General features: G+C 43.5%; 1 protein-coding gene across 5 annotated transcripts; it reads right to left on the bottom strand.

Moving 5' to 3' along the window:
- Positions 1-19,494: 19,494 nt before the first annotated feature.
- On the bottom strand, positions 19,495-52,096 carry LOC146865683 (uncharacterized). 5 transcript variants are annotated; one of them, XM_085632546.1, is made up of 12 exons: positions 51,897-52,096; positions 41,708-41,884; positions 40,077-40,503; positions 34,458-34,664; positions 31,616-31,775; positions 29,613-29,833; positions 28,044-28,145; positions 27,643-27,956; positions 23,999-24,180; positions 22,844-23,016; positions 20,917-21,131; positions 19,495-20,042 (listed from the first exon to the last, which is right to left on the bottom strand). In XM_085632546.1, exons 3-12 carry the CDS (start codon positions 40,487-40,489, stop codon positions 19,786-19,788), a joined length of 2,244 nt encoding a protein of 747 aa, XP_085488672.1. In that variant the 5' UTR covers positions 40,490-40,503; positions 41,708-41,884; positions 51,897-52,096; the 3' UTR covers positions 19,495-19,785. The 5 variants fall into 5 exon arrangements, with proteins under 5 accessions (XP_085488672.1, XP_085488673.1, XP_085488674.1 ...); XM_085632547.1 differs by lacking the exon at positions 51,897-52,096 and adding an exon at positions 51,008-51,191; XM_085632548.1 differs by lacking the exon at positions 41,708-41,884.
- Positions 52,097-60,948: the final 8,852 nt, after the last annotated feature.

Below are 60,948 nucleotides of genomic sequence, written 5' to 3'. Positions count from 1 at the left end.
ATTCTGAGAGTGGGCCCATCCATGTACCTTGCAGGGGGCCCCCCTCAAATCTTGTTACGCCTCTGCCTCCGGGTGTCTAACATAGCTGAATCTAGATAATTATTTGCAAACCCTCTGAGAGAGCATCACCTCACATACCTATCCTGTTAGATATAATTTTGAAATTAGGATTTTGAGGTTTTTTTTAAGGCATTAAAAGAATGTAATAATTCCCATAGAGGGGTGATTAAGTTTCATACTCTAGCACCACTTTCTGAGAAAGCCTGGGTGAGACTTCTGGTTTCTTGAAGGCTAGAGTTTATTGTAGGAGAGAGTCTGCACTCTGTAGTATACTTGATCGCCAGAGATTACCAAATTGTCAGCTAGATAGCTGGGGGGAGGTGTTGAGTATAGATTTATGGATAATGAGGGCTATTTTGTAAATACTTCTGTTCTCTACGTAAATCTTTTTTAGTGATGTGGTATGATCAGACATCAACCAATCTTCAGTGTTGATGGCTGCTTTTAATAGCGAAAGGTGAATTATCAAAATTCAGAAAGCAAGGAAAGATTATAAGAAACTCTCGAGAGGACAAAGGTTTGCGTCACAGATCTGATGGTATTTTGTTGAATGATGGATTTAATGCCTCCTACGAGTCTGTTTTGGTGGTTAGCGTTTTGAGCTTGGGCATCGATGTGATCCTGTAAGTGCCTTTATTTCAAGGGTCAAGCAATCATTATAATTGTTTGCAGTCCTGCATGTTTAGTTTCATCTAACCATATTTTCACTGGATTGGTGCATGTCAATGTAGAGAAGAAGAAGAGCTAAATCTTTGTAGGGGTTTACCTTTTGCTGTTGGTGACAAAATACCTTAAGTAATTTTAGGGTCTCACCCACTTCAAATAATATCTTCTAGTGAGGAGACTCTCAGACAGAGCTGCAGTTGTTCACATACAAGCAACAGGAGATGTTTGAATGATTCAGAAGTGAGAAGATGTGTTCTGTGTATGCACTAAAGAGTGTCAAGAAAAAAATTGACTATTAGAGTACTCCTTGGTAGTGAGGCCTAGGGGTCGATTATGAGTTTGGCGGTCCAACCGCCGTTAGACGGTGTCTGTGAATGCCAGTACACTGCTGTGCTGGAGCTCTCCCGGCTGCCGTATTACGAGTTACCAGGGTGGCCAGTGGAGTGGCTGCAGTGGAGGGTAGGATATCCCCATACATATCAATGAGTATGTGTAGATTTCGACTGCATATGTGTTAAATGCTTACATATGCACAATATATACATGGTAAGATACCATCTATATATTAAGATACTATATCCCCATACATATCGATGCATATGTGTTCATTTCGACTGCATATGTGTTCAATGCATACATATGCAAGATATATATATGGTAAGATACCATTACCCATTACCGGGCTCCGAGCCATATGTGTGCAGTCCCGGCAATGGGTATATGTTATGATATGCACTTACGTGTATTTTGGTATACTTTTCCTCAGGGTGAAGATCCACCTCGAAATCTCTAAGAAAAAACAGGACAGGTGTAAGTATGCACCCCAAACTCTTCCTCTCTGACTTCCAAACTGCGAAGGTTAACTGGCAGAAGAGCAAACTTATAATACGGTCAGCGGTCTTGCACCGCTTGACTCCCCAATGGGTGCTGCCTTTCCGTGACCATCATGCCGGAAGTTTACCTTGTGCTGGCAGTGCCGACGGTTCAACTAAGGTCCCAGCACAGGCAACACTGTCAACTCGTAATACGGCGGATGGACTGCCGCCCTCAGACTGCCACCACCAGCCCAGCAGTCTATGGACCGCCAAACTCGTAATCAGGCCCTATGTTTTTTGACAGGAAGTTTGCTAGTTTTATTTTCAGGGATCAGTTTTTCTTAGGGTTGGGGCACAGATTCCCAACCACTGTTCAAATGTTTTCAAAAGGATGGCATGATTTACTATATTAAGTAACTCTGACTGTGATAAACTGGGAAGAATGAGTAAACATCATTAGAGTAGGATTTTGACAGCATCATCTACTATTTGTACCATACCAGTTGTTGAGTTACAGCCTGCAAGGAATGTTGATTGAAGATCATAGAGGAGCTTGTTTGTGTTTCATTGCTAAAAAGCATTGATTATTTCATTATGTGGCTTTCCAAAACTTATATAGGAAAGGTAATTTGAAAAATGGTCAGAAATTACCTTGATTTTCGTAATCGGATCACTGTTTTCTGAGCACAAGAATGACTTAGCGGATTTTCAAATTGTCCTGGCACCATGCGCTGCCTTCGGGAGTAATTGGCAAAGATCGTTATGTCTTGAATGGATTATATGCTTTATTCGCCTCGCTGGCATGTAGTGGCAGAAGTGACAGGAGGGTCTTAGATTAGCAACAGTCTTTGTTAATACTGCCTGGTTTATCTTATAAAACAAAGATCAAATCTGTGCGGACTCACAGACTAGTAGGAATGGGAGTTTCTCAGGAGTATCAACTATGAGAGTTCTACTTCTCTTATTTTGTACTGGAAGAATGTAGATACTTTTTCACACTGTCTCTTGTATTGTAGTGGAGGCGGAACTAGAGATATACACATTGCTATGATAGCATAAGCGTCTTAGACATTAAAACGCCATCTTGCCACTTTTGCTGCTCTTGCACACGACACTGTAGATAGATGTTATTATATGAAAACTGCTTGCTTGCTTTTTCTTCACATGAGAAAGGTCTGTTGTTCACATTGCTAGACGTGCACCGCGACCTTGGTCTGAACATTGTGTGCAGAAACAGTCGGGGCTAACAAACAATGTATGCTTTTGAATTCAGGTTGATCGGCCCATGCTCTAGCCATAACACACACACAGCTGCAAATATCTGAAACTCGAGTGCCTTTAATATTGCAGTTTGCATGCATGAGACTCACATTCTGGAGAAGACTTTTTCCAGACACAGAGCAAAGCTGATCCTGTGATGTGATTCACCTAAGCTGTTATTTACGGTATGGGGTTCCCCATTCAAACCTAGAGACCTTCTATTAGTCTAATAATACTAGCTTACTAATGAAGGGAGGGTGGTTGTATTCCACTATCATTTGTAATATGATTTCTCCCTTTATTTTCTATGGTATTGTAACAATGCTGATGGTTTTTATTTTTAATAATTTGTCTGCTTATGTTAGCCAAAGTACTGCATCTTGGGACACGTAGTTTATAAAATAAACATTTTACACTTTACTGTGTCTCAGAATACTCTTGTTGTGGACTGATATGAGAATAATAACGAACAGGTATTTCTAATTCCCACCATTCCTAAGAGTATTCTAAGTCGCATGTTCTGGGTTGTCTAATCATTGGTAGCTTCGAAATGATACGAAGAGCGAATGAGACACTGACCGGATAGGGTTCTGGGTACTCAGGTGAGTTTTTGGTACACCGCAATTCACTGAGGTCCTGGTTTCCTGCGCATAGTTCTGTGCATGAGCAGAATCCCTGCAACAGGATTTTTTGATGGCATGTAACAACAGTTGGGGTTTTCTATTGTTTTTAACAATTTCAAAAAGCTTCTTGCTTTAATTTTTTACAATATAGATCCCTTATTAATAAAGAAGGTGTTGGTCTCCAATATGTGATTATACTATACCTTCCATTTTTATCTTACCTTTTCCCGTTTAAAGTGGAAGTGTATCGCCTTCATATTCTGTCTGTTGTGCTAAGAATTTTCCTTTATTCATATAATTATTAGCAAATTAGTACAAAGAAGAGGGATTATTTTGCCTTTTTTTAAAGTGAAACAATTTCATCTGCCATGTCAATCATGGTTTCATTATAATGTGCTGTTAAACAAGTAATGTTGGGTTCATTTATGTTGTTGGCTAATTTTGTAATGTTCTTCTATTCAAGATAGAGCAGTTTGTGTCCCTGCAATTTTTCGTTCAGATCGTCTGTTTGTTTAATTGACCCATGACATACGTTTTGGTACATAAAAAGGTGAAAGATAGTGGGAGGTGGAGAAAGCGGTCAACCAACTTTTGGTTTTTGCTCTTGATGCAGACGTTTTTGACTATTGGGAAGCTGATTGTCAAATTTTCAAATGAGTTGGTGCTGAGCAAAAAGGAATGAGTTGTATGTTATGTTGCCAAGTATTTCTAATGTGCACGTACACCAAAAAGGTTTCATGGCGTTGGGGCAAAAGAGGCAAGGAACTCGGAACTTATCCATAAGCTTGTCTAAAGAGCCATATTTTTAGCGAGGTCGTAAAGCTTCCATGGGAAGTTGTGACTCTAATGAGTCAGGGAAGAGAATTCCACATGTGTGGAGCAGTCACAGCAAACCTTAGGCACTCAGTCTATTTTTCCTGTACTTGGGAACCACAAGCAGATTTTGATGAGCTGATCTAAGGTTACGTTTGGGGGTATAGTCCTGGATTCTGGAGTTCACAAAAGTAGGATATTCACCATTATGCGATTTAAAAATAATGCACCCAGTTTTAATTAAGGACCTTTGGCCAGTGTAATTTTGACATCAGAGGTTTAGTGTGGAGCCATACGAGCCTGGTTTGGAACCAGCGGCAGCTTCTGTCTCTGTCCCTTAGGAAGTCCCAGATAGAGTGAGTTTGCATAGTTGATGGGGACATAACCAAGGCGATTATAATCTGAGTAATAGCCTTGAGTGATAAGATAAAGTTACTGCACTTACCTGAGGCTTCATAGATAGATTCCCATCTATCATGACCCCAAGGCTCTTGCCTGTTTTTTTCTTCACTGGTCAAATGGAAGGATTTCAGCTATGCATTTTGTTTTCAGGCGTCACAATTTCAGTCTTATCTGAATTCAACTTTAACTCATTACAACTCATTCAGTCACAACTGTATAACATGGTGCTTCAGAAACATTATGCAGATTCTGTTGTGTCATCGATGTTGAAAAGCAACTGCATATCATTAGTGTACTTGTATATGTTCACCATCTGTTCCTGTAGGGTGCGGACTAGGGGGCGGATACCGAGGTTGAAAAGATGGGGGGGACAAAGAGGACCCCTGTAATACTCCTCAGTTAAGTTCTACCTTGGATTAGGAAAAAGGAGTGAGATGTGCTGATTTTGAACATCCAGAATGGAAGGACTTTATCCAGTTTAATGCCGACTCCTTCACATGTGCGACCCTGACATATTTGATTAAGATGTCGTGCGCTCTACTGTGTCAAAGGCTGCAGATATGTCTAACAGTACCAGTGCCTGGGTCACACCTGTGTCTGTTTCTTCTTGCATATCACTAATTACGGAGAGAATAGAGTCTCAGGCATGGGCAGGGCATGTGCATGGGCAGGCCAAAACCCGGACTGGTGGTGATTGAGAAAAGAGAAGTCCTCTAAGAATGTGCTTAAAGGTTTGGTAATGTGTGCCTTTAGTAACTTGGCTAAGTAAGGGAGGAGTGAAATGGGCTGTAGTTTTTCAATATGGAGGGATCGTCCTCAGCTTTTTTTTGAAGTGGGATGACTACCGCCTCCTTCAAGGTATGGGTGACAATGCCTTGACTTAGGGATAAGTTAAGCAGAAAGACCAAAGGATCTGGAAAATGTGAGAAGATTTCTTTTAGGATCCGTAGGGGACAGGTGTCTTTTGGAGAGCCAGATTTGACCTTAGTCATCAATTTCCACTTATCAGCTTTAGAGATGGCCGGTAAAACTTGTGTTATATGGAGTGTTATAAAATTCACATCTTCCGAGCCAGTAGTGCTACTTAGGAGGCTGGGAGGAATATTGTCTATAATCAACCGTATTTGGTCAATGAAAAAGAAGACTAAGTAGTCATACTTGAGCGATCAGGGTTAGAAAGTTTGCTGACAGTATCAAGTATTTCTTCAGTTTTGTTGCCAGAATGTAGGATTTTATTTAATAAATAGGCATATTTAGCCCCCCAAATTGATTTCTTGTAGGCTTTTAGTCGCACCATGAAAATGTCCTTATTCTCCGGAGTAGATGTTTTCTGAAATTTTCGCTATAACTGGCATTGCTCAAGTTCAGCTTTTGTTAGTTCCTCTGTGTACCATTTTGAGGGTTCATGGTGGTGAATTGGTTTTGTTTTCTGTTTCAGGGGGGATACGTTCCTGGCTTCCTTGAGCCAGGAGGATATGGGTGAATCTAGTTTAATGGTAATGTTCTCTACCGTTACAATTGGTAGGGGAGTAAGTTTGGTAAAATAAAGTGAGTCATTTAAAATGTTTTATTTGTATCTCTCTACTTGTGACTGAAGCTACCTATAAAGATGTATTTTGTTGTTGAATGGATTCATTCCCCTCTTTTCCGTAAACTTCTTTTTCAACTCTGAGCCTTCCCTGTCTTCAAAATAATTTCTTCCTATTGGAGAAGTTAATTAAATTAAAGGAGAAGGTTTGATTTGATTTCACCTTTACTCATGTAATGTTAATAATCAGCAATCAGTGTTTCCAGTAATTCTTTATGGGCACTAAAACACATAATCATTGATTTTGGTATGGGGATAGTGGCCACAAGAGGAGATCCAACCCTTAGATATGCACCTAAATCCGTTCAATTCATAATGAAGGTCATAGTGTTGTTTTTTTGATTTACACTAATGTATGAAATATTTATTCACCATTTTAAAGTTTGTTTATTTTTTTATTTATCAGGCATATTGACAGTAATCACAAGCTGATACGGTGGAGGTTTGTCTTCCATGGCTGCATCGATGGCTTCAGTAGAGCAATTATATATGTGAAATGTTGCACCAACAATCGAGCAGGCACAGTTCTTAACCTTTTCAGAGATGGAATATCCAGATTTGGACTGCCATTGAGGGTTAGAGGCGACATGGGTGTTGAAAATGTTGATGTTGCACGTTACATGATATGTAGAAGAGGATTAAACAGAGGCAGTTTTATTTGTGGTCGAAGTGTTCACAATCAACGTATTGAGCGATTGTGGGGAGAGTTAAACAGAGTTGTTGTTCGTTACTTCAAGGATTTGTTCTTTTGGATGGAACAAAATGGAATATTAGATATTCAAAATGAAATCCATCTTTTTGCACTGCACTTTATTTACCTAAAAAGACTAAATAAAGCAGTTGCTGAGTTTGTGAACCAATGGAATAATCACCATTTGCGTACAGAAGGGCACTTAACTCCTTTACAGTTATGGACTCGTGGTATGCTCTGTGCCACCTCCATGTTAGACACCTTTTGTGTAGGAGATGATTATGGTGTTGATAACTATGGGTACACTTTTACTGCTGAAGTAAACAATTCTGTACAGGTCCCGGAAAATGTTATAATTTTAGGAGAAGAAGACAGGGTGGCACTAGAGAATTCAATGGACCCAGACACCAATCATTCTAATCATGCAGTAGACATTTTTATAAGCACATGTAATTTTATTGCAAATCTAATTAACAATGTCGACAATGCTTAAATTCTAAGTAGTTCGTTTTGCTCTCCGATATGCTCCAATGTTTTGTTTTCTCCTTGTTTTTATGCATCATTGAGCAAGGTATATAGCAATTTCTTTACTAATGTAAAAATGACATTTTTTGTACAACACTAAGTATTTGTGATGTCAGTGGTTGCATTCCACACTGTGGACTTACAATTAGTGGAGCAAAAAATATATTGTTATTAAACATGGCCTTTGTTGGTCTCATTATTTAAAATAATAAACTGTGGTAACCCTGAGCTGGACAGCAAGTGGAAACTGTTTTAAGCTTGAAAGTGTTGGTGCTAGTTGTAATTGTGTGTTTCAATGACCACTAAACATGCAGTAATTTTAAATATGTTCTGAATGCAAAATCATTTCAGAATATTGTCAGCAGAGGATGTAACTTAAACATATGACTTTTATGATAAAATGAGCGATGACACATTCTACCCCTGCAGAGGTAAAGTTAAATAGATTAAAATTAGTGTCACATAAATCATCAAAACTACTAGGATAATGTTCAGGCACTGTAAATTAAAATAAAATACACAAACATACAAATATCATAGTGAACATTAATAGCTTAATGTATTGGATTAAAAGGACATCACTTGAAATTATTATACCATGGAACATATGGAAAAAAAGCAAATTCTTGGTGAAAAATTAGAGGCACATACAGGATATATGAGCCCATAGACAGTTGGAATTATTTCGCTTTCCCTCATGGTTGATTTTAGAAACTGGTGTTTGGAGGCTCAGTTGCAGAGATTATGTTGTTCGGATACAGATTCATACTTCCAAATTGTCAGCACTGTAGCATAGATTCAGAGCTTTACTTTCGTAATGTTATGTTCGTATTACACTATACTTGAAATGATTTTTTGCTGATTGTTTCCTTGTTAATTGTTGTCAGAAATGCCCCTCTTAAGTGTAGGTGATACCTTGTTTTGGCCTCTCCAAAATGAGAAGACTCTTTGCGCACAATACCCATCAGCCAAGAAGACACTATTTACCGTTACCTATGAAAAAACACATTCCCTTTGCCCATTGTTACACATTTGTAATTTACATGACTGCCTATCTTCATTGGTATCATTTAGGTGATTGCTTATATTTGCTGCCTGATACAGTGAAAGAATGCATTGTTAATACTTTCTACTGGTACTGAACTAGAAAAACCATTAGAAGCTGTAGTCGAGTGATCAACAAATAAGGTGACACTTTCAGAAATGTCCTCATAAAGTGTTTACAATTGCATTAGTGTACCTACAGTGTTCAAATTCTCATTTTGCTGCAAGAAAAAGTCTGATTTAAACTGATGAGTTGGACATGAGGAATTGCTCCTCTTTACATGCTCGACTTCTTTTTTGGCTGAATATATTGCTTTTTTAGACTCTGCACAACATGGTTCTGCTATCAACGCCCAGTGTATGTGTTCTCAACCCTAAAACTTTTAGACATTGACCAATCTTTTATTGGCATACTAAGGCCATAGTGTATGATGTAGAAAATGCACCCAAGGCACGGACTGCCGCACCTATTGTACACTCCACTCAGTAGGACAAAGGAATAAAACATGACGTTGGCGCTACCATTGTTGCCTGACTGCTGCAGTGTAATACTTGCAGAGCAAACTGTTATAATAACCTTTTTTAATAGGTAAAACCCCCCCTTTGAAATATTAGGAAGTCACCACTTTGTGAGTGTTGTAGCCAACACGCGTGGTTGGGTGGTATTGAAAAGTGCCTAAAGGCTATTATCAGTTTACTGCTCTATGTATAAAACCAGAGTGATTTCAAATTTTTAATAAATAGAAATAATAAATAGAAAGTTAGCATTTATCTGCCTGAGCTTTCAGAAAGCTAAATAGCATTAGCCTTTGTCAACTCCCAGCCTCTACTCAAGCCTGGCTATAGGTTTAAAAAAAATGTGAACTGCATCCCAGGAGCAAACAATAGGCTGACCTGAATGGGTAGATGAACCCTCAGAATTCCACAGAATATTTACAGAGGAGGCTGTGGGCATCCTGTTAACACCGTAATGTCAATCCGGCTTAACAGGTCTGTGAGCCACATCTAACACTTGCAAGGGAGAGGACAGGATGCCAAGGCAATTTTGTGAACTTAATGCCTTTCACTGAAAGACCCTGCTTGTGACCTACCAGGCATCTGTCTCTGTGTTTCTTGTGGGTACAGTGAGTGCATCAAACTGAATTTTATTATTAGATGTGGAACGTCACTAGGATTACCAGGGTACACTCCCCATTTACACCCCCAGCCACAGAGCCAGAGTTTATTGTGGCCAGAGACCTTTGCCGTACTGAACTTGCTCTAATACACTTTGCATTTTTGGCCAGTTTACAGTAAGGTAAACATGAACTACTGCAAACGTAAGTTTTTTTACTGCTTGGGAAACTTTACTCCATTGGTCATAGAGGAACTGGGAGTGTCATAGTGTGTACCCATTCCCCTACAAGCTGGTGAACCAAAGAAGTCTGGACCCTCATCCAGCCTTTCTCTGAAAAATGGCAGACTTGCTAAAAGTCTGAAGCTGCTGCACTTGGCTTCTGTGACCTGTTAGAAGGACCTGAAGAGTTTGGACCCCCTCCTTCTTGAAATCCAAGGACTGAAAGGTCTCCAAAGATCAAGAGGCTGATCTCCTGTGCGGGTCCAGGAACCAAAAAAACCAAAAAAACCTGAAAAGAATGTTCCTGTGAAGAATGGCAGTTGACCAGTGGCAACTGGACCTGGACTGAACTTTGCTGTTTCCCTCTGACAGACACCCTGAGGGGCAGATTTATCATTATTTTCTGCAGTGCGGTGCAGCAAGCCACCTTGCTGCACTATGCTACGTGAAAGAGAAAGGTCACGATTGTACCGTATTTAACACGAAACCACGCATTCCTGACCTTTACTTGCACTGGCGCACCATGTGCTGCCTTGCAGACAGGAGTGTTTTTTACAGGACACCTTCCTGCATTAAAAAAATCCCCTGAAGCATTTTTCTCTTTCTATTTGTGCTATGTGTGCTGCAGCACACATAGAAAGTGGAACAAAAGAGGAGAAATAGAGACATTTCTCCTCCTTATGCTTCACCTGGGAGGCTTAGCATTTTTACCCATTCCCAGATCTGACAGTAATGTTATATCTGGAAATGTGCCAAAATGCATGGTAGAATGCGTGGTAACACCTAGGCTACACCCATGAAATACCTCCTTTGGACAGAGTAATGCAACACAGCAATTTGCACTGTGTTTCGTTACTCTAGATTTATCAAGCCACGCTGGGCTACGCAAGGTGGCCTTGCGTTGCTTCATAAATCTGACTTAGTAGTTGTGTCGCAAAGGCAATGCAACTCGTTGGTAAATCTGCCTCTTAGAGTCTAAAACTACTACACCTTATAAGTGTCCTCCTGTGGTGGTTCAGGCACCACAAGACGTTCGGGAACTTTGCTCCAAAGTTTAAAGGGACCAATGGCAAAAAGTATTTGATTGGCAGTTCCCAGAGTCAGATTGAAAATCCTCAGCAATTCAAAAACGTTTGAACTTGGAAATTATTTCAAACTTCTCGTCCCTAGCGGGGCTAATCTACTTGGTATATCCAACGTGCTGGAGCGGCACTGATGTAAAAATGTACAACGTGGCTAAATCCCGCCTCCACTCCTATCTTAGACCTCCTAGTACCTCCTACTCATGACATAATTAGGCTAAACTGAGCTCGGAAGCTGGGTAGTGGCCTAGCTTGTATTCATAGGAACACACTCTCGATTTCTCACATGGAGTCCTCTTCGCCTTCCTCCTGTGAATACCTCTGTCTCAGCTCTCAAGTACTAACCTGCCGGATTGCAAACTTCACCATTTTTATCACCCCCCGGGAGACAATCTCCCCTTCATCGAGCAACTAATGGAAAACATCTCTGGCAATGTCGACTCAGCCGTGTCCCAAATCTTCCTTGGTGATTTCAACCTTCTCCGGTCTAACCCCAATGCACATGCGGTAATGTGCCTTAAATCATTCTTAACTGATCAAGAACTGATTCAGCACTGTGATCAACCTACTCATAACAAAGGAGACACTCTAGACCTCATTATCTTGAAAGGAGAGACCATCACTTTGGAGACCATTACCCCTTGCGACTGGTCCAACTACCACTGCATCCTCTTTTATATTAACAGATAGGCGTCGGAGAGGAAGTGTCAACCAATGAAATCAAAGATTTGGAAAAGGGACCTCAGATCAATAAACTCAGATGAACTAGCAGCCTACTGTAAAGCTGCCCTCTCCTCTCAAGCTGACTTGGTTGAGGTTCAGTGACTCACCGACTCCTACAACTCGACCATCTCCAACCTCATGGCTGACATTGCACCACCCAAACAAAAAAATGCCTCAACAAAAATATCCATCCGGTGTAAAATGATAATCTAAACACGGTACGCCGCAACCTCAGGACTGTTGAACGGTCCTGTAAATCCAAATCCTCCCTACCAACTAAAACTCCTTAGAGATGTTAGGAGCTTCTACAACAAACAAATCAATAGCGCTAAAGCTGACTACTTCAGACACCAACTTGATCAAGCTGCTACCGCCCCAAGAAACTTTTAGTATTGGTCAAACAGCAATCAGTGGAAGGTCCAAACCATTGACTCTGGAAGCAGTACACCATCATGCGACAAACCTGCTGCTTTCTTCACTGAGAAAACAAGACCCATCACCACTGAACTCACCTCCAAGAAGGCTCTCCTGTCATCCTCTGGGTCCACACCATGCCTTGACCTCTTAGAAAACGCCAAACCTGCAAACCTATCAGCCTGAACACTAAGAACAATTCGTAATGGGGCACCGTTACCCCATTCAGTGAAAAAGACATCAACAAGATTCTTCAGAATATCAACCCATCTAACCACTTCAGTGACCCGTTACCCCGGGCCATCTTCAAAGAAATCAAGAATGCACTCATCCTCAGCTGGACAGGGATTGTAAACGCTTTTTTATAACAAGGCACCATCCCAGACTGCATAAAAGCAGCTCAGGTATCACCTACACTAAAAAAAACAAACGCAGATAAAGCTGACCTCAAAAACCTCCGCCCTATCTCCAACATCCCAACCCTAGCCAACATCCTAATAAAATGCGTACAATCCCAACTTTGTGCTCACATAGATAACTTCCAACTCCTAGACCATTATCAATCCGGTTTTCGAAAGAGGCAGGATACGGAATCGGCTCTCACTCATGTTATGGATGACATTTTAAAAATGCTTGACTAAAATGATTCTTGACTCCTAATCCTCCGTTACCTTTCCTCCGCATTCGAAACAGTTAATCATGACAACCTCCTATCCATTCTGAAGAACAGGATGGGTTTCACGGGTCGGGTGCTACAATGGTTCTCGTCCTTCCTCCACCACAGATCACAAAGAATCAAGGCAAACCACTCACTCTCCCAGCCTTCTCTAGTACTCATGGGTGACCTCCAAGGATCAGCCCTTTCTCCTATCCTCTTCAACCTTTTCTTGGAACCACAAGCTAATTCACTAAATTCCACAAACATTCTCTTCCATATGTCTGCGGACGATACGCAACTTTATCTGAAACTCTCATCCCCGGACAACATCATCTCACTCAACACTACCCTAACGTCTAACTGAGAATCATCGCCTGCTCAACACCTCCAAAATTGAATACCTTCTCATCTCTCCTCCGAACCACATCTCCAAGCCAGACCTTTGGCTGATTCACCTCACTGCTTTTAACTGCATCCCTCTCATCATAGACTCAGCCAAATCTCTTGGAATCACCCTGGACAAGCACTTGTATATGACAAATCACATCAGCAATGTGTGTAAGGGAGCTAATCACTTGATGAGGACACTTAAAAATATCAAACCATTCCTTCCACAGTCTGATTTCAAGCAGGTAGTCCAAGCGCTTGTCTTGCCGGGGCTAGACTACAGCAGCGCTACGCTCTGGGATCTTCCCAAATACACCCTGGCTCCACTAAGGGCATCACTGAATGCTGCGGCTAGACTGGTTACAGGTAGCAAACAAAATGAGCACATATCCCCAGTCCTAAAATCCCTTAAATGGTTGCCCTACACAGCTTGAATTCAGTTAAAGATTGCCGTTCAGACGCACAAAGCCTTGCATTTCAAAACTCCCAGGTACCTAGCGCAAAAACTTTAATTATCCTGTGGTGGTAGAGCCTCAAGAAGCGCTAACACTTTCCTCTTGAAACCACTCATCCATAGCAAAAAAAAAACTTGTCACCAAGCCTTCTCCAGAGCTGCCCCAAAGATACGGAACTCTCTTCCCCTGGAAGTATGCAGAATATCCTTAATGACAGCTTTCAAAGTGGAAGTTCAAAGATTCCTAATGAATTAACTCTTACCTAAATTGGGCAATGTTCACCTGCTCTAAGTCATTGATCCTACAACCGTTGTACCATCATTTGATGCTGCTCTTCTTTACCGCAGTGTGCCCCCCTTTGTAGCCCACTACTCATTGTCTTGTAATTATGTGAATATTCCTGTTTTTTTTATTCTTACTTGATGTCGTTATTGCATTTATGTCCTTCCTTCCATCTTTTTGTAAAGCGCTCTGATATCCTTCAGGATCTTGTCTGCGCTATATAAAGCTTTATAAAATAAAAATAAAACTCATTAATCTGATGACATCCCACTCACTTTTCAGGCAATGCCCTCCTGTGAAGGCCTCTGTTTTTCAATAGTTGGTAAATCTTTCCTGCTCTATGTTGGGTTAATGTTTGGTGCATCAGGTCGGATAGGGACAGAAAATACTACTTTATTATTCATACTTCTGAATATTTTACTTTTGTATTTAGACATCAGCACAGTCACAATTAATCATAAGTACTTTCAAACCGAACATATTTCTCGCAAAGCCTATATTACATATGCAGTGAGCCTGTAGCTAGCATGGTTGGGTTCATCAGTCTTCAGATGGTAGTCCCCATCACCACATAGGCTGACTCTGACAGCGATTTCAAAACTGTTGTCCTGAATATGGGGCACTGAAAATCTTGTATGGTCATAAGAGCATGGTTTTTACTGATGCTGGCATCTTAAACAGGGCTAGACTTTTCTTCCACAGGTGATTAGGCCAAAAGAGGACAAAGGAAGATGTCTTTGTCTCGTGCTTCAATGACAATAGAAACAGAACCGAGACCAAATTCTTCCCACATTTTCACATATACAAAAAGAAAAATGCCTCTTTGATGTGTTTTTCTGTAGGATCCTGCACATAACAGTACTGGCTGTAATCCAGGTACTCTTTTAGCATGAAGCAAGGGTGCCTGCATTGTTGCTAAGCAGCAACAAGTGTGCTAGCACCAGAAGAGAGTGCCATATATTTTAAATATGGCTGTTGTGAGCTCTATCCCATTCACGTAATGCACCACAGAAACTTGCCTTGCTGCACTGCGTTCATGTACTTACTAAATTTCTCCCTAGATTTTGGGGTGTGATGCTGTTTCCAAGGTGCACCCTACTACCTACGTCCGTGTTGGGTCCCATGACATTTCTGTTTGCAATCTACTTGCAAGGGCACACAGCCTGCAGCTTAGCCTACGGCAATTTATTTAATAGGGTTTGCAGACAGTTTCGAGGGGTGCCTATGGGAGTATCCTGTTCCTTTAGCCTCCAGCATTCAATTTAAAATGTAGTATCTGTATGATTGGTCTCCATCATCCATTCAGTCCTTTTCCCTACAGAGCCTTGACCCCTTCTATTTGTCTATTTCCCCACCTTCCTGCACACTTCCATGTACCATTTCTCCTTAGATCCCATTCCAACCTGGATCCATTTCCTGAATTTAGGCCTTTAGCTTCCAGAGTGTACTCCATCCTGGTGTTCCCACCTCATCCCACCTCAACAGGGTATGAACTATAGTAGACTTCTCTTCCTAGCCTTCTCTTAATATTTTGTAACTTCTTTCTTCCACTCCCCTGTACATACTCGGAGTATCCCATGCAGTCTTTTTTTCCTTTCCTTTCTTTATTCTTTGCGCCATTTTCTGCCCTATTTCCCTTCATGCTTTGTTCTTACTTTGCTGTGTTTTTGTGACTAGAGTCCTAGACACATTCATGCTTCCTACCTTCCTTGTGCACAATAATGCGATTTTCATCACTTGGTCCCAGTCAGATCTTACCTCCCTATCTATCTCTCCCCTGCCACACCCTTTTACTTGTGCCATTGCCTACCTGGTCCCTCTAACCATTTCAGTCTGTTTCTCACAAGAAGTTTCTTACATTCGGTAATGCTTTATCTAGTAGAGACTCTATCTAGCTGCAGATTCCTAACCATAGAATATTCCCCAGGAGTCAGACTAGATCCAGAAGTTTTCAAGCAGTTCGCTTGAGATGGCCTCGTCCGGCTCTGTGTTGTGGTGTCTACGCTGGCAATGCAATGCAATGCGTGGTGCCTAAATAAATGCCACCCTGAAGCGCTGATGTTAGTTCCTTTTGTGACTTTCCATGTCAAGCACGCAGCCATGATGAGGACTGACAACTGAACTGAAATTCTAAGGCCCTTAGAATGGTGAGCCTTACACTGTGATCAGTTCTGCGAGCATGGACGATGGAATGACCAGAAAGGTCATCTGATAAGAGACTTCTAGCTGCATATTCCTTATCTTAGAATACAAAACCCAAGCAAAGCTTCCCAGGAGGTGGGTATGCGAAGCTGGTTTAAACCAGGAAGTCCTACAAGACTGAGTGGACCAAGTGCCCATCATAACGGACCGAACTGTTCAGGCAATAGTGTTTGGTAGACATCTGCAGAGATGCCCATGTTGCTGCCTAACAGATAACCAGGACAGGGACTCCTTACGCTAGCTAACGCAATGGTCGTAGCCCTGGCTGTGGTGGATGAGCAAGCAAGCCCTCAGGAGGTTGCTTCTTGCCCAATACGTATCAGGTATTTATGATGAGCAGTATCCGTCTTGAGATGGTCCATTTCTGCACAGCATTCCCTTTCTTGGCCCCTTTGTACACCACAAAGACTTGATCGTACACCTGGAACTCTTTTGTGTGGTCAAGTTAGAAACAACAACTCTTTTTGGGTCCAGACAATGGAGTCTCTCCTCCTCATTTGAAGTGTGAGGTAGAGAAAAAGAGTTAGGCAATGTGATGCACTGGCCTACAAGGAAAGTAGTCACAACCTTCCGGAGTAAGGAGGCATGTGTCCTGAGTACGAGATTGTCCGGATAGAAGATGGTGTAGGGAGGGTTTACATAGAGTGGCTGCAATTTGCTGACCATTCTGGCTGGTGTAACGTGCACTAAAAAAGCAGTCTTGATGGTTAATCAGTGGCCGGATCAATTATGCAAAGGCTCAAAGTGTGCACACAATAAAGCATGCTGAATGGCCTGGGAGGAATTGTATGTTGCAAACCGTTGAGGATCCTAGCCACAAAAGGTGCCTTGAACAAAGAAAAATGTCCAAACAGGAGAAACTGAGAATGGGGAGCAGTTAGAGCACTAATGTTCCTAGATAAACACCATGCAACAAATTTATCCTCGCGTGCTGGCGTATACCCACTTGGTGGAGGTACTCCTGGCTGTCAGAATAACATCACATACTTTGTGAGGAAGTTTGAAAACTGTCAGCTGTTAAAGGTTGGTCTTCAAACATAAAGGTGAAGGGTGTGCAGGTTCGAGTGTAGGACCCTCCCGTTGCTGCAAAAGAAGGTTCTCTCAATGAGACAGCCTGATCGGGGGATCGATCATTCAAGTCCAGAAGCGGGTTCATAGAAAGCCGAAGGCCTGTGTCTTCACTGGAGTCCGTACTCCTCCAAGTACAGCGGCGGAGGCCTCGGCTGCTACCTGCTGTGTCCTCTGCCAAAATGTTGGAACCCCTGTCAGCATGTCAGCTCTCGGAAGAGGGAGCAACATGTCATGGGCACTGACGTGTGCGGCAGGGCTTTCTTTTAAGATGACGAATGCATGTTACTCGGTAGAGTGTGTACCTGCTAGGCTTAGGGTCTAGAAAACGAATGCTTTGAATGATGATAATACTTAACAGAGTGTGCAAGATGGTTATAGTATTTTTAAAGCAGTTAGGTTTTACTTACACCAACAAAAATAACAGCAACACAGCATATGAAACTTCCATTCAGCTGTTCAAAGAGCAATGTGTTAGAAGCAGCATTACAAGGTCATTCAAACCATGAAAGAGCAACTTTAGAGGCATTTTTCCACACATTTGCTTACTGTTCATACATGCTTCTAACGGAGGCATGGTTTGTTCTATGATACATATACGTCAGACTTAACAACTTCCACAAACATTTCCAAAGAGAATTATTGATGAGAAAGTTGTAAACAGATCGACAAATTTGGGAGAGGAAGACAAGAGGACTGATTGCTTGTGGGAAATGCTAGTGTCCAACTGCAAGCTTCAAATGTATTCAGTGGCATGATATGAATTGGCGAAAAATAATTAGGGACAACACTACTCGCACACCAATATAATAACTGTAAAGCTGCTAATATTTTCAATATAGGCTGTAGGTATGGTTTAAGCTAATTCATTACCAATATTATGGAAGTGCAATAAAAAATATGTTTTTGGTTTTTCTAATGTTCTTTTTATTTGATAGTATGAGTGCTAGAATTATTATTATATATTTGCCATATTCTGATACACAAGGTTTTTATGTGCAGATTGTCCATATTGCCTATTCTATTATTTAAAAACACCAATAGTTGTGATGTTGACTGCTTTCAGGTTGAGGCTTCACACATCTACAAAGACTCCTTTCAGATAAGACCTTCTCTGGAAGGACTCTCTGACTCATAAAAGTCAGGATCAAGATGAGCATGATTCATTGCAGGGAAGTGTGAGAAAAGCCTGTCTTTTTTCCTATTCTCTGAAGGTAGTGTAGGAACCAAGTTTCCCTTAGAGTTATGTGAATCTTTGTGGATGTGCCCTGCAATTTGGGAGTTCACAACACAGTGCAGTAGGTCCCTGCTGACCACTCGTGGTGCAAAAGACACACAATTGATGGACGGAATGCAGAACAAATCAAAACATTCATCCCCAGTCAGGAGATCTGGGTTAAATCCATCATTCTTTTGCTCACCATGCCACCCCAGTTTAGACCTGGCCATATGCAAATCAGTCATGACCTTGTGCCTCATGGGAACAGTCCAGCCCGAACTGCCAAGCCAGGTCCTCCCTGGACCGGAAATAAGCATCCGAGGACAGGTTTCGGGGTTACATGGGTCCCGAGCTCTCCATGCCACTGGAGTGAAGCTATCCTGGATGATGAGGGTTGAAAGCCTGAAACCGGTCCTAGGATGCTTGTTTCCAGTCCGTGGAGGACCTGACCTGGCAGTTCGAGCTGGATTGTTCCCATTGGGCGCAGGGTCAAGACTGATTTGCATATGGCTGGGTCCAAACTGGAATGGCATGGTGAGCAAAAAAATGATGGGAGTTAGGCCCAGAGCTCTGTACTGGGGTGAATGTATTACATTGTTCAGCATTCTGTCCATCAACTGTTCTTTTTGCATCTGACCACTCGTTGTGGGATGAACCAATTTCACTCTGGTGGGAACTGTCACACGGGTCTGCTTGAGACCATTCAAAATGATAATCAGCCCCTGACCCTTGTTACTGGCACTAGAGAGCTTGAACCCAAAAGGATGGGAACCCCTTGGAGCGGAGGACTAGGACACAAGGCACAGTAGCTCAGTAAAGTAATTGTAGCTATAGCCTGTTCTGTGAATCATTCAGTTAAGCATTTTTCATAAGCAAAGTAAAGGTATGGGTTAGACAATCAGTTGCTGCTTTGCAGGCCAATAGATGACTTCTGAGTTTACATACCCTCACACTACCTCACTGAGAAGCCTGCAACTGCTTGCCATTGCTACAATTGAGAGTGAAGTGTTATAGGGATTGTACATAGCCCAGTTTGCACAGCCAAAGGTTCACTGTACCCCTTTACATCAGAGGTACATTACCACAGGCCTCAGGCCCAATTGCCACTGCTTGCCCAGTGGCCACCAAAACAGGGTCTGACACAAGACACACTAAAAACATGAAACCAAGAACTCCGTCAATCTGAAGAACTTCTATTTATTGACAACCAATGTATATTTATTGGTATAGATCGTTTAGAAAAAAACTTTATTCATCATTGTAACAGCAAACATTGACAAAAGAAATGTGCTATTCTCAAGGCACAGAGACCTGCCCTGTGGCTATCAAGTGATTTTACAGAAGCCTAAAGCCCTTGCATTTCGTAAGCTGCCACAAGACTCACACCTTCCGCGACAACAGCATGATCAATCCTTGTATCCATAACTACTTTGTCATATATATACATTATACCCCTCATTTCAATATGATCATTAGGCTCGTCCAAATCCTGGAGAATTCAGTATCCCAAAGTCCATGTTTGTTTTAAATTCCTCATAGGATATTGAAAGGGGGAGGCGCAACACATTTCCACAGGTGTTTGCCTCTGGAAACATAGACATTTCAACTTGGCCATCGCATGCATGTAGAAACTCTATTGATGGTTGAGGATTAAAGCCCAGTGGTGGAACTGTGTTAGCGCCAGTCACAAAACACAGAATGTCCTTTAATTTGGCTTCACATGCAAGCTCTAAAAGAAAAAATATATATATGAGTCAAACTAGTTAAATTGTGATTACAGCAAAGATTGTGATTGTTTTTTATTTCATCTGCTAAATGAATACTTCAGTAATGGTTGACATGCGAATAATAAAACCAATGATGATTTGTTGTGCTTCATTTCACCAAAAACTCATCAATTCGAGATTATCTGTTGTTAACAACACATAACATTTCAAGATCTGGTGTCAGACTATTTTAGCATTTCCACAATCCTGCTCGCCTTACTCTCCCTTTAATAGAAGTCTTCCCATTGTTCAACATGGAGTAAGCATAGGTATTCCATGTTGGTAGACCTGCATCTGACACTCTCTCTGAGTCTTCACACACACACACCACTGTTTATACAAACAATGCCGATAAGCCAATAACCTTATCTTAAAGGCTTGGGGCTGGAGGTAGCTGCAATCTCCACTGTGCAAAGGCTTTACTCTTTTAGAGACCCACACAGCAGACCCAATCATGCTCTATATCGATTTGTATTACTTTTCCTTGATGCAGTACATGAAGCATCATTCTAATGGGGTAGCTACCATTTTACTCCCAGGACACTACAATTAAGCTTTAACAACATTAATAATATACATATCGTGCAAAATAAAGATTGAAATAAAGCAGGCATAGACTTCACAATTTTGGATGCATTGTCCTTTTGTTCTTATTATAGATTTTACTCTGTGCAAATAAAACGGGTTAGTATGTCCCTCATTAACTCTCTTTCTCTACAGTATAATTCGGAAGTCTTTGACACCATGTTTGTCATAATAGGCTGGTTTAAATTATGTTTTCAACAGATGTGTCTCATCAATAGTTGAGCTATAACATAATGAAACAATTTCACTTGCCTTCACAATCTTGGAGGTAATCTCTCCAGTAAGCAATGATGTGTTCTTCCTGTAACCGATGGTTACTGCCTAATGAACTGAATTTAATGGTAAACATGCCATTAATGATATCAGTGGTGATTTCGTGCTCCATCCAAATGAATGCCTCTTCAAAAAGTTGTTTATGAATTTCCATGGCCTGAAGTACACCCAGAGTTTTTAACCCCTCCTTTAATCTGCAATAAAGAAAAAAGAATACCTAACCATAAATAATCAGACTATTGGTCAAACTATAATGTAAAAGTTATTATAAAATTAATATATGTCTATGATGCATCTAAAGGTCCATCAGTGCCCTATGTTCAAGCTGTTCATAAAAAGTTCTGTCCAAAAACAAAAATCTGAAGCTAGCTGTCGGAAAACACTGACAAAGGCAAATTCTCTTTCTCCTGTGGTCTTGTGATGAATTCCTAGCAGCAAGGTAGCACACGACTTGCAGCTTTTCTTAAAAAGAAGGTAACCAAACCCAGCAAGTACATTATTAGAGGGCAAACAGTTCATTTTCGGAGCTTTTTGGATGCCAATTTTTGACTTTAAACTGTTGACCCGGTGGAGAGTGTGAATGGGACCTTAGAGACTGTGCTTGGACTTTTAGCAAGGCCTAGACAACCCTGCATAATAACTTGTTATTTTATGCATTGGATTAAAAGAGCACCTGGTCAAGGTGATTTGTAGCTGTTGATGTCTGCAGGCTTCACGCTCACATCAACCGTGGGAGTTCACTGGAAGGTAGGGGGCTAGAGGTGGCAGTAGATGTCAAAGAATAGATTTTGACTCTTAATTCTGGGTGAATCAGTACTCCATAAACCATCTACTTTATGAGGAGTACAAAGGGTTGCCTTTCCAAATATTTTTTTCAACAAACTGTAAAAATATTATATAGAATGATGAAAACTAAAATATAGTCACGGTAACCCTATACAGCCAATTGCAAATTTACTATTCTTAGGTATGCATCGAATTACCTAGACAACATCCAATTATTGATTTTTTGGCAGTTGGATAAAAAAAATTCGTTAGATTGATAGAACACCTTACAGAGTTTGCTAAGCAAATGTTTGAGGCAAACAAGCACTGCGATACCGATAGCAAATTCTGTTTTAAACATTAGAGAATGGCCTCAATAAACACTTATTAGGCCAAATGCACAAATCATTGGCAGCAAAACAATAGTCACAATTTGTGACCATTACATTTATGATTTCAGACCTATATGTTGATTTTTAAAATGTCCTGGTGGATACATTCAAAAACGTTGAGGAAAGGTGTGGCCTGCTGATCAAGTTTTTATTCACCGTGCTGCCATTACTTTTCTATCCCACGCACATGCAAGCCCTGAATCTGTTACATTTTTAGAACTCCTTTTGGGCTGCCAAGACGTGAATATGAGAAGTCCAAATCCTCTGACGTTCTGCTGTTTATGCTGATGCCCATTGTGACTATGAAGGGAAGGTAGTTGTTGCTTAATTTTAGTGCAGTTTCTATTTGGGGAAGTTGGGGAGGTGGGAAGGCCTTCACCGTTTTATTTCTTCCTGTTTGTTTTCTCTATTTTGATTTGTGTTGCATGGGCTGAACCTATGGGAATGTTGGGATTCCTGTAATTTTTGTTAGCCTTCTATTTATGCCCCCTGGAGGAAGGACAGCACAAGTTGTATTGTAAAATGCCAATAAAAAACTGAAACAAACTAAATTTAAAATATATTTGAGCACCATGATGTGCTTGATTTCACATTATGTCATTGGGACATTTCACACAGTGTGAATATATATGATGCCATTAGGGTGAACAGTGATTTACAGTAATTACTTTTTAAAAATGGACATACATGTATTGCAAAGTAAAAAAGATATTGTTTTATAATGCATATGCACATAAATAGCACTGTACCTAACTAGTGAAGGAACAGTCCTCCCCACAATGTACCAATTGATGATATCTTCCAATAGTTCTTTTTTGTCATTCAGAGATTTTAATGGACGCAAGCAACCTGCTACGCTTAGAATTGTGCTGTGTTTTTTAATCAATCCTTGAAGAGTTTCAAGAGACGAAGCATCCTCTATCTATGGAAAAATTAAGATTATGATATTCTGATTAAATAGAAACAAAAAACATTTTAACTTAACAAAAAAAACTGTAATTAAACCATGATGATGCAGAATATTTTGCCTTGGCCATCTGCTAAATAAACATATTTGTTCAGTAAGTTTAATGTTTATAAAAGTTTAACAGTCAATGGACTAAAACAGTATCAACTGCTGCTGTAGTTAACGCCACTGTAGTTTTACACTAGCTACACTCTCTCCCTGAATGGAACACCAACTGTAAAAGAGTGGGAGAGAATTAGACAAAGATGACTAGCAAAATGGCCTAATGTACCTGAAAGTGTTTGGCACTGAGTATATTAATCCAGAATACAGATATTTAGGTCCTCTCCTATATCACATTGTTTGCAGAAACATGGTCAGGAAGGCCCCATCTATTATGTTATTAGTCAGTGTTGAAAAACTGTAGCAATTCCAGGGGAGTCTCATGGGGCAACTACAAGTGGTAGTTGGTATGACTGTAGTTATGTGCCTGAAACTTTGTATTCTTGTAATATGAAGACTCTGACATATCAAGAACATATCACATACTTTTGATTTGGTAGTATCACTAAGAAATATAGATCAAAATTTGGTTAACAGTATGACGTTCTTGATTGATCACTGATGCAAGAATGTGGATTTGTGCATGTCAGTTGAGAGAGTAGCAAATACGTAGAGGTTGCTTTGGAAACTTTAAAAAGGTGTGGAGGCACGGGAATAGACATTCAGGATTGACCCAATTCCATATCAAATAGATGAGTGTAATTTCTTTTCATATTCATTTATAGTACATGTGGCAATTATACATAAATCCAAGATACATAAGTAACTATTAACCACAAAATTAGACCCAAATCATTTGCATGTTTTTGCCTAATAGACCCTCAACTACGTGAAAACCAAATAAGAAAAATTGATAAAGATTCCTCAGCACAGATGTTTAGTATCTATTGCTTACCTCTTGCAACATGTCTCGTGTATCTGGATCTACCACATCTACCAAACTGCAATTCACATTTTTTTCATCAGAAACTAAACATCGATACAAAACAGGAGACACAAAATTTGGAGCAGGCCCCCCGTGAACTAGGGAAACAGCCAGGGCTTGGCCAGCAAGGTAATAGTCATCATTTCGCATACCTTAAACAAGAAAAAAGAAATTAAACGTAAAGTGTTCTGCTTATCTATAAAACATTTATTATACATCTCAAACTAAATTTATTGCATAAAATCTAGAAAACATATTATCCAAGAATCCACGGCCCGATTCACAAAGGTACTTACGTGCAGTAAAGTCAAGTATGCAGAGTCTCGGCATACGTGGAGAAGCCTTCGCACTCGGGGCTTAATCACTGTACTTGGGACACAGTCTCCATACTCAGTGCAGAATCTACACAGTTCACAGTGCGGAAATTCGGCCCGAGTACAAGACTCCGCACTCTTAACAGTACCTTTATAAATCAGGACCACAATATATTTAAGACAGACTAACATATTTAGACAGATGGCCTGATTACGAGTTTACCCATTACTTTACGCACCTGATAAATAATTTTACCACAGGGTACATTAAATATTGGTTGTGAAAAATAACACTTATTGCTAGTTTGTGGCAAATAGCATGCAGATCTTGGTGTTTAAAGCACCAAAATCTGCATGATACAGTAAATTCCCTGTTTTTCTCTACCATTATCTTTTGACAGGTTTCGCATGCCAAAATTTATCGAAGGTTGAGTTTTTTTTAACATCCTATAATGATCAAATGTAAGATCCTGAAGAAAGACCGCTCCACCCGCCCCACTCGCCAGCATCCACAAAAGCTCCCTCCGCATGACAACCACTGACTTGGACGACGCCTCGCCCCCATGTAACACATCCACTTCCAGACCAACCCCAGAATAACGCTCCATGGAACCCTCGCCTACAGACTGCCTGGCTCCATTCACCAATGTCATTGCTGACCTAATCACATTCCATGCACTCGCCTCCACAGACTACATACTACTTAGAGAACTAAACTTCCACCTGAATAACCACCACGACCCTAACACCACCGCCCACCTTGAGAACCTCAGCAACATAGGACTGAAGCAACTTGTCTCTGCTCCCACTCACACAGCAGTACACAAACTTGACCCTGTCTTCGCAGGACGAAATAGCATCTTCCTCTGTCACATCACGGAACTGCTCTGGTCTGACCACCATTGCATCCACTTCTCCTTTAGAAAACCCACAACACACAAGCACACGCATCGCCTCCCATGCAGAATCTGGAGCAAAGTCTCAGAAGAACACATCACCTCCGCTTTCACCTGCACTCCATCCCTAACTATGACAGATGCCAACACTGTGGCAAGCAACCTCCATCAATGGATCGCCAACTGAACAAACACACTCGCTCCCCTCCAGAAGACTACAAGACGACACAACAAGAAAGCAAAGTGGTTCACCGCAGCACTCCAAGAATCTAAGCACGCCTGCCGACGACTGGAAAAGACATGGAGAAACAGCAAAACTCTGGAAAAACACACCACCTACAAAACAGCCACCACGGCATACCGCCAACTCATTAAATCCACACAGAAGAATTTCCTCCAAGGCAGAATCCTCTCCAACACCCACAACTCCAAGGACCTCTTCTCCATCAAACAGGAATTTGCCAACCCCAACAGCGAAACAACAGAAGCCCACCACTCCCAAGACCTCTGCAACAGACTCAGCTCCTTCTTTCACCTCAAGATCAAGACGCTCTATTACAACTTGGACGGCCAAGACCTCTGCACCGCCTCAACCCCCACCCCCAGCAATGCCACCCAACAGATCCTACTTACTTGGACCCCACTCACGACAGAGGACACCATAAACAACATGAAGAACATCCACTCCGGAGCACCTTCAGACCCCTGCCTGCCACACATCTTACACAGGGCTGCCACAGCCATCGCATCCGAGCTACGTTGAACCATCAACTGCTCCATCGTGACTGTCACATTCACCGACAAATCGAAGCGCACCTAAGTCAACCCCCTCCTAATGAAATCCTCCGCAGACCCGTCAGACCGGAAGAACTTCAGGCCCATCTTGGTGCTCCCTTTTGCAGCCAAGGTCATCGGAAAGGCCATCAACACCCAGCTAACATACTTCATTCAAGCCACCAACATCCTAGACATCTCCCAAACTCGATTCCGCAGCAACCACATCACCAAGACCACCCTCTAAACCGCAACAGATGACATCCGTGCACTCCTTGACCAAGACCAAACTGCAGCCCTCATCCGCCTGGACCTATACGCAGCGTTCGACACTGTCTCCCAATGCACACTAACTACCAGACTCCACGACGCCGGCAACCAAGGAAAGGCCTTAGACTGGATACGCTCATTCCTCATGGGCAGAACACAGAGAATAAGACTTCTTTCTTTCCTTTCAGAACCGACCAAGACCAGGTGCGGTGTACCCCAAGGATCCTGCTTCAGCCCCACCATCTTCAAAGTCTACATGGCCCCCCTCGCAAGCATCATCCGAAACCATGAGTTCAACATCGTCTCCTACGCTGATGACACCCAACCCATGCTCTCCCTCACCAAGGAACCCAACATCACCAGGCACAATAAGGGATGAAAGCTGGCAAAGTTATATTCCTTGGAGGATGATTGTTGGGGACATGTCTTAATAACCCAGTTTAATTGTCTCCACCTCGTGCTTATATATGTAGTACCTGATTAAAAGGTACAACTCATTCCTGCCCAAAGAGATTTACAACAGTGTGTTTAACCAGGAATAGAATATTACATGCCATTTTTGGACCTTCCAGATGTTTCTTTCTTTAAGCGGCAGCATAATCCGAACTTAACCATAATTAAGTTGCTGTACCCAAAAAGTTCTGCTTTCTCAACACTCCTACAAGATGTCTTGATGGGCTCCAGTGGAGGAAAAAGTCTATCTTAAGAACTTTTTTTTTTAAGATCTGCATCTACAATGGACTGGAAGACTTTAATTTCTACGTACAAGAACTCCTACCGTTATAACCCAACCAGTGTCTGAAGTCTCATGTATCAAACTAACCCACGCAGTGGTTTATTTCCTTTGATAATCGGGCCTAAGCAGGATGCATCTGTACAGTTTGGGTGATTATTTCATACACACTGCTGCACCAGAGCATCAACTAAGATTACCTAATGCAGAATCTCTAAAGTTAGCCATTATTTGAAGTACTTGTCAGGGGAATTTTCTCTAAATTGATAACAGTAACTACAGCAGGAAAACCTTAGCCCCTCATTTAATGCAAAGCAAACATAAAATATATAATGTAGTACATGCTAGCAAGGTTGTTTTACAGGCTGCAAGGGATATATTCATTGGGTGAAATTGAAACCAGTCTGCTCTTGCTGCATAAATGAATAGTATAGTGCAGTATTCTCTTCACTATTCCACTTTTAGTTAAAATTCTTTGAGAATGTCTGATCAGTGGTATCAAACAAAATTTGAAGGAGTCGGTAAGTAACATAATATAAACATTATTTACACTTCAAATAATTATTCTTTCCCTCCTCTAGAATTTGAGCAGTTTAGGAAGGTTGGAACATAATAAATTTACGGTACCTTGGGCATCACAACTGAGTGTCTTGCTGTTTTCGGGTCCCTCAAAGAGTTTGCTGTGTTGTAAATGATGCATTAACAATCGCAAAAATTCCCGTGTTGGACCACCAAAATCAACAGCTCCTTCAGAGTTACCAGAGGAATCAGTAAACATAACAGATATACGGTTGATTGCTTTATAGGTTTTGCGAAGGAAGCCACGACGTGCTCCATCCCAAATATTTCGCCGATTTATGTTGAACTTGGATGTCTTTTCAGAGTCAATTTGTAATGCAAGGTTTGATAGTAGATCCTTCAAAGTTATGTCATCGCTCTCACTGAAATACAGGAAATAAAGCTAAGCTATCAAATGTATCAGTTCAAAATTAAACGTATATATTCGGAATTAAACCTTATAAAATTACCTTTCGTGTGCCTCATTTTGTTCAGCAATATTGATATTTGAGGTATCAAACTCTTCATCGTCAGGGATGTGCACATTATCAACCAACAGTTCAGTGTAACATCTAAAACAGGAAGAATATTGTCAACTATTACTATGTTAAAAAAACACAACCAATGTATCATCCTATTGCTTCCTGTTACAAGTCAACCTTATACATGACTTATAGGGCTACATGCATGAAAGTTAGAAATAGCCATTTCATAAATGCGATTCGCTGTGAATCACAATTAGGAAATCTCTATTCCTAAATGGACGTCTTTTGAGTTTAATCACTGGTTTGTAGTGGGTTGAGGTAGGTCGCAATTTGCAGCCCATTAGGAATCGTTGCCATCACAGGGATGGTGGCCTGCTGGGGTCAGCAGACAACCATGTCTGTGATTGCATTCAAATAAAGAAACTATTTTTTGTGCCTAAACGCAGCCCATTTTCCTTGAAGGAAAACATGATGAGTTTAAAAAAGAAATAAATGAAACTTGGAAGTTTCAGTTTTTAAGAGCAGGCCAGTGCTAATGTTGCCACCGTATTTCAGTCGCAAAACATTTGTACATACCATTCCAATTTCGTATTAGGAAGGGATGCCCTCCTCATGCCCCTTCCTAATGCAGAAGAACAGAACCCAAATTGCCATTCTATAAAAGCATTTTGGAGGACGCAAATGGCCCGACTCTGTGAATTGGGTTGTTTGTGACTACATATACATGTTCCTAGGTTTGGATTACTAACGTTTTACCAAATTAAGCAACAATCATCACTAGAGAACTCATTATCTAATTTGTTCACACTAGGTATGATCTTGTAACCAACATGAGTATGTTTAATGATTAATTATGCTTAATTGTGTAAGCCAATTACTTTAGACTTGTAGAAATTGCCAGTCTTGTCTTTGCCCTCCACATTTATTTAGCATAGTAGTGCAGATTACAATTTTACCATCAATGCATTTTAATAGACAGAACATGGGTTAGTGGTAGCATATAGTTAAGATCCATACAATATGTAAAACAAGAACAAACTAATAGCGCCATGCCACACACCAAGGGTGTTATACTTCAGAAGTACATACCTGTGGTACTCCATATTGACTACTAGGCACCTAGACATTTGGTTTTACGTCTTTTAAATTGAGAATTTTGTAATTCTGTCTCATGCTAAGATGCCATGGCCACCACACTACATTATGCCGCACAACTACTGCTTGGGATTGTACATTTTACATTGTTGTATTCCTGCATAATTTAAGTGACTGCTGTACATACCATTACCTGCCTTGATATACAGATTTTTTTTTCTTTAAAGTATTTGACCACTTCAGATGCATTGTACATTAACTGCATGATCCAATAGCCTTACATCACGGGAAATAGCAGGGAAAACAGTTCATCATGGTCCTGCATTACTGGGCTGGTCATGACAAAACTTGCAAGAGAATAACTTTTTTTATGAAAGCCAAATACTTTCGAAATTATATGACAATATTTAAAAAACAAGCAAATTTATAATTGAATATCTGGGTTGAGAAAAGCAGTACCGATAATGGTCATCAAATCCTTCGCTAATGACAGTGGGAGAGGGCGAAATCTGAATTGTATGTTCTTCTGTCGTGTTTGCAGAAATTTGATTTGTTGTAATGTTGTCGACTTTCAATGGACATGAACTACTCAGGTATTCTGTTTCAGCAGAATTATTGCTGAAAGGTTCTTCACTTTCCAGCCACATCACCATCTCCGTTTTTTCATCTATGCCTTTATCCTATAAAAACATCAATGGCACATCAAATGAATCTTGATGAAGATATCCAAGAAATGCTAGTAATCAAACAATTTATAAATAGCCAGTGTGTAGTAGCCAGGCAAGAACTACTCCTTGAGGACAGCATCACACAAGCATTTCCAGTGTTCACTGCCAGCTTACCATACACAAATCCTACTGCTATAAGGTGATTTAAACTGCCTACAAGATCATCCATAGCACAACTCCATATTTTTCAAATATAAATTCTGACATTACATGTGTAATACAACTCTCAGCTGAAGGCACTTACCATTTGCAATTTACACCTTGTGCAATAAGCAGCTCCAATAACTTTAATTGGAACATTGAAGTTAAACATATTAGGGAAATAACTATATATATGTGATTCCTGACATCACACGGTAACCTAATCTTGTCACTGTATATTTATTTGCTAATACTGTATAGCTGCATACCTAATCTACCTCATATCACTGTAAATTGTCCTGCTATTCAAATTGTATCGTTAGCCTACCTCATGTAATTGTTAAGTGCTCTGATACCCAAGGGTCACGTTCATGCTATATAAAACTCTTTAAATAAATAAATAAAAATAAATTCACCTCTGCATCTTATACACACATACAGACATTAACTCACTCACAAACTCCGTCTAGGCAATCACTTGTTCACATTTGTTGGCAGTCACTCCATATAGAGTAAGAGAGAACCGCATAGGCTGGTGATACATAGCTATATGAATAGAGTTAAATATTGGACTATACAGTTTAATGCCCAAATTAAAACAAAGTGGATCATATTGAATTATGTTATAAAGTAAAGTTGTATATTCCTATCTAAATATTAAGTAATGTTCCTCCTTTTTATTTTCGGTAACAACATAGGGCCAGATGTAGGTGACCAAATACTGAGCGGTAACGCATAAATTCGCAGAATTTCTGCGTTACCGACTGGTATTTGGCTGAGTGCAATGTAGGTAAGTTGAAACCTACTTGCAAAATAAGGAATCGCATAATAGCGATTCCTTATTTTGCTCTTGCATTTAAGGAATCGGAAATATCGATTCCTTAAATGCAATGTACGTAGCACTAAAAATAGTGCACTTCAGCCTTAAGGAATCGCTAATTACCACCAACTTCAAGTTGGTGGTAAGTAGCGATTTCCTTTGAAAAAGCACTTTTTTGCTTTTTAAAATGTGCTATGTGGCACACATCCATGCCCTTGGGGCATGTATGTGCGCCACATGTGCACACATGCAAGTTTAAGGGGTGCAACAGGGTGTCATTTGGACACACTGGCACCCTTGAAATAGCTCCCGCTATTACAGATTCGGTAATACCGAATCGCTAATAGTGAAAATCTTCTTATTCAGTCCTATGGGCCTCCTAGCCCATAGGAATGAATGGGTAGGTATTCCTTAATAACGAATCTCAATTACCGATTCGTTATTGGGGAAAGTTAAGGAATCGCTAATATTTTAGCGATTCCTACCTACATTCCATTTAGTGAGTCCTTAATAGCGATTCGGTAGAAATCGCTATTAAGGACTCGCTAAATTGAAGTTACCTACATCTGCCCCCTAGTACAGTATTTTACTTCCGGCTTTAGATAGATATTGCTACGCTATAAAATTTTTTTTTTATCTAACTGCACTAGAAAGAAGATGCAATATGAAAAATATTATGGGAATATGAAAATGCATGCATATGTATTAATAGACATGTTTCCTATACCTTTCAAAAGAAACCACAGAGCATACTTTATGCAAGTATTACTTACAGTCACCTGTGAATCAGGAAGTTGAAGAATTTGCCTTGATGGTTGTAAATAGACTGATTTCTGTTTGAAGAGTTTTGAGATTATAAGACCTGACAGACTCTGTTTGTCCATTAGCAATGGCTGCACTAATTTGTTATGGCATGGCATCAGAAGTTTTATGCTATAAAAACATAAAGTGGCGTGTTAGTTTAACTACACATGAACTTTAAAATTATACATTTCAACATATCTCAAAATATCACAAATGTTCAATCTGCATCACTCAGAATATCATCCATGAAGGAAAAAGTAAACCTGTTTGTCAATAAGCTGACCAACTTTTATCAATGCTGACAAACTGTTATACCTGTCAGCCTTAGAGTGGTCTTCCGCCAGACTTTTTGCTTATTTACATCCACTTTTTAATTATTGTTTTTGTTGGACTTAGGACTCTGACCACTGCTGACCAGTGCTTAAATGTGCCTGTGCTTCTGCCATAAACCTGGTTTATCCACAATTGGTATTTTTAATGTCTTGTAGGTGCATTGTAAAATGGTATTCCATATACCCAGGGCCTGCAAATTAAATGCTGCTAGTGGGCCTATAGCACCGATTGTGCAACCCACTCAAGTAGCCTATCAGACCTGTCTTAGGCCTGCCACTGCAGGACTTGTGTGTGCTGTTTCCTGCCACTCCGACTTGACATTTAAAATCAAAGCCTTAAATTTCCCTTTTATTACAAATATGTCACCCCTAAGATAGGTCCTAGGTAGCCTATAGACCTGTAACAAAACTCTGTCAGAAGAACTGCTGTGAGGCTTCAAGGACTGTCACTATTCTGGACTACTGATCTTGAAAACCTGCTTTTCTGCTGTGCTGCCCTTCTGCCTGCTGCTCACTGGCCCTGCCGAGTGACAGCTGGACTCTGCCTTGCGACCAAAGTGTTCTCCAAGTGCTTATTTGATTTCCTCCTGTTGCTTGCCACTCAGCGATATCAAAGTCTATAATCTTGCTCCTGTGCCTGGTCCATTGGAAGTGGACCCAGATACTTGCTCCAGAGAAACAATGCATCCATTGCTTGTATGAAGCAGAACCTGATGCATCGTAACTGTGACAGGAGTTGAATCGGCACATTGCTTCAGAACCAATGCAACGCCTGTGCAAACTGATGTTCGGAACATCGCACTCAAAACCAACGCATCTAGTTTTTGGCACTTCGTCTTCGGAACCGACGCATCGCCACCCTTTGGGAATCAACATGCCGCTCCCCTGCGCTCCGCATCTCGCTGTTGCACCTAGGATCAAAGTACTATGTTCACTGGACCTGCTTGGCTCTTGTCCCTGGTCTCTGATCTATCACGTCGGCCTGAACTGTTGACTTTGCCCCAGTCCAGCGTGACCAGATAACCCAAATTAGTGCATATTGCTTGTAAAGACTAGTCCTCTTTTTATTCTTTATAAATTCATAACTCCACTTCTACATTTTATGTTGGTTTGTTCTAGATTAATTTATAATAATATTGCCTGTTTTGCTAAACCTATGTGGAGTATTTCTGTTGTGTTTTCATAGTGTTATTGTGTAGCACAAATACTGTACACGATAACTATTTTGATTTGCCAAGCTACCAGAGGTTGAGCACATGTAATCTTTTAGTGAGTATCCGAGATACCCTTAATAGGATTGTGGTTCCTGCTTAGACATGGTGCATGTCTTTGCCAACTAGAGACACGGGGTCTTATTTATAAGTCCCTTGCGGCACAACTGCGCTGCCGGAGCATCACTTTTGTGACCTTACAGAGGCGCCATGTTCAGATCTAGTTCTATGAGACCATTAGAAGCCACTTTACATGGATTTTCATGGCTTCGTAGATATGGAGTAAAGCAAAGAAGCGCAAGTTGCTGACTTGCCTTACTTTGTGTCAAAGAGGCAGTACATTCTCTAGAGCATGCGTAATGAGGAGAAATGTTTACATTTCTCATTTTTTCCACTTTGCATGTGTGCTGCATTCTGCAGCAAACATAGAACAAGGAAAATGCCTCTAATGATTGTTTTTATCCAGGAAAGTGCCCCTTTCTGCACGAAAAACAATCACGCTAATAACGCAGACACCCTTGCACCATGATGCGAGGGTGCCTGCGTTGGTTTATAGCTGTAAATTGTGTGCCGGCGTGGGCTGAAAGGACATGAAATGCACTGTTTCTTGCAAATACGGGTAATTTACTGCCATTTCGAATTGGGGTAGGGCAGTGCAGCAAAATGACTTGCGGCACTACCCAACTCCTAAACTTTAAAAATATGCCCCACAGATTCAAACACCATCTATATATTGGATGGGAGGTAGCGCTGTGGATAAGAATGGAACAGATGGAACTGCTTATCTTTCAGCATTCTAATTGTCACTATATTGATTGTACAATGTGCTATGCTTTTCATTCACGTCAGTGGTCCCGAGTCCTCCAGATCTGAATGTAGTGAAGATACGCATCTATATTTTAGATCACTAGCACAAGTATTAAATTATTTGTACTCCTACTTTTAAGAATATCATCTCCATTAACTATTGTGATCCGTGTAAAAAAGGAGTAATTATTAATTGACACCTGCAGTGAGTTTCTTCCTCCTGTCTATCTGACCATTGACACTCATTACTTCTTAAATTTCTTTGTATCCATATGTTATTTGCCATACACATAACCAAAAATCTCTTAATACATTGAAAGTATATGGCTTTGATTTACAAAATAGATTAAATGCAAGACTGTTACCTAATTAAGTGGAAATAGATAACAATTCCATATACAACTTGCTGATATTTTCAAAATAGTATTGCATAAAAATATGCGAAATGAAAATTGTCTTACTCAATATTGTCAATTTTGGGGCTAAAAGCCACACGGAGTTGGTCCTGCACCTCATAGTTAGTCCATAATTTGTTAAACTCAAATGTTGTGATGATATGTCCACTCTCATAAAGAAATTGCTTTGTTCCTTGCTTCACCACACTCTCATCTTGAGGACCAGATAAAAGAATTACTTCCTTTGTGAATGTAGGAGGCCCACGAAAATGCCTGAAATGCAAAGCCATGTCCAGATGTCAATTATATATTTAGAAATTGAATATAATTCTACACTTTGTACTATATCACAATTCAAAAACCAGTTTCTGTGAAGTACCAAGAAAAAACTCTCATTAGATCAGAAAAAAAGAACATTTGATTGGCACAATGGTCCTGAAAGAGCAAAGCGTTCATAAAAGCATAAAATAACAAGTTTAAGATCTTATTTTTAGAACTGTTGCACCACCTCTAGCCTAATCAGGGTGCGTGTTTATTGAGTAAACCATTTTTGGGGAGTTCTTGGGACTGTGCTCATTATCTCTCCCTCTCTCTCTCTCTCTATATATATATATATATATATATATATATATATATATATATTATCTACTGGCGGTCGCCAGTAGATAGTTATAGTTAGGACCATGTTTCCATAGGAAATCCGCAACATTCTATTTGGAATAACTTTGGCGCCGGTCGACGAATCCTCGCAAAATTTTCAAAACTAATGGGGCGCTACGCTCCGCTCCTACCCTGAAAGTCTCGGGGGGATTCGTCAAGCGGGGGCTGAGAAAAAAGGGGGATCCCAAAACGCGTTTTCCCCATGCATTTTTCCATAGGACCTTTAGACACAGCTACAGCCCGAACGGCTGAACAGAGTTACTTGAAATTTGGCAGAGAGGTAGTCTACAGGTCAAGGAAGTGCCTTTTGTAGGTCTGGTGTAAATCTGTTCAGTAGTTCCTGAGAAAATAGCATTTAAATCAATATATATATCTGTGGCAGCGCTCCGTGCGCTTACCGTGCGCTTATGGTAAGCTTACCGTACGCGTACGGTGCCGTGCGCGAGCGCGATTCTGATTGGCTGTTAGATCTTAGTAAACATTCGAATTGGTCGAAACCAGGAAGTGGCGGCCGCCATTTTCTCTCTCGCACTCTGAGGGGGGGAGGAAAAACAAAGTTGGATAACATGAAAAGGGGCAGGCTAGACAGCTCCTAACCACCTAGCCTTGGTTAGGGTGTCCCAAAAGAACCCCCAAGGGCAAAAATTCTATTTTTTTTTTTTTAAAAACGCCGAATGCGTTTACCGTACGCGTACGGTCAAAAAAAAATAAAAAAATAAAAATATCCACATTTCCCCCCCCCCCGTGTGTAAAAGGTGCCTGTAGGGCACCTTGTGTGCATGGCATATTTAATAATTGAACATATAATAGATAGCCTTTCACAACGAAGCGCATAATATGTCCTCCGTGTGCGGACGGTGCGCGAAGCGCATCGTGCGTACATGGCCCATCCAGCGTAACGTGGGCACGCGGTGCGCGTAGTGCACCGCGTGCCCACCGTGCGTGCACGGCACTAACAGCGTAAAGTGGGCGCGCGGAACGAATTGCGTGAAGTGGGCGCGCACGCCACGAACGGCGTAAAGTAACTTAGCATTTAAAAAACCGTACAAATTCACTGAAAAAACCATAGGTTTCACACACGTTATAGTTAGGAATTAGCATTTAAAAAACCTTGCAAATTCACTGAAAAAACCATAGGTTTCACACATGTTATAGTTAGCTGGACATTTCACTCGTGAAAAACCATTGAAATTCCCCCGTTATAGTTAGTGCAGGCAACTATAACTCACGCGACGGCAATCCTCTGCTGATGACATATGTGTCTTTATGAAAAAAAAATATTTGTAATATATGTATAGCTAAAATTTAATGGAAGAAGACATGGGCAAATAAGTGTCTAAATACAGTATTAGCATCAGCAGAGGATTGCGGTCGCGTGAGTTATAGTTGCCTGCACTAACTATAACGGGGGAATTTCAATGGTTTTTCACGAGTGAAATGTCCAGCTAACTATAACATGTGTGAAACCTATGGTTTTTTCAGTGAATATATATATATATAGATCTTCGCCATGCATGGACGCACCGCTCAAAGACCAAAGAAGGGCCCGCGAGGGAGGTAAAGAATCCTCTCTGGATGGGAACATCAGGACTGTAGTTTTAAACATGCAGGGGTGTGTGCTGGGGCTCACCGGAGGGCTGTAAAACAATGTGTCCTGGAACAAACAGCAGAAATCAAGCCACCAAAGGGCGAAAAAGTGCATAAGTTAACTACACCTCCCAGCATGCATGGAGAAGATCAATACAGGCACACCGGAGGACAATTGAAGAATGAAGACATGCGGAATGGAGAAGTAGCTGCAGGAAAATGATTCTCTGCTACGGGCCTCTTACGAGAAGTGCAAATGCTTCGAAACGTACGTAAGGGCAAGGACTCGATAACCGGGATGAAAAACTGTGTGTTTTTAAAATAAATAGTCTGTGACTAACCTGATGTGGAGTGCGGCCTCAAATCGGAGAAATCTGTGGGGATATATATATAGACATATATATATAAATATCACAACACAGGAAGAGATATCGAGGATTCAAGTCCGTAAAACAGCAGCTTTATTCAAGTACACAGAGGCAGCATTTCCTTTGAAAGGTTATCTCTTCCTGTGTTGTGGTTTTAAAGGACAGGAGACTCCTTGCCTGTTCAAACGAGGCCGCCCTGCAGGGACGGGGGCTCCTACCAAAGTGGAGAACTGTGCTTGGATATATATCTTGGTCATGTGATCAAGGCCTTTCTGAGGCCGATACGCGTCATGGCGGTGCACGACACACTTTTTGATTAAATATATATGCACTGATTCGACTGGGTCCGCTTCGTCCTTTCTGCAAGCTTGAATGGTGTGACGAAGTACCTGTATATATATAGTGCAGCCACTGAGGAAGAGCAGCAATTCTGCTCGAAACGCGTATGGCACGCCACATGGGGAGCTTGTGCTAGGCTGGGAACTGAACTGCCAGCGGTGTTTTGTGCTGTAACCCCTTCGTAAGAGGCAACTCCTTGAGGACAACCTGTGTGTGAATAATAAAGCGGCTCGTCCGTCCGCGGAGAAGCCCTACCGCTTCTTTAGCGGGTCTTGCGTGCTTGGATTCACGGGCACGTTTATGAACGGAGGGGGCCTCAGCCGCTGGAATATATTGGCGAGGGTTCCAGCACAGATTTCAAGACTTCTCACCCAAACGGGTTTGACATTTTAAACGAACTGAGGCAGTGAGTCCACATGGTGACAAACTACTAGTCCTTTTGAACTACTAAGACCAGAATGCTGTGGTTGACGCCCATTTGGGCGGGACTTATCTACTTTGAATAAATTTAGTTAGAAATCAATCTGCTTCACTTGTCGTGCAACCACTGAGGAAGAGCAGCAACTCTGCTCGAAACGCGTATGGCACGCCACACGGGGAGCTTGTGCTAGGCTGGGAAATGAACTGCCAGCGGTGTTTTGTGCTGTAACCCCTTCATAAGAGGCAACTCCTTGAGGACAACCTGTGTGTGAATATATATATATATATATATATATATATATATATATATATATATATATATATATAGAGAGAGAGATATGTCGAGTGATATATATATATATATATAGAGAGATATTACCTACTGGCGGTCGCCAGTAGGTAGTTATAGTTAGGACCCCTTTTCCATAGGAAATCCGCAACATTCTATTTTGAATAACTTTGGCGCCGGTCGATGAATCCTCGCGAATTTCTCAAAATAGGTGGGGCGCTACGCTCCGCTCCTACCCTGAAAGTCTCGGGGGGATTCGTCAAGCGGGGGCTGAGATAAAAGGGGGGTCCCAAAACGCGTTTTTCCCATGCATTTTTCCATAGGACCTTTAGAACGAGCTACAGCCCGAACGGCTGAACAGAATTACTAGAAATTTGGCAGAGAGGTAGTCCCTAGGTCAAGGAAGTGCCTTTTGTAGGTTTGGTGTAAATCTGTTCAGTAGATTCTGAGAAAATAGCCTTTAAATCAATATATATATCTGAGCCAGCTTACGGTGCGCTTACCGTGCGCTTACGGTAAGCTTACCGTACGCGTACGGTGGCGTGCGCGAGCGCGATTCTGATTGGCTCTTAGATCTTAGTAAACATTCGAATCGGCCGAAACCAGGAAGCGGCGTCCGCCATTTTGTCTCTCGCACTGAGTGTTGTTTATCAAACATGATGGCCAAAAACATGTTACGGGGCTGTTTTGACAACTCCCTCCCACATAGTAATGTTGAGGGAGTCCCCAAACATCCCCCAAGAGCAAAAACGGTTTTATTTTTTTTTCGGCAATTTCGCCGAGTACGCTTACCGTACGCTTACCGTAAGCGTACGGTAAAAAAATAAAAATAAAAAAAACACTATCCACACTCACCCTACCCCCTGTGCTTTTGGTGGCCGAAGGCCACCAAATGTGCAGGGCTTATTAATAGGTAAAAAAAAACTAAATTTTGCCAACATGAAATTATAAAATCGAAATAAAAAAAACACTATCCACATTGACCCCACCCCCTGTGCTTTTGGTGGCCGAAGGCCACCAAATGTACAGGGCTTATTAAAGTTGATAAAAACCGTGCACGGAACGAACTGCGTTAAGTGGGCGCGCACGCCTCGAATGGCGTAAAGTAACTTAGCATTTAAAAAAACGTACAAATTCACTGAAAAAACCATAGGTTTCACACACGTTATAGTTAGGAATTAGCATTTAAAAAACCTTGCAAATTCACTGAAAAAACCATAGGTTTCACACATGTTATAGTTAGCGGAAATTTTACTGATAAAAAACCAATGAAATTCCCCCGTTATAGTTAGTGCAGGAAACTATAACTCACGCGACCGCAATCTTCTGCTGATGACATATGTGTCTTTATGAAAAAAAAATATTTGTAATATATGTATAGCTAAAAATGTATGGAAGAAGACATGGGCAAATAAGTGTCTAAATACAGTATTAGCATCAGCAGAGGATTGCGGTCGCGTGAGTTATAGTTTCCTGCACTAACTATAACGGGGGAATTTCATTGGTTTTTTATCAGTAAAATTTCCGCTAACTATAACATGTGTGAAACCTATGGTTTTTTCAGTGAATATATATATATATATATAGAGATATATATATATATATATATATATAGATATATACACTAATATATATAATATATATACACTATTTGTGTGTGTGTGTGTGTACATATGAGTATATATATTTAAAACAAATTAATAAGAATCCACAAATTCAAGTGTTTATTTCAAATAAAACAAAAACATGCTGTACGGTAACTATTGCATAGCACCCCATTGCATTTTTGCCAAATGTGCTCCTCTCAAGTAAGCTCTTTTGGTAAATTATCACTGACACAACAAGAAACTCTACATTTGGCAAGTGAGAGATTCTGGGTCTGAGGAAGGAGAGCATCCACCACCCCGGTGGTTTGTAGGCCACACACCCAATTTAAAGTGAAACTCATAGTGAAATTTATTTGAACAAAATTATTTGGGAGACAATGAAGGCAATGAAATAGTATATCATATGTAATCTAACCTCCGAGTATATTTTGGCTGTTGCATCCTTTCACCATTCTGTCTTCCAAAGTTGCGTGTAAAGTGAAATATTGGCGATTGCGTCACAGAACTTTGCACACGTGTTTCTGACTGTTCTTGGGCTGACTTAGCAGATTCCATTGGGTTTGAAGAACACCTTCCTCTCGAAAAAACGTGTCTTACTTCTTCGTCCACGTCTTGTCCTCTGTTTCTGTATCGTGTATTGTAGTTTGATCTAGATATGCTTAGACTGTTAGTATTGGCATTACTACTTCCTGAAAAGGTTTGATTGGACCTAACATGGGTCTGAGGATTCCTTGGTACATCTAGAGTTTGGCTTATTGCCTCCAAAATTGATGGCTGAGCTAAAAGGCTATCGACAAGGTCACACACTACCTTTGACTCTGCAGCCATCTTTTTAGTGAGATCTGGAAAAAAGAACATATCAGTATGTAATAACACTGTAAAAAACTCATATCATCTGACAAATAACAAGCTAGATAAGGTATGGAAATTACCCCACCCACAAGGATTTTCCCTGCACGATTTTTGCCAAGTATAATAACCTGGCAAAATTTGAGCAAGAGATAAGTACACATATTTCGAGGTTTGAACATGTAATGTGGTAAAACAAATGGTATTTCCCTCCTTGATTCACCATTCAGAGGCGTGTGACTTAGAAAGATGCAGTTAAACTTCACCCTTCATAAAATAAACACTGCATTCTCAGAATTCCATGTGTAGTTGAAATGTATACATTTAATACAAGAATGAAAATGCAGCCCTCCATCTGTCAAAAAATATGGTAGGGACACCTTTAAGGAATCCACTTTGTTCACATCTTGTTTCCTAGCAAAGCAATTCAGAATGGCTGTAAATAAACCTGAAATAAATATTGAACCTCTGATGTCTGCTAACAATACTCTGTGGAGAACTGTGCTGTACTGCACATTTTCAATTGTCAAACAACTTTTGATGTTATTTGAAAAAGTCTAAGTAAGCAGTTGCTTCCATTTATTTTTTTCTTTTATATTATTGTGACTTAGGTACGCTGCATATTACTGGAAATGTAGGTAGTAGACAATCACTTGCTTTGAAAAATAAGAAAGAGGAATTACAATGTGAAGAATTGTAACTACTGGCTTTTCAATTGGCTGTATCATAAGTGTCATGGTTGCAAAATAAAGGCTATTTACCCTCTCCACCATATTGTTTAACTGTCATCAGGTTTTTTCATTAGTTTGGCCCTGGCAGAAAGCAAGCATTGCCTTTGTCAATGTGTTGTTTTACGTTTGGCATTTGATCTAATATGTAATATACACACATTTAAATGAGCTTACATAATGACAAAGTAACATATCAAGTTAGCATCTATATTAAAAAAAGCGTGTAGTGGGGTTGCTTGGGAACTACCCAGAGTTCCTTGCTTCCTTTTTTGGCATAAATTATCTGGCACTCTAAGCCTGAAAGGCTATTTTTTGGCCTTATAATGGGTGTTCCCTTGAATCTGGACAAAGCTATACCTTTCTGAGGAGCTCATAGTAAGAGATAAACACGTTTTCAGGGTTTGCTTTTATTAATTCCAGGTTGGCTTGGGAAGTATTTTAGCAATCCAAATCTGTAGTACTGTACCTGGAGTGGTAAAAGATTTTGGATCTCAGATCTCAGACTACCGATGTCAAGGCTAGTCTCCCGCCTCCCGATTCCTGTAAGCAAAACCCGATTCCTCGGGGGTTTCAGCTGACACAGCTTGGTTTTGTGTAACGTGCTAATTCTTCCAGCAATAGTTTGAGTGGTGATGCAGGGGCTCTAGAAGGGGTGAAAAAGCAAAACAAAGCCTCATTAACATACGAATGGTATTTAAAAGACCTGTGAAGTACTCTGGGGCGGCTGTGTGTGTGCCTGGGGAAGGGCACAGGTGGGGGGGGGGGGGGGTGTATGCACTGCCAGCAACCTGCCAGGCCAGTACACAACTCTTGCATCGATCACCCTCTCTCTACCTGCCATTGCGCTCCATGCTTCTGAAAGATAAGAAAAAAAACGTGCATTTTGCGTTTCAAATGTCCGATGCTGCTGCAGGACACTTCCAAAGCCCATACACGACAGTAACCCGGTTAAGGCCCCATTCTCCTGATTTTTTTTTTAAATCTCCCACTTAGGTCTTCTGAAATGTTGGCATGTATGATATAGGCCAAAAAGAAGTCGCCGACTTTTTTTTCCAAGCGCTGAGAAAAGCATGCTGTGTTGCGGTGGCATCCGAGTACAGACCTGCAGGACGCCACGTATGCCAGAACTCCATCATTCATTCGTCACTTCCTGCTCCAAGCATGTCTCCGTCTGCACACTTTCAAAATATATTTTTTCTTTTCAGGTACTTTAATGATAATGATATCTATGCTATCCGACGCACATGCCAGAAAAGGCTAACGAAGGGTGTCCTTCATCACAAAGGGAATGTTCTCATCCCTTACGACTAAAAACACTGAAAGAGGTCCCTAATCGAAATCCAGTCGTAAGCGTTAGTGTACAACTGAATTTGCCGTTTGTGTTTACACCTGTCAGCATGCGCACAACACCCATTGGAGTCAAAGGGCTTCAGCCCCCGTGTGTGTGGCAGAGGTGGGTCTGTGCGTCTGTAAGTGATGTATGCGTTTCATGCATTATTAAGCAACTGAGAAGGCAATTAACATTCACTCACAGCGTGTTGTGGCAACTGCCTTCCACGGATCATAGAAATTAAATTACTGTTTTTCATAAATGTCTGTTTAAAACATGATAGATGTTATCATGCCACGCCAATCACATTTAACTACCTATTCATACGATTTGCAGTGTAAATAATTATCATCTTGAAATAGGCAAAATCGCCTTTCCCCGAGGCCTTCCATCAACGTGCTGTGCAGGCCTGGACAACTGAACACCTATGCACGTGTTTACAGCCACACTCCCTAAAATGGCACGCTCTAGCCGCCAGATCTGAAAGTGAAAGTACACAGATGCTGGAGGGCCAATGTCACGTTGAGTTCGTTATTCGCATTTGACTAGCGCCCAGCGGCGTAAGGGAGCTTAGGTGTCCCCCCCCACCAAACATGGAGGAGGGACACCCACCCTCCGGACCAAGTCAGAAGCTCTCAATCCAGGGGCACACCAACCATGTACAGTGCCAGAAGGGAGACGGGAGCTCGGGCCCCTCGCACCGCAGGCGCTGCTTGGACTATTGTTACGCCTGTGCTAGCGCCATCCTCCGTTTTTCAGGGAGTCGTAGCGCCCTTTCTATCTTGCGAAAGTTCCTTGAGTGAAACGTGAAAAACATCAGTGGTTTGCGCCTGTCGGTTTTTGGTGTTTGATCCCGTGATTTTAGCAGAGAGCATCTTGAATGTTTAGAATGGAACTGTTTTCTGGGCAATAATGCAAAGCGCGAACACGTTTTGTCCTGGGAGATCTTTGTAGTGTGTAATGGGGATGGGTGGGTGGTCCGAGAGACTCTTATGTTCTTTTTTTTTCCTCGAGTGGTTGGTTTTCCTTTACTTGTCCGAAGTAAATGTTCTCTATCTCTCCATCACAATCCAGGTAGGTCATTATGACGCAGCATTGCCCTCTTGAGAGAACGGTGTGTTGCTGTTATATTTATCAGAGGGTTTCCATGGTGCGTGTTTCTGTGGTAAATTACAGTGCTATTACTTTGCCGACTGCAGTGTTTATGCCAAATAGATGGCATTGTGCACCTGCTGATAGAAGGGTTCTGTCACGCAGGTGCTGCTGCCCGAGGATCAAGTACTGTGCGCCTTTCTCTGAAATGATGACTCACAACTACATTAGTGCGTGGAAATTGCTGTTGGGAGTCTGTCGAAAGTGCAGTTGTTGAATGTTGACGATATTCTGAGTTTGTGCTATGAGGACCAGGCGCGCAACACCCATTGGACTCAGGGCTTCAGCCCCCCCCCGTCCAGTGGCGTAACGAAACTTGAGGGGGCCCCCCTGCAAGGCACTGGGAGGGGGCCCCTGCTCCGTATTTAATCAGCAGCTCTCGGCCAGAGTACTGTGCTGAGGGGGCCCCCTAGAGCTCAGGCCCCCCACGCACCGCAGGGGTTGCGGGGGCCTGTGTTACGCCACTGTTCAACTGCATCAGAGTGGCCCAACCGGACTAGCTGTCACTCTGCCACTTTTACAAAATGACAGCAAATTAACTAGAAAGTTTCAATCCACTGCCTCGGCGCTGTTTGCTGGAGAATCATCAGAAGCAACCATTGTACAACGTTACTCTCTTCTTTGCCCCTCAATGGTGTCTAGTGCTGCCACTCTCGCTGCCAAACCCTGCCTGTGTCCCATGTCTCCCCCAATGTCCTGTTCTGCCTCTGACTGTTAAGCTCCTTGCTCTAAGCTTCTTGCTCTTGCCTCTCACCCCTGCCTGTCTCCTGTTCTGCCCCTGCTTGTCAGAGTCCAGCCTTCCTCTGATGTAGCTCAATTTTGTCTGTTCCCCCTAATTTTGCCTCGCAAATGTCTACAGTTGTGGAGTTGTATGACCTCAACATGATCAAAATGTGGGAAAGCAGTTATTAATCTCAAGATACAACTGTCAAATTCACAGCAAGAGATAGCAGTTGAAATGCAGTCTGGCTTCCTCTCTTTGAACCATTCATCTATAAGTACTGCCAGTGCATTCCTGTCTTCCCCACCCTCAGAGGTTCCTGTTCAAGCATCCTCAGAACCGTTCACTGCAAAGTGCCCGCAAAACTGCTGTGGGAGCAATGCATGGGGAGCACTAGTACATTTAATCTACACATACTGTTCAAGCAGCTGGCACTCATAATCCACCTAAGAGAATACCTACGCCCACTGGTGTTAGGAAACTGGCACCCCTGTGGACCTCTCAAAAAATCCGTAGTGTCACAAGCAATTACAAGACTTTTTGGTGGCCCATCTCCTTCTGGAATCTGAAGATCTAACACTCAAATTGTCCTTGATCCAGGGCAGAACATCGTCCTTACCTAGAGCAACACCAGTTTGGTTACAGTGATCAGGCTCTTAAAGGGTCATCGCGTGTACAGAAAAAAACAGTTCTCTTTATCCAGTCCCGCATGTCTAAAAATAACCAACAATAGGCATTTCAGAATGTACTTTTGTTTGATGATGTCTGTTTGGGTATTTAGACCTATCATGCCATCATTTACAGAATGGCCTCTAACATTCTACCTCTTCAGCCACATTCTATTACCAAAACTTCAAGGACTGGGCCACTCAAACTACTGCGCCAACTCTCCAATATATAAGATCGTTTGGAAGTGATTGAGAACAGCCAGTAAATCATGCCTAGATAAAGGTATAATTGTTCCAACCTTTACTGAAACATTTGCTTGGACAATCAAGTTGTTCTGAAATCCTGTGGGTCACAACATCTGAAACCCGAAAGTGAGACAGGGTCAGCAATCTCATGTTTGCAACCATTAACAAATATCGCAGAAAAACAAATATTGTGCCATAACCACTTTAAAACAAATACCATCAATAGCTTTGGGGTGTACAGACATTTTACTCACTATTTACTTAATACTTGGACTATAAACAGCTGACTGACTACAAGTGAAATGTAAAAGTAGTTCTATTCATGTAGTTTGCAAAGTCTGTGGATCAGAATGGGTGGAGGTTGTCACCTCTATAGCAGTTGTGAAGATGACTTCTTGTGATTTCTTGGGATGGCTGGTCCAAGTGGACATGAAGGTGCCACCTCTATATTATTTTTTTAACAGGCACTTAGAGGGTCAGGTGTAGGGCTGACTCTACAGCGCACCCCCAGACATTCAGAATGACAGCGAAAAATATGTGTAGTGGTGTCTCCTCTTGGATCTGAGGGCACTAAACAAGTTCTAAAGAAGCAAGGCTTCGGGGTGAGCTCTTGCCTGGACATTCTTCTGTCAATCGTTCGTCTGGAATAATTATATCACCAGATCTACAGGATGCTTATTTTCTCCTGGCCATACACGAATGGCATCAAAAGTACCTGCGATTTATGGTGGTTGGTCGGCACTACCAATTCAAAGTAGTTGCATTTGGCTGTGAACAGGAGCAGATACATGAGTTGGGACTGCACTGTAAAATTCTCTAACAAGTTGTGAACGTTTAACTAACCCTATACGAGGTCTGTGAGTCAAGTATATAGAGACAGACACTTGCATAAATGTGGTGAGCAGCATACAGAGAAGAGACCTTCATGGACCAGTGTAAGAAGCATATTGTTACAAAACATTCATGAACAGGATTTGGGAGAGGGTTTTTCATGCACCAATCATGGACTGTTGATTTCATGAAAATGTGTCTGCCTGTGAATATAATAATATATTTGACAGTTTATTAGGGAAAGGTTTTGGATGATGTAGGCAAAAGGAGGACAGGAGAGTGCAGTGTTCCTTGTGGTCCTGCACACCCTACATTCAAGGTAACAAGCTATGGTCAGTGCTTTAAATGCGCTGGTACTCACCAGTACTGAGTACTGGCCCTTTTCAATTTCCTCCCTTATTGTACAGGAACTTCTCCTTGGCCAAAGAGAGTACCCGTACCAATGATGTTTAAACAAGGGCCGGGCCAGGTTCAAGTCACATTGCGATGCAATTCTGATGATGTGGCTGTCACAGCCTGAGTGTCAGTGAGCTAGGCCCCGGCTGAATTATCTACCAATGGCTCATTTCATATGGTGAAAGGATGGGCCTTGCATCACACTGTGGTTAACAGCCCAGGGACCAATCAAACCCCATGGTGTTAATCAACCTATACAAGTGATGTAGGGTGTGCCATCTTCTTTGCTCCTGGGCACACAGGATATACTACAAAGGAATGTTAGTTGGCCGAGAGCTTTTGTGCCTCTGTGCTGAATGCTGTGAGCATGTGGGAGTGTGCGTCTGTCTGTGCGCATGTGGGAGTGCCAGTGTTGGTGTACAAGTATTCAAGTGTATTGTGCCTGCTTTCCACCCCTGGTAATATTCTGAGAAAGTTTGAGAACATCGCAGCACTCAGTACCAGCCTCAGAATACAGAAGCACAGCATGTCAGAGTGCATACACTCACCAAGGTCTGCTGTTAGCATAAGGCCTTCATCTGCGGGATCTTGCCATTAATAGCCATCCATAGTGTTAAGGAGCAGGTTAAATATTCCAGGGCCTCCTCCACTCCATACCACCATATCAAGGGGGCAGTGGAGGGAAGGGAGAGGGGATGAACGTAGGTAACAAAATTGCAGGGGTTTGAGAGCAGAACAGTCATTCCAAACCATCGGGCAGTGCACTCCCTGGGCAGAGCAAGAAAAACAACTGCTCAGGGGCCCATCCGCATCCACGCAGGCTTCATACACTGGACACATCAGCAGGAGCATCGAGCCAGGGGAGGGTAAAATCTACCACTGACTCTGAGTGATCTAACAAAAGCTTCACAACCCCATGTGTCCACCTCCTGACCATAGCTCTCCTACTCCTTGTGTGTGCCTGCCTCAGTCACTGCCTCTGGGGGTGACCTGAGCAGTGCACATTCACTGCTGTGATTTAACTCCTAAGTGAGTCACTTACTCTGGGTGACCTGAGGAAAGACAGCTCACTATCCTGTGTCCAGCTCTTGGCTCTGACACTGAGACTGTGTTTACCTGTCGAAGATCATTCACCATCCTGAGTATCCAACTCTCGACTCAAACACTGACTCCTTGTGTGACCCTACGATTACTTACTTACCACCAACATGCGCCTGACTCAGCCACTGACTCCTAACAGGTATTACACCCTACCACTTTCAAAGATCACCAGGCGCTGTGGATGCACACCTCGAAAATCTCAATCCCACTCAATGCCATCATCTTGGCCATGCTCTAAGCCCTGCCCCCAAACCTTACCCGTACGCTCCCCCCACATTCTCCTCTGTGATGCCCTTGTGTGCTCATACTACTCCACATTGCCATTTCACCCATATGCTGCTCGCCTTACCACCCCGTTGTGTTCTCTCTCATCCATGTGCTCCCACATGTTCCTCTTTCGCTCCATTTGCTTCCCCTGCCATTGGTGCTCCTTCTCTACGCCCTCTGTGTTGCTTCACGCAACGAAGTTGCTTTGCACACCCCTTCCTGTTGCTCCCCCTCAGTGTTGCTCTGTCCTTGTTCCTCCCTGCACCCAATTAATTCCCTTTCCCCTGTGTAGCTTACCCTACCCATGCTACTTTTTTTTGGTTTACAGATCCAACTCGGTCCGGCAAACTAAAAAAAGCGAAAGCAACATTTTCTAGGTGTGTGCCTACAAAAAAACATGGCTGGGCTGGGTGTTGCTTTTTTCTCTTTTTAAAAAGACATGCTATATAGCTTCAGGTATTATGTACATCATGGCTAGAACCATTGATTAAGGTTCTCATAGGCAATACCTATTGGATTTGCCAATATTTGTTTAGATATTGCCTTTACTGTGCTTCTTGCTGATCACTCACTAATTTCTGCTCTAGGCAAACAAGTCCCGAATGGTCCAGGATGGCAAGGTAGCCCTGGCAGGCTGGCTGAAGACGCGGTTGGAGTGATGAGCAGGGAATAGTGACAATGATGGCAGGGGAGTGGTTCTGCTCTCCTAAGGCAACTTTCTTCGTAGTATACCCAGTGTGAGACCCACTCATCAACATTCATCTGCACATCTGGGTGGGAATCTCTATACCTATGCCTGCTCAGTACCACAAAGTTTAAACAACATACCTCAGAATTGACAATCAAGTAAAGTAACCAGCTAAGCAGACGATGATCATCAAAATATACAATAAAGGGACCTATAGAGCTACCAGATTACTGAAAACCATAAACTGTGCGCCTCTGTCTCACAATTCTTCATCCATCACACTGTTAAGGGCTGCGTTCCATACACGATAACAGTACCTCATGCACGACACTGAAACACTTCCTACATAGGATCAAAGCAAAGACAACATATTTCCAGCCACACACCCCACATGGTGTATCATGCTACTCTTCTAGACAAGTGCTTTAGCACCCGACATAAGGGTAGTAAGCGCTATATAAACATTGCAAATCTATACTAAACTCTTCTGGGTGCACTAATGCAAGTTTCTTCCCAAGTATGACTGAATTCAGGTTGCCTGCTGTCATTGGGCCGCTCAGGAATCACCAACCACCTGCACCATAAGCAAACATTGAGATAAGAAAATTCTGCTTTCATGGAACAAGGTTTCTTTTTCTCAAGTCGGAAGACAAATCAGTAAAAGAGGTGAGAGCAGAGTGGCGAAGAGACTTGTATGCGCCACTGAGGCTATGACGTACCTAGCCTTACCTACTAGGACCGGTAGATCTGCCGGGGATACAGCATTACTGCGCAGTAATATCCAGAGTGGTTTTATCGACTGCCTCCGTTTTCTTTGTAAGAATGGGAAATAATATGCCGTTTCTGCATTCCTGGCTGATAGAAGCACACAGTATGCCACTGTATGCTTTGCTTTTCTCAAACAAATTCCTCAGAGTGTTACCTGAGGAGAATTTTTGCAGGAACGCAAGCACAATATCGCCTAACCTCAGAAAACAGAATCAAGCGCCACAAACACCGATTCTGCTCACCTTCAGCTTTGTTGCTGTACTTAGAATGAGACGGCTGGAGTGGGATGATTTTTAGTGGAAGACTTTAGAACTAGCTGTTATGATACATGTTGGAGTGAGTAAAAATTTAAAGTAAAATCCGTATTTTTTTTTTTTATTAAAAAGGGTAGTGAATTCACGACGCACGTGCCGATGACAAATCGAGACATGGGCGGGAAAAGACCAAGACAAAAAAGTGCAGTTGCGGAAATAAACCTGTGGAATTTTAAACGATAATTTTATTGATTTTAAGCCTTCAAATATGTGCAAGTGTGTACTATATCAGGCGCCGCTTCATCTATCTGCCGCCTTTGACATGTGCCTCATTCTAATAATCTCTCCACACTTTAAACTTGGAGTTTGCAATTGTGTGCGCACATGTCTCCGCTCTTGTCTTACATCTAGAACTTAATTGGCCTCTTTCCCCTCCTTTTCACTTGGACTCTTCTACAATTGCTTGCTAGGCCTGGCCTGCTGCGCTCCTTCCAGAGCCCCAATTTATTCAATCTCTGTCTGTCTTCACTCTAAATGCTGCAGTTGCCCACAATGTATATGCATTTCAGTCAAACAGATATTGCAGATTTAAAAAGTCCACGTTCAGCGCAGTGCTCCCACGGAGCCCAATCCACACTTTATTGTAAGTCATGAACAGTGCTTCAATAATGAACTCTGAACTGACTTAATGTTTCTTAGAATAAACTTTCAACAAACTACACTATTCGACAATAAACGCCTACACACCCTGATAAGTTGTCCTATTGCTTGTAACTTTCCCCTTCAGGAAGATTAGTTTTTTCTACAAGTTAAGGCGAGCTTTCTATTGTTTCTGCGGGGATAGTTGCTGATGGGCCCGGGGCCTAAGCTAAATGGCCTCCTTCTCTTTCCAAGACGGAACGTCACAAAGTCAAAGGTGATAAAAAAAAGCACTTGCATAACTGAGAGGTGAAGGGGGCAACCGTCACAAAGTCAGAGGTGACGAAAATCCGTTGCATGACAGAGAGGTGAAGGGGGCAACAGTCACAAAGTCAGAGGTGACGAAAATCCGTTGCATGACAGAGAGGTGAAGGGGGCAACCGTCACAAAGTCAGAGGTGACGAAAATCCGTTGCATGACAGAGAGGTGAAGGGGGCAACCGTCACAAAGTCAGAGGTGACGAAAATCCGTTGCATGACAGAGAGGTGGATGTTTTACTTGTATTGCCGGCAGGGCCCCACCATGAAGCCCTACCTGATTCCAAAATATCCGATTACCACCCCGGCACCCACTGTGATTCCCACCGACAGTCCTCACCACCATCCACGGACCACTCCTGTCTACTAGGCTCTGACGCAGACTCACCTGACCGGAGGAGAGGGCTGGGCGGGCCTCGCCTGCAGCTTCGGAGGTAGGTGCGAGCGGCTGGGCAGGCAGCAGAAGGCAGGGCAAGGTTAGGCAGGCAGGGGGGGGGCTAGTAATACATTAATTTGAATAATGGTAGGTCGTAATAAATTAATTTAAATAATGGCAGGTCGGACAGTCCTTCTCAGTCTGTAGCATAGGAGCTAGAATGGGTCCTGGGATGCCACGCTCCTACGCACTTTGAAATTGCGCATGCTCAATGCGCAAGACAACTTCAATCAGGGCATTTGTCACCAGCCCTGCCCCACCCACGTGGCCGCACGCACCCACCCTGACCCACCATTTAATAGAAAGAGCCTCAGAGGCCCGGCCGGGCCCACGCACCATTTAATTAATTAAGAGGCTCAGAGGCCCGTCCGGGGCCCAGGCGTGTGTCCCGTCACCGTGCGCACCATTCAATTTAACAAGAGTCCGGGCATGCGTGCGCACTGCGCACCATTTTATTCATGATGAAGTGAGGGGGCCCCTGGAGCGCGGGGGCCCCCCGCAACGCGGGGGCTGCGGGGGCCTGTGTTACGCCCCTGCCCCCGTCGTGTGTGGCAGCCCGGGATATGAGAGCTTCCCGGCACACACACAGCCGCGCCCGAGCACTTCACAGGTCTTTAAAAAGACCATTTGCATGTTAATGAGGCCTCGCTGTTGTTTCAGCCCTTCCAAGAGCCCCAGCAGCTCCACTCTGCCTATTGCTTAAATATTCAGCTCCGCCCTCCCCCGTAAATCAGCTCCACTGTGCCTATTGCTTAAAGTTTCAGCCCCCCTCGAAAAATTTTCTTAGCTTTCCCACCCTAAAATTTGGCTCTAGTTGCGCCTCTGCTCTGTGTCTACATACCCGTTGCTTGCAGTCCGAATTTCTGTTCTTGCTGCTGTGACGGAGCACCGGGGCTGCAGGGCTCTGAAGTCTGGGAGGGGCTGGGTTTGTTGAGTGGAGTGGCTGTTGGGCACTGGCACGCAGTTGATCAGTGCCAATTTCGAGCAAAAGCCTCTGCACAATTAGGGAGGCCTACCAAAGGAAACACGTGCTGCGTGCACAAAGAAGTACTGCAAAGAATTATGGGAAGGAGTGCAAGGGTGGGGGCAGGACCACAAGTGAGCTCTGCAACTTGCATTGAAGTCCACTGTGATTGGCTGTCAGTGTCATGTGCTTTTCAGTACATGTTATACACACAGCTCACCATATCCAATTCATTCACGTCCTTATCCAGTTCATTCAGTACTCTATGCAACTCAATGTGATTCATATCCAATTTCAGTGATGCCCATATTAATTTTAACAACAGTATTATTTGCTTCATTGATAGTTATATAAATTTCAAGATTTGACATATTTAAACCATTTGTAACGAAAATGTTTCAATTCATTTTTAAATTAGCTTTTGTGTTATATCAACTGTATGCAAAACAGCACTCTTTCCTGCAGTAAATGACAGCACCTTAACACATGGGGCAGCATGTCATTTAATACATTAACAGTCCAGCAGGATCCTTCTTTTCCCAGAACATCTTTTTCACACATAAGGATGGCACCTCCAAAGCACAAAGGCATTAATCAAAGCTGTAATGGGGCCAAGATGGCGCTTCGGGTACTATTACATTTAGAGCTTTTGTCCAGGAATCAATGTGTATGTACATTCCCATCACGCAATCATCCCTCCCACATTCTGCATGTTGGGCCACATTTTTAATGGATTTCGATGACATTGATTTCATGATTTAACAAGTAAGCTTGCAATGGGCCCCACATGTTGTTGGGTTGGACACAATGGAGAATAGTGGAAGAGTAGAGTTCCAGTTGGTCATTGTAGTGTATCATATCATGCTACCAGGTCCTCAAAGTAGGTATGTGATCCCTACCCATCATACATGACACACGCCTCTTTGCCAACAGTAGTGCCATCAATGTGAACCGTCACACGGCGTGACCTTAGTATAGCTCCGAGAACATGAAATACTTTGCCCCAGTAGCTAGCAAGCAGTGGGCATGCTCAGTTCAGGTGCAGGAAGCCCACTTATAGTGCGTTACACCTTACACACCTGGAGTGGCCTGTAATTTGTGAGTGATCAGTTTGAGGAGAGTATGGTATGTCCGGTGTAAATATGCCGACGGAGATAGCTCCTCAATTTTGCTACAACATTAAGGCCACTCCTTATCCGTAATTAGATCTGCCAGGTCCACATCCCACAGCACCTTGGTACTAGGCCTTAGTGTTGAGAGCTCGGCCTGTATGGAGGAGTAGAGCTTGGTTACCAGTTGTCTAGCCGTCTGTGCATTTAAGACAGGGGCGCAACTAGACCCAAACTGTGGGGGAGCTAAGACTCCCAGCCAGGGCCAGCTCGAGAACTGGTGGCACCAGTTACCACAGGCTTTTTTGGTGATCTCCGCTCTTATAACATCCTTCTCAAAGTATTCCCTCACTACCACTCTCCAATACTGCACTACATCTTTCATTAGCCTTTCTCTGATGTACATTTCATTTTTTTATAGTGTAACTCACAGTTCACTCACACTCAGTTGTGTGACCTGCATGGTACGCATTCTTTGCAACAGGCACATTAACCCTCTGCGCTACTTTGCAGTGAGTCAAAACAGCCACTAGACAAAAAATTCAGCGCCCCCACCAGAGTCAACGCCAGGTGCAGCTGCATTAGTCCCTTCACCCTAACAGCAGTCCTGACCCCAGCAATTGGGCAGGACAAGCATTTCCAGAAATGGGGTCAGAGCTAACCTCTTAGCCATTATATGAGGGAAAAGATCTATGTTACTGGTGAGGTGTGATACTTCCCCCAAATTCCAGCAAGCAAAAACAAGTTAACAGATTTCTTGTAGATGATTTAAGGGAGAGTAGATTTCTGGTCTGAGAATGTTTTTGAAAGGTTTGGGATAAAATTTGCTAAAACACCACAGACCCTTATAGGGCATCCATGAAATATTCCAGTACTTTCATGGTGCAACAGGGAAACCTGGCCTTTCCTCATAGCAGACCACATTTTTTTCAAATGTCTTAAGTCAGAAATGACTTCCACTATACCAAGGTCATCATTATTTCATGGGTGAACCCCTTATGCCAAGGAGTACTTTCAATATGACAGTGACAGAATTTCATGTCATGTCAGGGGTACCCAATATGCTAAGAATCACATGCATCATGTGTGGCGGCGTGTTTTCTGTGTCCCAGCCGTTGGGTATGACTGGGCAATTGGCTTTCTCAGTTAGACAGTTCAAGTCCCCTCAGCCAATGATGGTGTCTTCATAGAAGCATATCAGGGCCTGCAGTTTGCCATAGGTAACACATCCCATCCATATGCTGTTAGTGCCCTTGTCAATAAGGCAAGAATAATCTCCGGAAGCACACTTGCACACATAAGACATATACACTCACAGACTCTCTCACACACACATTCTCATTATATGTCTTGCACTCTCTCCTACATAAGTACTCCGTCACACTCACACACAGACACACTGCCACTCACACTTCCATTAGTCAATCTGCTTTTATTGTGTTAGATTAGCTTGCTCGGCTGCTTCTGCTATACCTGCCTTTCCTTTAAGTGAAGCTTAATAAAAACATATTCTGTACACGCTATCCAAAAATGATAATATATTGCCTTGTCAATTTTTGGTACAAGTATGATGTGAATAAAAAGTGCACTTCCTTAAAATAGCTGTACAGGACTTATATTTGGTTTCACGTGTGGATCAAACAGTTACAGTATTGGAAAATAACTAATCTACATACAACATGTAATATCACAGCATCCAACTGATCTAATAAAATGCTTGAATTCTTCAGCAACCATGGATTTTATAATGTAACACTTTGCATTTTGGGTTTTTGAGACCCAACTTACAATGTAAAGAAACACCACATGTCCCAGAATGAAGCATTGTGGTGAATGGAAAACTAGGAATGGCTGAAGATGTCTCACAATCCTTAATCACACCTCAAAGCCTCCCATTGTAGGGCTGAGGCTTTGGATATGGTGCTGGATTGAGGATTGTGTGCCAAACCTTGTACCTCCCACATTCTCAGTCCGCTCTCCCCTCTTGCACCAGCCCCGTTGTTGCGGATGGAATTTAGTAGGCATTTACTACTTTGGAAAGAGCAGGTATTCTGTGGGTGCCTTTATAGAAATATGTTTATATTCTTGAGAGTTGTGTCATTTTCATATGTGCAGGATAAGAGGTATGATCATTTAAGTGCTTGGTGATGGTGAATAGTATGAAGGAGTGCAGCGTGAGTGGTGCGAGTGTAGGGTAAGAAATGTGCCAATGCGAGGGTTGGGTGAGCTAAATGCAATGTTAGAGGAGGGCCCATGTGAGTGTCGGGTGAGAGGAGTGCGTGCAGAGTGAGAGAAGTGAATGCAGGGTGGTATGAGCAGTTTAAATGCAGGGTGAGTGGTGTACCTGTGTGTGGTTCAGGGTGAGCGGTGAAAATGAAGGGTGGTCTGTGAGAGTGACGGGTAAGTGCATGGTGAGAGGAGTTACTGCAGAGTGAGTGGTGTGTGCAGGCAGGATGAACAGATTGCCTATATGGAATGCAGGCTGAGAGGTTTGTCTGTGTGAGTGCAGGATGCGAAGAGGAAGTGCAGGTGAGTGGTGTGAGTGCAGAGTGAGTGCTGTGCTTATTTGCATGGTGTGAGTGTAGGGTGACGGCTGTGCCCATGTGAGTGAATGGTGAGCTGCCTGAATGAAAGGAGTACCTATCAGTGCACAGTGAGCGATGTGAATCAATCAATCAATCATGGAATTTATATCGCGCACTACTCACCCGGAAGGGTCTCAAGGTGCTTGGGGGAGGGGGTCTGCTACTGCTCGAACAGCCAGGTCTTGAGCTGTTTCCTGAAGGCGAGGTGGTCCTGGGTCAGCCGCAGGTGGACGGGCAGGGAGTTCCATGTCTTAGCCGCCAGGTAGGAGAAGGATCTTCCTCCGGCGGTGGCTCTCTGGATGCGAGGGACGACGGCGAGGGCGAGGTTCGCGGATCGTAGCTGTCGGGTGGGCGTGTAGAAGGTCAGGCGGTCGTTGAGGTACCTTGGGCCCAGGTCGTGGAGGGATTTGTGTGCGTGGGTGAGGAGTCTGAACGTGATCCTCTTGTTGACAGGGAGCCAGTGCAGGTCTCTCAGGTGGCTCGAGATGTGGCTGCGTCGGGGGGCGTCCAGGATGAGACGGGCGGAGGCGTTCTGGATACGCTGAAGTCTTTTCTGAAGCTTGGCTGTTGTACCGGCGTAGAGGGTGTTTCCGTAGTCTAGTCTGCTGGTGACGAGGGCCTGGGTGACAGTCTTCCTGGTCTCGGTCGGGATCCATCGGAAGATCTTGCGGAGCATGCGGAGGTTGTGGAAGCAAGATGAGGAGACGGCGTTGACTTGTCTGGTCATCGATAGGGAGGAGTCCAGGCTGACGCCCAAGTTGCGTGCGTGGTCCGTTGGCTTGGGTGCGGTGCCCAGGGCCGGGGGCCACCAGGAGTCGTCCCATGCGGAGGGCGACGGTCCCAGGATGAGGACTTCTGTCTTGTCCGTGTATAACTTCAGGCGGCTGATGTTCATCCATTCGGCGACATCTTTCATCCCTTCGTGTAGGCCGGCTTTGGCGGTGTCGGGGTCTCTGGTGAGGGAGAGAATCAGCTGGGTGTCATCGGCATAGGAAATGATGTTGAGGTTGTGTTGGCGTGCGATGGCAGCGAGGGGTTTCATGTAGATGTTGAAGAGAGTAGGGCTGAGCGACGATCCTTGCGGGACGCCGCAGATGACTTCGGTGGCCTCAGAGCGGAACGGAGGGAGGCGTACTCTCTGTGTTCTGCCGGAGAGGTATGAGATGATCCATTCCAGAGCATTCCCCTGGATGCCGGTGTCGTTGAGGCGTTGGACTAGGGTGCGGTGGCAGACAGTGTCAAATGCTGCGGAGAGGTCAAGGAGGATGAGTGCCGCAGTTTCACCTTTGTCGAGCAGGGCTCGGATGTCGTCGGTGGCTGCGATGAGGGCGGTCTCGGTGCTGTGGTTGGCTCTGAATCCGGATTGCGATGGGTCGAGGGATCCGTTCGTCTCGAGGAAGGCGGCCAGCTGCTTGTTGACGACCTTCTCGATGACTTTGGCAGGGAAGGGAAGGAGCGAGATGGGGCGGAAGTTCTTGAGGTCGGTCGGGTCCGCTGTTGGTTTCTTCAGTAGTGCGCTGAGCTCGGCGTGCTTCCAGCTCTCCGGGAAGGTGGCTGTGTCGAAGGAGGCGTTGATGATGTCTCGGAGGTGGGGTGCGATGGTAGAGGCGGCCTTGTTGAAGTCATGGTGGGGGCATGGGTCGGTCGGAGATCCAGAGTGGATGGTGTTCATCATGCGTGTCGTGTCTTCGGGGGTCACTTCGGTCCATGTCTGGAGGATAGTGGCGGGGTGCGTAGGTTCGGTCGATGGGTGCGGGGGTGGAACGCCGAAGCTGTCGTGGATGACGGCGATCTTGCGGTGGAAGTACGAGGCAAGGGAGTCGCAGAGGTCCTGCAAGGGAGTGATGTCGTTGTTGCCGGTGCTGGGGTTGGAGAACTCCTTGACGATGTTGAAGAGCTCCTTGCTGTCATGGGCGTTCTTGTACAGTCGTTCCTTCAAAGATTTCTTCTTGGTGGTGCGGGTGAGCTGGTGATGTCTGCGGGTGGCGAGTTTGAGGGCGGTCATGTTGTCGGTGGTCTTGTAGAGGAGCCAGGCCTTCTCGAGGGTGCGGCAGGCCTTCTTGGAATCCTTGAGTTCGTCGGTGAACCAGGGGGCCTTCTTGCTTCTGGGCCTGGTGAGTGGGTTCTTCAGTGGGGCGAGGTCGTTGGCACAGGAGGTCAGCCACTGCGTGAGGTCGAGGGCTGCTGTGTTAGGGTCCGTTGTCCTGACCGGTGGGTTCTGGCTGAGGGAGGTGGTGAGCTGGTCGACGGTGATCTTGCTCCAGTTTCTGTGGGGAACCTGCTTCGGGTGGTGGTGGACCGTGTTCTTCTTGAAGCTGAAGTGGACGCAGCTGTGGTCAGTCCAGTGGAGTCCGGTGCAGTGGCTGAAGGTGACGTGCTTGCTGGATGAGAAGAGGGGGTCGAGCGTGTGGCCGGCGTAGTGGGTGGGGGTGTTGACCAGTTGCTGGAGTCCGAGGTTGGCGAGGTTGTCCAGCAGGGTGGTCGTGTTGCGGTCGTTGTTGTTCTCCAGGTGGAAGTTGAGGTCCCCGAGGAGGATGTAGTCGGCGGAGGGGAGGGCGTGAGGGCTGATGAAGTGTGTGATGTCTTCGCAGAACTGTGCGCGTGGTCCCGGGGGTCTGTAGATGAGGGTGCCTCTGAGGGTCGTCTTGGGGTCGGTGTGGATCTGGAAGTGCAGGTATTCGGCGGTGTTGAATGCGTCGGTGGAGTCAGTCGAGATGCGAATGGTGCTTTTGTGAGCGATGGCGATGCCCCCTCCGGTCTGGTTGTTGCGATCCCTCCTGATGATCTTGTAGCCGTCCGGGATGGCTATGGCGATGTCGGGGGCTGAGGAGGCGTTCATCCAGGTTTCCGTGAGGAAGGCGACGTCTGGAGATGCGGTGTCGAGGAGGTTCCAGAGTTCCACGGCGTGTCTGTGGACAGAGCGGGTGTTGATCAGGATGCACTTGAGGTGGTTGCTGTTGTCCGTCTTGGTGGGCGTGGTGCCTGTTTGGAGGCAGGAGAAGTTGCAGGATCGGCAGACGAAGGGTCCATGGGTGCGTCGCGGGGACGCTCGGTAGCATCCGGGGGCTCGGGCGGTTTTGAGTGCGATGAGCGTAGCGAAGTCGTAGGTCCTGCGGGGGGTTGGCGGGCGCGGGGGCCAGGGGGTCTGGCGCTGGGCGCGGTCCAGGCGTAGACGGGCGCAGACGGGCTTACCTTTGGCCACCTTCGGCGCTCATTCGGCGCTCCCGCTGCGCGCGGTCGCTCAGGGGGCGTCATAAATAAGGAGCCGGGAGGGAGGGTCAGCTGGGAGGCGGGAGCGGGTTGGCCAATGGGCAGTGAGGGGAAGCGGGACTGCAGGCGGAGGCGGGAGCAGGAAGGAGGAGAGCGGGGCAGCGGCGGCGGAAACGGCGGGAAAACGGAGCTGAAGTGACCGGGGCAGCGGCGGCGGTCAGCGGGCGAGGAGGGGCAGCAGCGGCAGGAAAGCGACAGGCGGTACCTGAGAAGCAGCAGGCAGCAGGCAGGAGGCGGCGGCGGCGTGAAACCAGGTGAGTGGCGTCAGGCGGTAGTCACAGGGTGGGCAGGTGCCAGGCAGCGACAGGCAGGCAGAGCAGTGGAGAGGAGCGACCGGCTGTGGGGGCACAGTGACAGTGTGAGAAGAGGGTGAGAGGAGTGACTGCAGGGTGAGTGATGTGACAGATGAGTTTAGGTGCAGGTGAAAGAACAGAGTGAGAGGAATTAATGCATAGTGATTGATGTGTTTGTTTGAGTAAGATTGCAGAGTGAGCCATGAGAGTGACAGGTGAGTGAAGCATCAAATGAGTGCAAGGTGAGTAGTGTGATCGTGTAAGTGCAGGCTGAAAAGCGTGAGTAATTGGTGAGTGGCATGAGTGCAGTGTATTCACTGTGAGTGCAGGGTGAGCAGTGTGCTCATGTGACCGCAGGGTAAGGTGAGGGAGGACGGCTTGAGTTCAAAGCAAGGAGAATGAGTGCAGTGTGGTCGCTGTGAGTGCAGGGTGAGCAGTGTGCTTGTGTGATTGAAGGGTAAGTGAAGGATGAACAGTATGAGTGCAGGGTAACATCGTGAGTGCAGTGTGATTGCTATGAGTGTAGGGTGAGCAGTGAAAGTTACAGGTGAGTGGAGTGTTATATGCGTGCAGGGTGAGCGGTGTGCAAGTATGAGTGCAGGTTAGGAGCAGGGTGAATGGTATGAGTGCAGGGTAACAGCATGAGTGCAGTGTGATCACTGTGAGTGTAGGGTGAGCAGTGAAAGTTACAAGTGAGTGGAGTGTCATGTACGTGCAGGGTGAGCGGTGTGCAAGTGTGAGTGCAGGGTAGGAGGAGGGTGAAGGAATTTGAGTGCCTGGTGAGCAGTGTGAGTGCTGTGGGACTGCTGTGAGTGCAGGGTGATCGTAAAAGTGAAGGGTGAGAATGAGGAGTGAGTTGTCTGAATGCAGGATGTAATCCCAGGCACCTGGAGTAACTCACCTTTGAATTGACGGCTGCCCTAGGGTTTCAGATATAAGCTAAACTATTGCTATTATGGCATCAATCAGGGATTGAGAATGGAGTAAATAAATGAAGTGCTGATCCTGCAACAAACTTTCAGTCTCCTGATTCGGATTGCCAGCTGACAGGATGTCTACCGGCAGCACCAGTATTTTGATGTCCCAACCAGTACAGAAATAAGTGGAATCACCTAAAGCCAGTACTTTTAGCACTTATCTGCCCCAGCAGCTGGAGCTGCAGCAGCCCGGGCTGAGACACACGAAAGAAGGGACCTAAAGCCCTTTTAGCCCTACAGACATTGCACGCCTGATTTAAGAACATGGTTAATATCTTGGATTCAGCAGCTCCTCAGGAAACAGATGATAGTGCTCTCCACTCAATGCACGAAAGCAAAAGTAGGTGATTGTGCCCATCAGGGGCAAATCAGCTTTTGGGAAACCTAAAAATTGGATGGTATGGAATAGCTTACTTAGTCAGTGGATCCCCCATTTAGTCAACCTCTACAGGACAACTTTGTCTTTAGTCAGCAGTATTAAAGTGAAGTGATGCAAGGATTGTTCAGTGGAATAGAGTATTGGGCAACCCAGCCTTCTACGGATCTCCTCCCATGCCAACTGTGTGCATGCCACAGACTCTCTCCCTCCTTGGCTGCATCGTGGGGCCTGCCGAGCAAGGCCAGCAATGGATTGGGGTGTGCGATTGTTGGATGGTGGTTTGGTAGTAGGTGAAAGTAGGTATCTACTGCTAGTA

This window comes from Triturus cristatus, chromosome 2_1 (assembly GCF_964204655.1).
Source record: "Triturus cristatus chromosome 2_1, aTriCri1.1, whole genome shotgun sequence".
NCBI classification, from domain to species: domain Eukaryota; kingdom Metazoa; phylum Chordata; class Amphibia; order Caudata; family Salamandridae; genus Triturus; species Triturus cristatus.
This window is presented reverse-complemented; position numbering and strand designations above follow the sequence as displayed.

Excerpts from the sequence above, each read along its gene's own strand:
- LOC146865683 (XM_085632546.1), bottom strand. The coding sequence starts at position 40,489 with ATGGCTGCAGAGTCAAAGGTAGTGTGTGACCTTGTCGATAGCCTTTTA. Across the intron at positions 34,665-40,076 it reads CAGCCAAAATATACTCGGAG|GCATTTTCGTGGGCCTCCTA; the intron begins GTTAGATTACAT and ends TTTGCATTTCAG. Across the intron at positions 20,043-20,916 it reads TTACCTCCAAGATTGTGAAG|AGCTTGCATGTGAAGCCAAA; the intron begins GCAAGTGAAATT and ends TTTTTCTTTTAG.